The sequence below is a fragment of the Papaver somniferum genome, chromosome 2 (assembly GCF_003573695.1).
Source record: "Papaver somniferum cultivar HN1 chromosome 2, ASM357369v1, whole genome shotgun sequence".
NCBI lineage: Eukaryota > Viridiplantae > Streptophyta > Magnoliopsida > Ranunculales > Papaveraceae > Papaver > Papaver somniferum.
Genome location: NC_039359.1, coordinates 7,089,430 through 7,161,518, shown reverse-complemented (window position 1 = coordinate 7,161,518; position 72,089 = coordinate 7,089,430). Strand labels below are relative to the sequence as shown.

The window sequence follows — 72,089 nt, the reverse complement described above, 5'->3', positions numbered from 1 at the left end:
AGGCACCCGTCCAAATGATAAGTGAAGTCAAGAGGTTTAAGACAAAATGACTAATTTTCCTTTCATACAAAACTGACAATATCTTTTTCATCCGATATCATATTGACACGTTCGAGTAGTCCATTCCGCTTAACTTTTCGAGATTATCCAGCGGTTCTAATTTCATATCTGAATCGTTGTTAGATTAATTCCTATTAATTAACGTTCTTGTTAAATTAATCGAGTCATTAACGATTAAATCATATGTTTCCTGGTTTAATAGCGTTGACGAGCTTGAGGGTACTTACATTAACGACTTGAAGACTTCATTGGGATTGTGAAGCCAGACCGATACTACTTTCTTGTAGTTGTGTGATCTGATCTTGCAGTTTCTATCGTATTGAGTACAATCGTAACGATTAGCTTGAGATTGATACCTCCGATAGGCAAGATAAAAAAGTAATCACAAACATCTTCGCCTCATCATTTGTGATTCCACAATATCTTCTTTCGTCGCGTCGATTAATATTATTGTGAGGTGATTGATAATATTGAGCTGTTCTTCGGGAATATAAGACTGGTTTATCAATTGGTTCATGTTCACCTTGATTTATCAAAAGACTGAACAAAACTTGTAGGTATTTCTGTGGGAGACAAATTTATATATTACCGTAGACTTTTCTGTGTGATACATATTTGTTTATTAAAGTCTTCGACTTTGGGTCGTAGCAACTCTTAGTTGTGGGTGAGATCAGCTAAGGGAATCAAGTGCGTAGTATCCTGCTGGGATCAGAGACGTAAGGAGCGCAATTGTACCTTGGATCAGTGTGAGACTGATTTGGGTTCAACTACAGTCCAGACCAATGTTAGTTTGTAGTATGCTAGTGTCTGTAGTGGCTTAATACAGTGTGTGTTCAATCTGGACTAGGTCCCGGGGTTTTTATGCATTTGCGGTTTCCTCGTTAAAAAAACTTATGGTGTCTGTGTTATTTCATTTCCACATTATATTTTTTTATATAATTGAAATATCACAGGTTGTGCGTTGAATCAATCAATTGGGAAATCCAACCTTTGGTTGTTGATTGAAATTGATTGATACTTGAACATTGGTCTTTGGTGCCATTCAAGTGATTTCTCTTGTATTCAATTAGACTTGCAGATTTATATTTGCTTGAGTAAGTATTGAATCGAGAAAGAGAGATATAACTCTTTGATATACTTTCATTAAGATTAAGTCTGACTGTCTAGTTGATTCTCTTAAAAGTATATTGGAGTTTGTCCATACAGATTGCTAATCGAAATATTGGGTGTGGTTGTCAGACCCCCGCTTTTTCAATTGGTATCAGAGCAGGCAAACACGTTTAAAAACCTTACAAGTCTGTGTTTGTAGCGTTCTGACTCTATGGACAGGAATTCTATCTCCATAAATGTACCACCAGTCTTCGATGGTTCGATCTACCTATGGTGGAAAATTGTTATGCGTTATTTTCTTCAAGCTCGTGATTTTCAAGCATGGGTACGTGTTATTAATGGCTATGAACCTCCGGTTAATACAGAAGGCGATGTAACTATACCGAAGGATATTGGTAGATATAGTCCAGAAGAAGTTCTTGCTGCAAAGCAAAATTCTGACGGCTTAAATGCTATCATACATGTCGTTACCCTGGATCTTCAGCACCATGTGACTATGTGCACAAAGTCTAAGGAAGCCTGGGATATCTTAGAAACCGTATTTGAAGGAAATACCAATTAGAAAGAAGCTAGGCTTCAAAACCTAAGTTCTGATTAGGAAAACCTTCGTATGGCAGATGAAGAAACGTTTGATGAGTTTAATCACAAAGTGTCTGAAATTGTTAATGCATATTTTGCATTGGGTAAGACTATTCCTGAAGAGGATATTTGTGATAAAAATTCTCAGATCGCTGCCATCTAGATACGATTCTAAGAAGCATGCCATCGTTGAAGGAAATAATCTCGCAACCCTTTCCAGAAATACTCTGGTTGGGAAGCTAAAGATCTTTGATCATGGGCATACGTCTAAATCTAGTTAGGATGTTGCTTTCAAAGCACAGAAGAACACTAAATTACTTGATAAAAGTAAAAGTTTTATATCTCTGAAGATGATATTTCTGGGGATGATTCATCAGATGAAGATCTTGACAAGTCAGTCTCATTGATTACAAGACAGTTTAGGGATCTTCTTTTGAAGAGAAGTAAACGGTTTTCCAGAGATAAATCCAAGTCGTCAGATAAACATCATAATGGTGTTCCTCCTAAAAATAGGGATATTGATGAAACTGATGACGAGGATATGCCTCAGTGCTTTAAGTGTAAAGTTTTTGGTCATTTTGCAAATGAGTGTCCAAATCGAAAGAAATACACTAGGAACAAAGGTGTTGCTGCGACTCTTGATAAAATGTCTGACAGCTATGATTCTAATGAAGACGAGAAATCAAGCGTTGCACTTCTTTGTGAAAATATTTATTTTGATAATTGTAGCAATACACAAATCAATCTTGAGATTCTTTCAGAAGAAAACTCAACCGATCTGGAAGATAAAATTAACCCCTTCTTTGGAAACTTTGTGTATAATATTTCAGGTTCCACTATGTGTCTAGATGCTTTCACATCTCAGATGCCTGAATTATATCCAAGATTGACGTGCTCATATTGTTCACTCAAGGGTCATGAACTATCAAAGTGTTAAAAGTACAAACAAAAATTGAGGCATGTCAACAAACTTCAACGAAGAGCAGATCGATTAGCAAACAAGCTTAAACTTGCTCAGAAGACCGCTGAGGTATGTAAGATTTTATATTTGTCTAATAAGTTAGTTTCCAAGGACAAAATAAAACCCATTAGAGAAGAAAGTATGGTCAAATCGTTTTGATAGACAGAGGTCTGTGGATTCCTCTCAAGGGGAACATATTGGACAAATTTTTATTCACCGCATCACAACTTGATTGTGTTGATTTGAAGATCTTGTCTCATGTGCCAGATAAAAAGAGACAAGGTTGTGTACCTCTAAGGCTTTAGGAAAAGTTTGTTTTCTTTTTCTTTTTCTTTTTTTTAATTCCCTGTCTATCAATAAAAGGAGGGTTATTCTCGACAATTCTAATCTCTCAAGGGTTCAGAGTTGTGCGTGCATGAACCTGTTAAAGGATGCGTAACCCTACATTCCTTTTTCCTTCCATGAAACTTGTTTTATCTTAAGACAACTTGTCGATATTGTGATTTCCTCTCACAAACCCATACGTTCATGGATACTCCAAGCATCATGTCTTCTGATGGAAAAGATGTTGAAAAAGCGGGGGTACAACAACCACACCCAATATTTCGATTAGCAATCTGTATGACTAACTCCAATATACTTTCAAGAGAATCAACGAGACTCAATTTTAATAAAGTATATCAAAGAGTTATATCTCTCTTTCTCGATTCAATTCTTACTCAAGCAAATAGAAATCTGCGAGTCTAATTGAATACAAGAGAAATCACTTGAACGGTACCAAAGACCAATATTCAAGGATCAATCAATTTCAATCAACAACCAAAGGTCGGATTTCCCAATTGATTGATTCAAACGCACAACCGGTGATATTTCAATTATATAACAAAATATAATGCGGAAAAGAAATAACACAGACACCAGGAGTTTTGTTAACGAGGAAACTGCAAATGCAGAAAAACCTCGGGACCTAGTACAGATTGAACACACACTGTATTAAGCCGTTGTAGACACTAGCCTACTATAAACTAACTTCGGTCTGGAATGTAGTTGAACCCCAATCAATCTCACACTGATCCAGGGTATAGTTGCGCTCCTTACGTCTCTGATCCCAGCAGGATGCTACACACTTGATTCCCTTAGCTGATCTCAACCACAACTAAGAGTTGCTACGACCCAAAGTCGAAGAATTTAATAAACAAATCTGTATCACACAGAAAAGTCTACGGTAATAGATAAATCTGTCTCCCACAGAAATACCTACGAGTTTTGTTTCGTCTTTTGATAAATCAAGGTGCACAGGAACCAATTGATAAACCAGACTTATATTCCCCAAGAACAGCTCAGTATTATCAATCACCTCACAATAATCTTAATCGACGCGGAGAAAGAAGATATTGTGGAATCACAAACGATGAGACTAAGATGTTTGTGATTACTTTTATATCTTGCCTATCGGAGATATCAATTTCAAGCCAATCATTACGATTGTACTCAATACGATAGAATCAGCAAGATCAGATCACACAACTACAAGAAAGTAGTATCGGTCTGGCTTCAAAATCCCAATGAAGTCTTCAAGTCGTTAACCTACAGGGTCTCGGTAGAAACCTAAGGTTAAAGGAGAATCGACTCTAGCTTATACAACTAGTATCACACATGAGGTGTGGGTATTAAGTTTCCCAGTTGCTAGAGTTCTACCTTATATAGTCTTTCAAATCAGGGTTTGCAATCAATGTTAGCTTAGTAACAAAGCATTCAATATTCACCGTTAGATGAAAACCTGATTAGTTTCAAGCTAATATCTTTCAACCGTTAGATCGAAAACTTAGCTTGTTACACACAAATGAAATGCACGATTTTAGATTTATGTAACCATACCCAAAGATGTACATTTGTTGGTTCTACAATAGTTAACCAAATGGTTAGCCTATGAGCACTTTCATATCAACCATATTCTTCTTTACCATAACTAGTTTAAATGACTCAAATGAACTAGTTAGAGAGTTGTTCAATTGCTTAGATCTTATAGAAGTATACAAGACACAATCGAAGCAAAAATGATTTGGTTCACTCGAATCGATTCATGAACTTTATAGCCACGGTTTGTAAACTTGCATTCCTTAGTTTATATGAGTATAAGTTCACAAATAATTGTTTTTAGAAATAACCAACCCAAGTACGCGAACTAGGTACGCGGACTTAAGTACCCGGAATAAGTTTGTAAATGGTTTACAAACTCCAGCAGATTTTTTCGGGAAGAGAACCTCCGACAGTTCGTGGACTCTGTCCGGTTTTCCTGATCAACAAAAGTACGCATACTTTGGTTCAAGGAATAAGGACTTATACATATATGTGTTACCACACAATGCTTATATCCAACAATGGTTATATAATCTAAACTCTCATTTTAATCATTGAAACATTCTTAGAGGACGTTATATAGTTGTTATTCACAAACCATTTTTCGTCAAAGCCATTTTTAAGTAATTGAAATATAATATGACTTTCGTCACTAGGTAAAGATGAACTTGGCCAAAGCGAAAGCTTACCAACACATATTTTGAAAAATAGATAACGAGATAAACTCGGCTCGAAATAGTAAATGTGTATAATCAAAGTCTATATAGCAAAACGACTTTTGTCTCAAGATAGGAGATAGAGTAGATAGATTTTTGAGTGATAGATAAGTTCAAGTCTCCACATACCTTTTAGTCGATGAAGTTCCACTAGTTCCTTGAGTAGTTCTTCGTTTTTGCATGATGATCGCCATGGAGTTCTTGATCTCAACATATATCCTAGTCCGAGACTTAGCTATAGTAGACTAGAAACCAAGACTTATAGTTTTGATCACTAACATTGACAAACATGCTTGAGATACCAACGCATGCGAGTTCGACCGAGCAGTGCTCTAACAATCTTCCCCTTTATCAATTTTAGTGACAAAACTATCAATACATATGGAATACAAAAATAGATAAATAAACTTTTGTAGCTCCTATTCAACATGCCTAATCTTCAACATTACTCGAAATCTTAGTCACTTCCAAGTACTCCAATGATTCCAAAGGTTGTAAGTTTAGAATCATCGTTGTTGAAAATCCGTAGCTATAACAATGAGAAAACAAGAATTCTCAATCATTGTTATACAGTGTCATAGTATTATTATACAACATTAAAGTTCAATTGTATCACAACTTCGACAACAATACTATGGTGATATCACTCCCCCTTGGTCAATACTCCATCTCACTTGGAAACCACTACCCCGTATATAGTGATCCGAAAACCATATATGTTTGTAGTGTGAACTACACATTAGTTCTCCCCCTTTTTGTCAATAAAATTGGCAAAGGTATGAGAACGGGATCCTAATGAAATTTCCAAAGAGACATTTCATGACCAAAAGAAAGCACATATCAACTTATTTAGATGCAATCATGTAGCCTAAGCTAAATGCTTTCATCAAGGAGTTTATAAAGATACAAGATAAATCATATAATATTCCAAAGCCGCATTCCCCACAAAGATTTGGCAATTAAGCACAAGTTCAGTTAAGAACTCTCCCCCATAATATGTCTTTCCCGAAAGAACAACAAGAGCGACCTTAATTTCAAGAGAAAAGAAGGATTTCTTTGGACTACACAATAAATCACATACGAATATGAATTTGAATCCAAAATTACTCAATTAAATTAACCACAAGAAAACTCATGATTAATCTAATCGGAAATTCTCAACCAAATTAATCACAAAAAAATGATCAATTTAATCAGTCATGCTCGACATAAGCGAACTTACGGAGCAACAACTAAGTTAATCATAAGAAAATAATCAACTCAGTCGACTGTGCTCAACATAAGAAACCTTATGGAGCAACACAGTATATGCACAAAGATTGTGGATCGGAGATCAACCAAATACTGCGGAATAAACAAGGATTCATTCTATTTTCCATCACCATTTGCACAATGACATACAATAGACATAATCCTCGTAAACAAAAGTTCATTCTATCTTCCATCAATAATGACATAATAGGCTTCAAACTTTTGTAATGTCAAAAGTTCATTCATTCTTTTATCAATACAACATATCGACATATAAAAATTTTAACTTTTGACAAGGTATGGGATAATCATAGTTTACAGACGCAAACACACATATCCCATAAAAAATTACAATACATAAAACCATAAAGATTAATACTGCAAAAATCATCTTCCAAACAATTTTACAATTTAAAAAAATAAACCTAAAAACATGAAGATGAAAACGTTGGATATAGCTATGTGTAGTCACAATAATGGCTATTACGAACTTTAGTTATTCTTCTAAATAAATCACAAGAATAAAATTCTCATTAGAAGACTTACTAGTCGTTGTAGATCTTTCTCCGAGCATCTACCGATAATTCCTTCTTATTATTGAAAAACCCATTGGTTATGGGATCGTTCAATTCCTCTGAATCTTCAGAAATATATGTCAACTCACTAAGTTTTCTTTTTAGTTCACGCAAGGTGTTCTTTGTTAGAGACAACATTTGTTCATAGTGAGTTATATCTTCTAAAGACGAAAAAATTGAGATCTTAAATTGTTTCTTTTATTGATGAAATCTTTCACCAAACCCCTGAAGTTATCATCAAGCTGATAAAAAGACAAGAGGCAGTTACAGGAAGAACCTTCTCCATTATTTGTAGCCTTCACTTTTTTCACCCTCGAGGAAGAGATTTCTTTACACAGATACACATTAATTGCTTCGACTGCATCTCTGCTTGTGGTGCCTCTAGTTATAGGAGCCATGAAACTGTATCTTTTAGGGAAAAAGGAAGTCTACAATTGATTTCATAAATAGACTTATGATCGTCTAAACCCTAGAAGAATGTAGACAAAGTCTTCCGTGGTTTAATGAATCATTATCTATAAAGTTAGGAGAATATTTTCTTAACAAAAATAAGAAAAACGTATAAATACATCACTTGGGCCACAGGGACGCGAACCTCAACTTCTCAAGTTAAAGATGGGGACGCAACCGTCACTGGTTTTAGATAGTGACGTTGTGATACAAACGCTCCATTCTTTTACTACAGAGTGGTTTACCAAGGTTTGTTGTATAAACGGATTTCCTACCTCTTCTGACTCTGGAAGCACTGGTTTTAGAAGAACCATATTGATTATCCAGATTCATCTTTTGCATGTTCTTCTGCAGTTTGGCAATTCTTTTGTTGTTCCTTTTGAATCTCCAACACGTGCTTTGAACATGATTTGCATTTCCACAAAACGAACAAATCAAAGATTCTTTGTCTTGTTGATTTGCCTTCTGTTTATCACAACCATCATCCTTGATTTTTCCATGATCAATAGAAACAAAGGGGTCGACTATGCCTGCAGTTTTTCCTTTAAATCCTAAACCATTTGTGTTTCCAAAGGATTTATGACCAAATAACATTGCTGAAATTTTGTCAGAACTTTCAGATAATCTTTGTAGATCATCCTTAAGAGTATTAATCCCTTTTTTCTTTAGAGCAATGGCTCTGGTGAGTTTATCATTAAGACAAACTATTTCAAGATTTTTCACCTGGATTGATGATTCTAGTTTCTTCAATGAAGCTTTTAATTGAAGATTTTCTTGAAGAACCTCTCTATTCAAGAATTCAAAAATCTCTGTGTCACTCAAATTCTGAATCAGGACTTGAGTACGTGGATGTTTCAAGAGCTGGGGGTTCATTACATCAATTCAGACGTATCCAAGATGTTGACACTTAAGGATTTTTGTTCTATTGAATCATCTGACGCAAACACTAACAAAAGACGTTTAACACATCTATTGCTTCTTTTTACAAACTCATTGATCCTTTCTGTTATCAGTGGTTTACGGAAACAACCATCATTGGAACAACATTCATACCCCAAGACAAGTTAAAGGCTCGCTTGTGTTGGAAACAAAATTGAATGCAAACGTTTGAACAAAATTTTGATCAAGAATTTTTAACTTTCAAACAAGAGTATTTCCGGAAAGAGTATCAAGGTTATTTCCCTCGATGATGGCATGCTTCTTAAAATCGTATCTAGATGGCAACGATCTGAGAATTTTCATGATAATGTGCTTTTTAGGAATAGTCTTACCCAATGCAAAAGATACATTAACAATTTCAGACACTTTGTGATAAAACTCATCAAATGTTTCTTCATCTGTCATATGAAGGTTTTCCCAATCAGAACTTAGGTTTTGAAGCCTAGCTTCTTTCTTATTGGTATTTCCTTCAAATACAGTTCCTAAGATATCCCAGGCTTCCTTAGACTTTTTGTACATAGTCACATGGTGCTGAAGATCTGGGGTAATGGCGTTATGATAGCATTCAATCTGTCAGAATTTTGCTTTGTTGCAAGAACTTCTTCTGGAGTATATCTACCAATATCCTTCGGTATAGATACATCATCTTCTGTATTAACCGGAGGGTCATAGCCATTAACAACACGTACCCATGTTTGAAAATCACGAGCTTAAAGAAAAGCACGCATAGCAATTTTCCATCATAAGTAGTTTGAGCCATCGAAGACTGGTGGTACCTTTATGGAGATAGAATTCCTGTCCATTGAGTCATATCGCTACAAACGCAGACTTATAAATTCTTTAAACGTGTTTTCCAGCTCTGATACCAATTGAAAAAGCGGGGGTACAACAACCACACCCAATATTTTGATTAGCAATATGTATGAACTAAATCCAATATACTTTCAAGAGAATCAACTAGACTCAATCTTAATAAAGTATATCAAAGAGTTATATCTCTCTTTCTCGATTCAATTCTTACTCAAGCAAATAGAAATCTGCGAGTGTAATTGAATACAAGAGAAATCACTTGAACGGTACCAAAGACCAATGTTCAAGGATCAATCAATTTCAATCAACAACCAAAAGTCAGATTTCCCAATTGATTGATTCAAACGCACAACCTGTGATATTTCAATTACATAACAAAATATAATGCAGAAAAGGAATAACACAGACACCAGAAGTTTTGTTAACGAGGAAACCGCAAATGCAGAAAAACCCCGGGACTTAGTCCATATTGAACACACACTGTATTAAGACGCTACAGACACTAGCCTACTACAAACTAACTTCGGTCTGGACTGTAGTTGAACCCCAATCAATCTCACACTGATACAAGGTACATTTGCGCTCCTTACGTCTCTGATCCCAGCAGGATACTACGCACTTGATTCCCTTAGCTGATCTCACCCACAACTAAGAGTTGCTACGACCCTAAGTCGAAGACTTTAATAAATAAATATGTATCACACAGAAAACTCTACGGTAATAGATAAATCTATCTCCCACAGAAATACCTACGAGTTTTGTTCTGTCTTTTGATAAATCAAGGTAAACATGAACCAATTGATAAACCAGACTTATATTCCCGAAGAACGGCTCAGCATTATCAATCACCTCACAATAATCTTAATCGACGTGGCGAAAGAAGATATTTATGAGACGAATATGTTTGTGATTACTTTTACATCTTTCCTATCGGAGATATCAATCTCAAGCCAATCGTTACGATTGTACTCAATACGATAGAGTTAGCAAGATCAAATCACAGAACTACAAGAAAGTAATATCGATCTGGCTTCACAATCCCAATGAAGTCTTCAAGTCGTTAACCTACAAGGTCTCGGTAGAAACCTAAGGTTAAAGGAGAATCGACTCTAGATTATACAACTAGTATCATACAAGAGGTGTGAGGATTAGGTTTCCCAGTTGCTAGAGTTCTCCCTTATATAATCTTTCAAATCAGGGTTTGCAATCAATGTTAGCTTAGTAACAAAGCATCCAATATTCACTGTTAGATGAAAAGCTGATTAGATTCAAGATAATATCTTTCAACCGTTAGATCGAAAACTTAGCTGGTTACACACAAATGAAATGCACGATTTTAGGTTTGTGTAACCGTACCCAAACATGTATATCCGTTGGTTCAACAATAGTTAATCAAATGGTTAGCCATATGAGCACTTTCATATCAACCATATTATTTTTTACCATAACTAGTTCAAATGACTCAAATGAACTAGTTAAAGAGTTGTTCAATTTCTTAGATATTATAGAAGTATACAAGACACAATCGAAGCAAAAACGATTTGATTCACTTGAATCGATTCATGAACTTTATAGCCACAGTTTGCAAACTTGCATTCCTTAGTTTATATAAGTTCACGAGTAATCGTTTTTAGAAATAACCAACCTAAGTACGCGGACTTAAGTACCCGAAATAAGTTTGCAAAAGGTTTACAAACTCCAGCAGATTTTCTTGGGAAGGGAACCTCCGACAGTTCGCGGACTCTGTCCGGTTTTCCTGACCAGAAAACTACGCATACTTTGGTTCAAGGAATAAGGACTTATACATATATGTGTTACCACACAATGTTTATATCCAACAATGGTTGTATAATCTAAACTCTCATTTCAATCATTGAAACATTCTTAGAGGACGTTATATAGTTGTTATTCACAAACCATTTTTCGTCAAAGCCATTTTAAAGTAATTGAAACATAATATGACTTTCGTCACTAGGTAAACATGAACTTCGAAAGCTTACCAACACATATTTAGAGAAATAGATAAGCGAGATAAACTCGACTCGAAATAGCAAATGTATATAATCAAAGTCTATATAGCAAAACGCCTTTTGCCTCAAGATAGGAGACAGAGTAGATAGACTTTTGAGTGATAGATAAGTTCAAGTCTCCACATACCTTTTAGTCGATGAAGTTACACCAGTTCCTTGAGTAGTTCTTTATCTTGTATGATGATCGCCATGGAGTTCTTGAGCTCAACTACACTTTCTATCCTAGTCCGAGACTTAGCTATAGTAGACTAGAAATCAAGACTTATAGTTTTGATCACTAATATTGACAAACATGCCTGAGATAGCAAAGCATGCGAGTTCGAGCAGTGCTCTAGCAGATGATAATATAATTTTCAAGCCATCAATCATGAAGGAAATAGAGAAATCTCTGTTATCTCCGACATTGAAAAGAAAAAGAAGGAAAGTGAAGAAGCCAAAAGTTGTTCCTTCAAATTCTTAGAAGTTTTCTGATGTTCTTGAAGTGTTGAAGGAGACGCAAAAGGAGATTCAACAAATAAAGGCTTTTGTGTTTAAGACTCATGAGATTCAGAAGGCCCTGGTTCGACATCAGTCAAGAAGGTTTGTTGATATTAACTCATATCTTCATGAACCTTATGTCCCAATGGTTGTTGACGACAAGGATTTCGGGGACGATAAAGAACTCTTCAAGGGTCTTACATCTAGTAAATATTCGGATGAGAATTTTATTTTCTTGTTTTGCTTAGAAGAATAACTAGAGTTTGGAATAGCCATTATTGTGATTACACATAGCTATGTCCAACGTTTTCATCTTCATGTTTTTAGGTTTATTTGTTTAAATTCTAAAATTGTTTGGAAGATGATTTTTGCAGTATTAATCTTTATGGTTTTATATATTGCAAATTTGTTATGGGATATATGTGTTTGCGTCCGCGAACTATGATTGTCTCATACCTTATCAAAAGTTAAGTCTTTCGTATGTCGATATGCATTTATTGGTAAAAGAATGAATGAACTTTTGACGCTACAAAAGTTTGAAGCCTATTATGTCATTATTGATGGAAGATAGGATGAACTTTTGTTTACGAGGATTATGTCTATTGTATGTCATTGTGCAAATGGTGATGGAAAATAGAATAAATCCTTGTTTATTCCGCAGTATTGATCTTCCCTGATCCATATTTTATGTATATACTTTGCGACTCCGTAAGTTCTCTTATGTTGAGCATTTACGATTAGATTAATCATGGGTTCTCTTGTGGTTAATCTAATTGAATATTTTTGTATTCAAATTCATATTCGTATGTGATTTGTTATGTCCAAAGAAATCCTTCTTTTCTTATGAAATTAAGGTCGCTCTTGTTGTTCTCTCGGGAGTGACATTTTATGGGGGAGAGTTCTTAATTGAACTTGTGCTTAATTGACAAATCTTTGTGAGGAGTGTGGCTGTGGAATATTTTAGGGGTTATCTTGTATCTTTATAAACTCCTTGATGAAAGCATTTAGCTTCGGCTATATGATTGCATCTAAAAAGTTGATATGTGCTTTCTTTTGGTCATGAAATGTTTCTATGAAAATTTTCATTGGGATCCCGTTTTCGTACCTTTGCCAATTTTATTGACAAAAAGGGGGAGAATTAATGTGTAGTTCACACTACAAATACATATGGTTTTCGGGTCATTATGTAAGGGGGAGTGGTTTCCATGTGAGATGGAGTATTGACTTAGGGGGAGTGATACATATCACCACAGTACTGTTGTCGAAGTTGTGATACAATTGAAATTTGATGTTGTGTAATAATACTATGACATTGTATAACAATGATTGAGAATTCTTGTTTTCTCATTGTTATGGCTACATATTTTCAACGACGATGATGTTAAACTTACAACCTTTGGAATCATTGGAGTACTTGGAAATGACGAAGATTTCGAGTAATGTTGAAGATTAGGCATGTGGAAGAAGAGCTACAAAAGTTTGTTTATTTATTTTTGTATTCCATATGTATTGATAGTTTTGTCACTAAAACTGACAAAGGGGGAGATTGTTAGAGCACCGCTCAGTCGAACTCGCATGCGTTTCTATCTCAAGCATGTTTGTCAATGTTAGTGATCAAAACTATAAGTCATGATTTCTAGTCTCCTATAGCTAAGTCTCAGAGTAGGATAGAAAGTGTAGTTGAGCTCAAGAACTCCATGGAGATCATCATACAAGACGAAGAACTACTCAAGGAACTGGTGGAACTTCATCGACTAAAAGGTATGTGGAGACTTGAACTTATCTATCACTCAAAAGTCTATCTACTCTATCTCTTATCTTGAGACAAAAGTCGTTTTGCTATATAGACTTTGATTATACACATTTTCTATTTCGAGCCGAGTTTATCTCACTTATCTATTTCTCGGAATATGTGTTGGTAAGCTTTCTCTTTGGCCAAGTTCACTCAACTATGGTATATCGGATACGCTCCTTCGTTATTTTACTTTTGTGCTTTATTCGGTGTGGAATTGGCATCAATATTACAGGTATGTACATTCACCCACAGACCATCTAGGTGGAACGACCATCAATATTACGGCATGTAAATGTCGCCACAGAAAGTTATCAGGTATGTAAATGTCACCGCAGAAACTAAAGGAGTTTAGGCAGAAACTAAAGGAGTTTAGGTCCATATACATGATTGTTTATTTCAGTAGTTTGGTTGTCTTTTAATATTTAGGAAAACATGTATTGTTTTCCAAATCATGTCGATGTTTACTTCAAAGTTAATTGTTATTCCTATTGGGCACCCCTTTTAGGGATGATGTGCTCACCCATTCCCACTTTCAGTTTTCAGAGACAGATCGAGATGTGCATGTGGCGATGAAAGCTTCGAGGATTTAATTACGATAGTTAGATAACTTCTGTTGTTTTTAATTTATATTTATATTCTATTTGCAAACCAGAACCAATGTATATGTATCACTTGAGAGGAGTTCTTGTATATGTACATTTCAGAGCTGGGCTAGTTTTTGGGTTAAGTTTTATAGCAGATTTCTTAATTTAATGCTTAAGTATATGATTTGGATCGTTGATGCCTCATTTTATAGTTAATATCTAGGATTAGTCAGCTGCTAGCTTTGGGGGCGCTACAGTATTGGTATCAGAGCTCACTATTAGATCTTAAATGGGAAAAGATAGAATTAGCCGATGCTAGTTAGTGAACTAGACTAGTTTAGAAATGGGATGGGTTGTGAGATAAATCTTAATCACTAAAAACTATCAATAATTAAAAGAATTATTTGATTGGTTGATTTGTTTTTTTGTATTTGTAATGAAGTAAAAATTGTAGGGTACACCAATTACGATAAAATTTTAGAGACTAATTAATTTTAATAAATTAATAATTTTTTAATCCAGCACTAGGGAATAGTGAAGGTTGTGTTTCCTCTATTCGTAGGAAGGCATTGTTGGGCTTGGCCAAACTTGACAAGGAAACTGCATTCAGAGATGACCGATCATAGACGTTTAGTATGATTTAGATCTTTTAGAAAACCGATAATTATAAAGTCAATTAGAAAGATTTGTAGGAATCTCCCTCGTAATTAGAGACAAGAATTTTATAAGATATAAATTAGTGTAAGAAACTTAAATTTTCCAATTTGATAGAAATAACTTAAAATCGGCATAGTTGAACCTAGAGCTACAAATTTTATATTTTAGTTGTAGAAAGTAATATAGGTTTGTGTTTTGTTTTATGTTATTTGCGCTTAGACAAGAGATAGGATAAATTTATAAGGTGGGGAGTTTTTGAAGATCCGAAGGATGGTTTGATTTTCGAGAACGAAAATATATAAGGTGGGGAAAATGTAAAGACCCACGATCTCGTCAACGCTATTAGACTAGTCAAGTGACGAATTAGATGATAATAATTCGATTAGTTTAACACGAATGTTAATTAATAGAAATTAATATAAAAACTATCTAGATACGAAAATAGTACCGTCGAATAGGTCTCGAAAAATTATGCGTAATGGACTACTCGAATGTGTCATTCGGATACCAGACGAAGAAAAGATGACTGGATTAGTACGAAAGGTAAAATCATCATTCGGATAAATATTTTCAATGTAACCCTGACACATTGCGGCTGACCTGATCAAAGCAAGTGAGTGTCTAAGTAACATCTTTGGTCTTATGACCTACATCAAATTGAGAAGCGAAATTCATTTTCTCTTATTCTTTCTCTTTCCTATTCTTTCTTCTTCTGTTCTTTTCTTGCTCATCATCTGCCGATGAATTTGAGAATCAAATTCATGATTCTGAGATTGAATTAATAGTGTTAAAGGCTAGAGAAGGGTTGTTGGTGGTGAAGATTATTGTATGGTCGATTCAGGCTCAAGAGAAGAGGTGAATTAGATAAAGAACAAAATAGGTTTTCTGAGAAATGAATCGATTGAGGATTTATGGAGTATTGATGTTGAAGTTAAGTAATTAGTGATGGGTATTGTGTTAGTTTAGCAGTTGAATTGATGAGTTGATAAATTAATGGAATTAGGGTTTACCTAGATGAAGTGAGGTTCGATTAGTGATGGAGAAGAAGAAGATAAAGGATATGTTTCGTTAATTTGAAGACTTGGCAACCAATTTCTCTATTACAGTGAAGAGTTAAATGAAATTAGGGTTTTATAAGAAGAATACATAGAAGATTTAGAGAATTAGGGTTCATGTGTTCTTCTCCAAAATGGATTTAGGGTTTTAGTAGATTTGGATTGGGGGAAAAGCAATTCAATGGATGTTGATAATTGGGTAAATCTCTAAATTGATTTAGTTCTAGTATTTTAATTTGAATTGTTTTAATTATTGAGATGGGGTGATTATGAACGAATATGAGTTTTAGATGAATTAGAATGAAGATGTGGTTGTAGTTTAGTTTAGACTTGATTAACAGGGTATTGCTGATGTAAAGAAGATTCAGGGAGTTGATGTTCTTGAAGATTTGATTAAGATGAATGAGCTGAGGTTGCAAATGATAATGGAAATGATGAAGAAGTAAAAGTAATACTGGGTTCTGATTGGTTGAAGTTGAGGGATTGATAATAGATCCACATTGCAGGTGTTGTGAGGTGAATTGGTAGAGAACTATGATATCTGCAGGTAGAGATGTAATAGGTGGAGGTTCAGGGAATGATGTTGGGAGTAATGGGTTGCTTGCACTGATTATGGTGATGTTATTAAATATGGTGGTGTTTGGGGGATAAATGGTGGAGATGCAGTTATGGTTTAGGTGGACAGAACGAACTGAGTTGTTAATGATGTGGTCTGTGTAGTTGGAATTATAGGTGAAGAATATGAATGAACTGCTAGTATTCATTTTAGAGGAATAGAACTAGTGTTGTGTTGCAGATGTGGTTGGTTGAGGCAAGTGAAATGTTTGCTAAATGGGAGAAGTTAAAGTGTTGATTGTATTGAATGAGAGTTAGTTGTATGTGATGAAGTTGAGTTGGTAGTATGTAGAAAGAGTGAAAGCTTGGAAAAGATGCAGTTGCAAGTAAACTCAGTTTGTAATTGTTTTTGAGTTATAAAGTTTTCTTTAAATGAATGTGTTTAGAATTGAGGTGTTAATGAAGTAGAGTTGGAAGTGAGACTATGGCAGGGAGGATTGGTTACTCAGTTGAGCTTAGTGAGTGTGTTGAGTCTTGTGATTCACAATTATGGTGCAGTTCAGCTTCTGGCATGTGTAAGGGCCTTGGTTTGTATAACCTGAATCAGTCTAGTTGACTGAGTGGACTCTGTTTGACCGATTCATCTATTTAGACCTTGACCATTTACCCTGGACTTTGACCTGACTTTGGACGTTGACTGTTTATTGACCCTTTTGACCGTCAGTGACTGTCAGTTGACCCAGTTGGGTCAGCACTTGTGTAATGGGCCGAGTCTAGTGGACTTGGGCTTAGTGCCATATATTCTTAGTTTGATGTTTTGGACTCTTATAATCTAAATTAGCCTTTGGTTTCTTCTACAAAATTGTAGATATTCATCAGATTTGACTTTGGACTACAGAATCAATCTAATTGGGTTAGTTAATCCTTTAGATATGCAAGAGATGGATAATGAAGTGGGCTTAGAACAATTAGATAGACTTGTATGAGCCATTTGTATGAGCCATTTTGGTTAGATTCTTAGACTTCTTGTGTGATTAACAGTTAGTCTGTATTAATAACGATTGATTCAAAGGATGAACCAGTGGATGAACCAGTGGATCGTGGATCTCAAGGTAGGCGTGGCTTATCATTAAAAGAGATAAGAATACTTTTAACTCTTTTTTGACCATTATTGTTTTCTTTTACAAAAGTTTACGTTTATCAAACTCATGCATTATTTGGTTATGTTTTTCATGCATTGTTTAATTTTAGTTCTGATAGTTATGTTGATTCTGATAATCTTTCCATTGTTTGGAAAGGAGTGCATTGTTTAACTTTGAATTAAGAAATTTCTGCCATTTCTTTTAATATTTCCATTGTTTAGAAAGGAAGTGTAATTTTTGGTTTGTCTTTTATGAATTGTTATGAGAAATAAGAATTTCCTTATGTGGTATATAGGATACGCTCCTTCACTTATACTTTCATGCACATTTGGGTGTGTAATTGTCACCAATATTACGGGTGTGTACATTCACCCACAGACTATCTAGGTGTGTAATGCTTTGTTTGTCTTTATGATAGTCTTTGGGAAATGAGAATTTCCAACTATGGTATATCGGATACGCTCCTTCGTTATTTTACTTTTGTGATTTATTCGGTGTGGAATTGGCATCAATAGTACAGGTATGTACATTCACCCACAGACTATCTAGGTGGTACGGCCTTCAATATTACGGCGTGTAAATGTCGCCACAGAAAGTTATCTGGTATGTAAATGTCACCGCAGAAACTAAAGGAGTTTAGGTCCATATACATGATTGTTTATTTCAGTGGTTTGGTTGTCTTTTAATATTTAGGAAAACATGTATTGTTTTCCAAATCATGTCGATGTTTACTTAAAATTTAATTGTTATTCCTATTGGGCACCCCTTTTAGGGATGATGTGCTCACCCATTCCCACTTTCAGTTTTCAGAGACAGATCGAGATGTGCATGTGGCGATGAAAGCTTCGAGGATTTAATTACGATAGTTAGATAACTTCTGCTGTTTTTAATTTATTTTTATGTTCTATTTGCAAACTAGAGATGATGTATATGTATCACTTGAGAGGAGTTCTTGTATATGTACATTTCAGAGCGGGGCTAGTTTTTGGGTTAAGTTTTATAACAGATTTCTTAATTGAATGCTTAAGTATATGTTTGGATCGTTGGTGCCTCATTTTGTTGTTAATCTCTTGGATTAGTCAGCTGCTAGCTTTGGGGGCGCGACAATGTTGGTATCAGAGCTCACTATTAGATCTTAAATGGGAAAAGATAGAATTAGCCGATGCTAGTTAGTGAACTAGACTAGTTTAGAAATGGGATGGGTTGTGAGATAAATCTTAATCACTAAAAACTATCAATAATTAAAAGAATTATTTGATTGATTGATTTGTTTTTTTGTATTTGTAATGAAGTAAAAATTGTAGGGTACACCAATTACGATAACATTTTAGAGACTAATTAATTTTAATAAATTAATAATTAGTTAATCCAGCACTGGGGAATAGTGAAGGTTGTGTTTCCTCTTTTCGTAGGAAGGCATTGTTGGGCTTGGCCAACCTTGATAGGGCAACTGCATTCAGAGGTGACCGATCATAGACGTTTAGTATGAGTTAGATCTTTTAGAAAAACGATAATTAGAAAGTCAATTAGAAAGATTCGTAGGAATCTCCCTTGTAATTAGAGACAAGAATTTTATAAGATAGAAATTAGTGTAAGAAACTTAAATTTTCCAATTTGATAGAAAGAACTTAAAATCAGCATAGTTGAACCTAGAGCTACAAATTTTAGATTTTAGTTGTAGAAAGTAATATAGGTTTGTGTTTTGTTTTATATTATTTGCGCTTAGACAAGAGATGGGATAAATTTATAAGGTGGGGAGTTTTTGAAGATCAGGAGGATGGTTTGATTTTGGAGGACGAAAATATATAAGGTGGGGAGAATGTAAAGACCCTCGAGCTCGTCAACGCTATTAGACTAGTCAATTGACAAATTAGCTGATAATAACTCGAATAGTTTAACGCGAACTTTAATTAATAGAAATGAATATAACAACGATCTAGATACGAAAGTAATATCGTTAAATAGGTCTCGAAAAGTTATGTGTAATGGACTACTCGAACGTGTCATTCGGATACCAGACGAACAAAAGATCATTGGATTAGTACGAAGGGTAAAATCGTCATTCGGATAAATGTTTTCATTGTAACCCTGACACGTTGCAGCTGACCTGATCAAAGCAAGTGAGTGTCTAAGTAACATCTTTGGTCTTATCACCTACACCAAATCGATAAGCGAATTTCATTTTCTCTTATTCTTTCTCTTTCCTATTCTTTCTTCTTCTGCTCTTTTCTTGCGCATCATCTGCCAATGAATTTGAGAATCAAATTCATGATTCTGAGATTGAATTAAGAGTGTTAAAGGATAGTGAAGGGTTGTTGGTGGTGAATATTGTTGTATGGTCGATTCAGGCTCAAGAGAAGAAGTGAATTAGATAAAGAAGAAAATAGGTTTTTTGAGAAATGAATCGATTGAGGATTTATGGAGTATTGATGTTGAAGTTAAGTAATTAGTGATGGGTATTGTGTTAGTTTAGCAGTTGAGGTGATGAGTTGATAAATTAATGGAATTAGGGTTTACCTAGATGAAGTGAGGTTCGATTAGTGATGGTGAAAAAGAAGATAAAGGATATGTTTCGTTAATTTGAAGACTTAGCAACTGATTTCTCTATTACAGTGAAGAGTTGAATGAAATTAGGATTTTATAAGAAGAATTCAGAGAAGATTCATAGAATTAGGGTTCATGTGTTCTTCCCCAAAATATATTTAGGGTTTCAATAGATTTGGATTGGGGGAAAAGCAATTCAATGGATGTTGATAATTGGGTAAATCACTAAATTGATTTAGTTCTAGTATTTTAATTTGAATTGTTTTAATTATTGAGATGGGGTGATTATGAATGAATATGAGTTTTAGATGAATTAGAATAAAGATGTGGTTGTAGTTTAGTTTAGATTAGATTTGATTAACAGGGTATTGCTGATGTAAAGAAGATTCAGGGAGTTGATGTTCTTGAAGATTTGATTAAGATGAATGAGATGAGGTTGCAAATGATAATGGAAATGATGAAGAAGTAAGGTAATACTGGGTTCTGATTGGTTGAAGTTTATGGATTGTTAATAGATTCACATTGCAGGTGTTGTGAGGTGAATTGGTAGAGAACTATGATATCTGCAGGTAGAGATGTAATAGGTGGAGGTACAGGGAATGATGTTGGGAGTAATGGGTTGTTTGCACTGATTGTGATAATGGGTTGTTGATTGAGTGGACTATGTTTGACCGATTCATTTATTTAGACCTTGACCATTTACCCTGGACTTTGACCTGACTTTGGATGTTGACTGCTAGTTGACCCTTTTGACCGTCAGTGACTGTTAGTTGACCCAGTTGGGTCAGCACTTGTGTAATGGGCCGAGTCTAGTGGACTTGGGCTTAGTGCCATATATTCTTAGTTTGATGTTTTGGACTCTTATAGTCTAAATTAGCCTTTGGTTTCTTCTACAAAATTGTAGATATTCATCAGATTTAACTTTGGACTGCAGAATCAATCTAATTGGGTTATTTAAACCTTTAGATATGCAAGAGATGGATAATGAAAAAGTGTAGAAATATAAATGGGCTTAGAACAATTAGATAGACTTGTATGATTCTTGTATGAGCCATTTGTATGAGCCATTTTGGCTAGATTCTTAGACTTCTTGTGTGATTAACAGTTAGTCAGTATTAATAACGATCGATTCAAATGATGAACCAGTGGATCGTGGATCTCGAGGTGGGCGTGGCTTGTCATCAAAAGAGGTGGGAATACTTTAACTCTTTTGTGACCATTATTGTTTTCTTTTACAAAAGTTTACATTTATCAAACACATGCATTATTTGGTTATATTTTTCATGCATTGTTTAATTTTAGTTCTGATAGTTATGTTGATTCTGATAATCTTTCCATTGTTTGGAAAGGAGTGTATTGTTTAACTTTGAATTACGAAAGTTTGTTATTTCTTTTAATCTTTCCATTGTTTGGAAAGGAAGTGTAATGTTTGGTTTGTCTTCTATGAATTGTTATGGGAAATAAGAATTTCCTTATGTGGTATATAAGATACGCTCCTTCACTTACACTTTCATGCACATTTGGCTGTGTAATTGTCACCCAGAATATCTAGGTATGTAATTGTCACCAATATTACGGGCGTGTACATTCACCCACAGACTATCTAGGTGTGTAATTGTCACCAATATTACGGTGTGTAAATGTCACCACAGAAATAATGGTTGGTGTGTAATTGTCATCAATCTGGTGTATAAATGTCACCACAGAAATAAAGAAGGAGTTAGTTCCATATATATGTTGTTTAATTTAGTGAATTGGTTGTCTTTTAATATTTAGGAAAACATGTATTGTTTTCCAAATCATGTCGATGTTTACTTAAAAGTTAACTGTTATTCCTATTGGGCACCCCTTTTAGGGATGATGTGCTCACCCATTCCCACTTTCAGTTTTCAAAGACAAATCGAGATGTACATGTGGTGATGAAAGCTTCGAGGATTTAATTACAATAGTTAGATAACTTCTGATGTTTTTAATTTATATTTATATTCTATTTGCAAACCAGAACTAATGTATATGTATCACTTGAGAGGAGTTCTTGTATATGTACATTTCAGAGCGGGGCTAGTTTTTGGGTTAAGTTTTATAGCAGATTTTTTAATTGAATGCTTAAGTATATGATTTGGATCGTTGGTGCCTCATTTTATAGCTAATCTCTTGGATTAGTCAGCTGCTAGCTTTGGGGGCTCTACAGTAACGATTGGCTTGAGATTGATATCTCCGATAGGAAATATAAAAAAGTAATCACAAACATATTCGTCTCATTGTTTGTGATTCTACAATATCTTCTTTCTCCGCGTCGATTAAGATTACTATGAGGTGATTAATAATACTGAGATGTTCTTCGGGAATATAAGTCTGGTTTATCAATTGGTTCATGTTCACCTTGATTTATCAAAAGACGGAACAAAACTCGTAGGTATTTCTGTGGGAGACAGATTTATCTATTACCGTAGACTTTTATGTATGATACAGATTTGTTTATTAAACTCTTCGACTTTGGGTCGTAGCGACTCTTAGTTGTGGGTGAGATCAGCTAAGGGAATCAAGTGCGTAGTATCTTGCTGGGATCGGAGACGTAAGGAGCGCAACTGTACCTTGGATCAGTGTGAGATTGATTGTGGTTCAACTACATGCCAGAACGAAGTTAGTTTGTAGTAGGCTAGTGTCTGTAGCGGCTTAATACAGTGTGTGTTCAATCTGGACTAGGTCCCGGGGTTTTTCTGCATTTACGGTTTTCTCGTTAACAAAACTTCTAGTGTCTGTGTTATTTCTTTTCCGCATTATATTTTGTTATATAATTGAAATATCATAGGTTGTGCATTTAATCAATCAATTGGGAAATCCAACCTTTGGTTGTTGATTGAAATTCATTGATACTTGAACATTGGTCTTTGGTACCGTTCAAGTGACTTCTATTGTATTCAATTAGACTCGCAGATTTCTATTTGCTTGAGTAAGTATTGAATCGAGAAAGACGGATATAACTCTTTGATATACTTTCATTAAGATTGAGTCTGAGTGTCTAGTTGATTCTCTTAAAAGTATATTGGAGCTAGTCCATACAGATTGTTAATCTAAATATTGAGTGTGCTTGTTAGACCCCCGCTTTTTCAAAACTCTCTTCTTCTCTATTACTCTCTTCCTCCATAAAAAGCTCCATTGAAAGCTTTTATTTTAGATTATAAGGAACAAGTAGGAACTGTTTGAGATTAGGAAAGTTAGGAAAGAAGAAAAAAATGGTGTAATTGAAGTTGTTAGCTATATCGGCAAAGTTTAAAGCGAGAAAAATCAGTAAAAGAATGCGTAATTGTTACCTTTGATAATGGTGATGGATGGTGGGGATTAAAGAATTATTTGATAGTTTAAGAAGAATCAGCAGTTGGGTTGTACTTAGATTTTAATTTTGAGATGAGATTTGAACTAAAACTGAAGTGATGGCGGAAAATTGGGGATTTTTCTATGGCATTTTTTTTCCCTAAAAGCTTTTTAATTATAATCAGGTAAACCATTATTGGTGTTTAATGGCTGGTTGTTTATCTTCATCTATGATGTAAACTGGGAACAAGAGTTTGGAAATCAAAGTTTACTGCCGTGATATCAATTTACCAAATGATCTATGTACCAACACAATGTTGTCCTCGATGAAAACATCGGTTTGCTTCAAATCTCATACCATCCTCCTCTTCGTTTAATACCACCACTAGCATTCACAAACATAAAAATAAATAAAATCAAAACCCCCATTACATCGAGTCCCCAATTTAGCTCGTCTATCGGTTCAGTTCACAAACATTACCCAGATGTATTTTCATAAGGTTTCAGAGATCTATAATAAGTTATTTTTAGGCAACTCCTTTTCTCAATCATAATTCGTAGATAAACAAAAATATTGATCATAAAGTATGATCATCATTCAATAAAGAATGGAGAGAGATTTACAACAACGCTAAGATTAAAAGAAATTAATTGGATAATTATTTTATTATAACGCACATGTGTGTCGCACATGCACAATTGACTGAGTGATAATGGTCGTTATGACGGAGAGGGGAATTTGCCAATTATCAATTAAAAAGAGGGGTAATGCAAAATAGCTATTTATTTTGAGGGGGAAACACAAAATCCCCCTCTAAATAATCAAACATAAAACTAGGAGGTTCTCCTTGATAGTTACAGTTGGTATTTGCATTGGGTTTATTTGCAAATGCAATTGCCGCCTGATTAGCTACCTTAGTTACAAAGCAATACGTAAAAATACTTTTGATGTTGGTCTAGCCTCAAAAAATGAGTTTTTCTGTTGTACCAGAGAGATTTAGCTTGCCATTCCATTCTGCAGTTGAGCCTTGTAGACAGTCTAGTGAGGTTGTTATTGCTAGTTTCCACGGTGATTGATGGCTCATCCATGAGAAGACCCCAATTCCAAGCTTCAACCGCAGCTAGCACTTCCCCCACCTCTTTAGTTCGTACCTTTGTTGCCATGATCCTTACTTCCATGAAATATCCAGAATCATTTCTTAAGATTAACGCTGAAACAGAAATCTTTGTTACTACATTCCATTTAGTGGCCAGGTTTATTTTGGCCACCCTGTAGGTGGACATTTCCAACAAGTGTCCATCCTTGGAGTCGGATGGCTGTTATTAATGGTGTGTTGAGTTTTCCTGACTTTGTAATTATCCTCTCAGAATTGCCTAGCTCTTTCAAATGTGTGCTTTAGGTTTGGTATGATTGCTTGGAAAGTCTTGTTGCATCTCGCTTTCCATATGTGCTAAGAAATTGTCGCACAAAGACCATCCCAAGGACCTTGATCATCCATCCATCCTGCTCGTCGTTGAGTCCAGCTTGGGATACATTGAGAAAAAGTTCGATGAGATCCATCAGTTGGGTACGGATTAACGGGAGAATAAAACCAGACCCTTCTAGCAAAAGGGCAGTCTAGAAGTATGTGATCTATAGTTTTACCCTGTTGGGAACATAGTGCACACTCATCAGGTATGTCACTGAATCTAGCCAGGGAAGAAGCTGTGGCAAGCATGTTATTCATGCATTTGTAGATAAAGAGAATTGTTCTAGGAGAAGTCTGCATTGCCCAAATCCTATCCCAAATAGAGTTTGGCATGCTTACAAATTTTTTGATGTTACTGTATAGGGAGGAAGTAGTAAATTCACCACTAGTTTCTAATTTCCACCTAATAGTATCCTTGGAACCTAAACTAATGGGTGTGGACAGAATATATTCAGCTACAAGAGGGTCAAAAATGGAAAGAATTAGGTTTAAGTCCCAATCTCCAGTAGCGAGGTCGACTAAGTGGCTAAATAGATGAATGTTTGGAGGTAGTTGGGTAGAGCTTATATCTTATTCCTCACGTAACCAGCTATCCTTGAGGATGTGCACTGATTTACCGTTTCCGATCTCCCAAATACAAATATGTTTAATGACAGTTAAACCTTTTTGAATGCAGCACCAAATCCATGAACCTGATTTAGTAATTTTCGGATCCAAGGCGTGTCTACAGTTGGGAAAATATTTTGCTTTTAAAATTTGTGCCCATAAGGCATCAGGAAAAGCTAATAGGTTCCATGCCAACCTTCCAAGTTGAGCCATATTGTTAGAATCTATATCACGAAAGCCTAACCCCCCTAAGTCTATTGGTTTACAGAGAAAGGGCCAAGCTTTGGGATAAAAACCCTTTTTACCTTCCTTCTTTCCCCACCAGAAATCTCTTTGAAGGGAAATGAGTTGGTTGGTAAATTTTTTTCGGAATCTTAAAGCATCTCATCTGATAGATGGGGATTAATTACAAAATAGACTTCACTACTACTATTCTTGCTGCTGGCGAGAGGTTCCTTCCACACCAGTTTTGAAGTCTACTGCTAAATCTAGCAAGCATTAAGTCAAAACATTTGATTTTTGAAGCTCCGATAAATAAGGGGGAACCTAATTAGTTATCAGTTATGTTGATCTTTTGGACCTTCAAATTTTTTATGATCATCTTACCAAATTTGTTGGGGAACTTATTACTAAATAAAATGCCTGATTTTTGAAAATTAATCATCTGCCCTGTGGCTAAGCTAAAGGCATTAATGATTCCTAAGATATTTTTGGCATCAGTCAAGGAAGCTTTAGAAAAAAATGATACAGTCATCGGCGAAAAGAAGGTGGGAGATAGGTATACTGTTTTTCCCTATAGATATACCATGGAGGTTTCCATTCGCTTCCTCTTTTCGAAGGAGTCTGGTCAAGCCCTCCATGCACAGTAAGAAAAGGTAAGGGGATATAGGGTCTCCTTGGCGAATTCCCCGAGTTGGTTTAAAGAACTTACCGGGGGAGCCATTGCATATAACTACTATCGAATGCGTGCTGATACGCTGGTGGATTAGAGTACAAAAGGTATATGGGAAGCCTAGTTTTTTCATGAGTTCAATGAGGTAGGTCCAGCTAACTCTGACGAAGGACTTACTCATATCGAGTTTTATTCCCATTAGACCCCCTTTACCTTTGAATTTTTTCATTGTGTGAACTACTTCATGTGCCATAACGATATTATCCGAGATTCTTCAGTTAGGCATGAAAGCTGATTGGAATGGCGAAATGATTCGGGAGAGAATGGGTCTAAGCCTATTGGCTAAAAGCTTAGCTATTATATTGTATGTTGAGTTACACAAACTAATGGGACGGAACTCTGCCAGGGTAGAAGGGTTTTCAGTTTTTGGAGTAAGGGCCAGAAAGGTAGTATTGATTTCTTTCAATATGTGTTTAGTGCGGAAAAAATGTTGAACCATTTCCACAATCTCCCTGCCAACGATGGGCCATTGATGAGAGAAGAATTGCATGTTGAAACCATCTGGTCTAGGGGATTTTCCTGTGGCCATAGATTTAACCACTTTGGTTGTTTCATCATAAGATGGAGTAGTGGTTAAGGTGATATTTTCCTCAGAGGTAACCTCTAAGCCAAACAGATCAGTAACTAAGAAGTGATTAAGAGAAGGGTTTTCATTCGAGGTAAATTTGAAGTGATCACTGAGAGCGTCAGAAATATCCTTATGTTTCGAATGAGTGACACCAGATTGATCAGTGATAGTCGATATCTTATTTCTACGCCTCCTATTCAAGGTACAGGAATGGAAGAAACTAATGTTTCTATCACCAAACAACAGGTTATTCTCCTTCCATTTTTCATTCCAAAGTTTTTCCTCGAGGTCATATAACCTTTCTAGCTCTTATATTTGAGTTTTAATGACTATATCGTGTTGCTCTTGGAGGTTACACTTGTGGAGGTGATTTATAGATTCTAACGTGGACTTTATGTTAGTCTGGATTTTCCCAAATACTTCTTTGTTCCATTTAGTAATCTGTTTTTTACCTCGTTTAAGTTTAGTAATAATTCTAAAGGGGGGGACCTACAACTGGTTGGTCCCTGCATTCATGTATTATCTTTAGAGCCTCTGAGCATTCTAGCCACAAGCCAAAGAACTAATAAACCTTGTTTATTTGGTGAGGTGCATGTACAAAAACCAAACAAGCACCTCTCCTTCCTTAGTTTTCTTTTGCAAATTATCAAGTTTTATCCTTTTCTTGCCAAATCCCCAACATTAAGAAAAGATTCGGTGATATTATATTCATCTTACGATTTCAGCATTAATGATTTATATAAAATCCAAACGATAATGATTTAGAAATTAATATTTTGATACTATAATTATTATTATTTTACTATGTTTAACACTCCTATAACTAATTGACACAGTCTGAAACGTATAACACCATCATCTACCTGACTACCATTTCGAAAGTTAGTTACTGAAAATTAGCATTTGAAATTAAAATTGGGTAGATGACGAGGTTTGGTATCTCATAATGTATTAATTTTTTTGGTAAAATGATAGAATATTATAAGAGGAACATATCATTGAAAATCAATCTGAAATTCATTATCGTTTGAGTCTAAAAAGCAGTTCGCACCGAAATTGTAAAAGATAATGAGATTAACCATATAATTAATGACATTTATTAATATACAATATTTTTTTATCAACTTGAAAATAACTATCAGATTGTAAAAAATCCCCCTTAATTAACCAGAGGTCCAGAACTGCACAAAAGGAAGAAAAAAAAAAGTAGTCACCACCTGTTGAATTTGACTGTCGTCTTATATATATACTGTAGCTAATCTCTATTTCCACTCCAGAAGTCAATTTTCTATGACTAAAAGTCATCTTTCCTTTTAATGGGCTGAGACATCTTGCAAGCCACACTGAGATTTGAGACACGTTCGAAGGTGCCATATTTTGTAAACTCGAAGAGTCCATGTTGATAAAATTAGCCATTTTTGCAAGATCTAGAACGTTTCTTCCAGTTACTACAAACCTAGTCATTAAAATATTCAACTTGGATATAATTTTTTTTAAAATTCGGAAGAGTTTAGGTCACTCTTTCCCAGATCCTTTGGTATTTCATTGGATTCAGATTCATCTTTCCCAGATCCTTCTTCATCAGAATCCTCCTCCTCCTAAAAGAGGTGTTGATCTTTCTTCATCCAAAAAAAGAAAAAAAAAACAAACAACCCATGATTTCCAGAACCACCATGTTTTTTTCGGACTTCTTCTTGGTTTTTGATTCCACGGTTTCCTGTATCTTCGATTTTTCCTTTCTCTTTCGTTTTTCCCTTTGTTTTCCCTGCGTTTTTGCTTTGATTTTTTAGGGTTTTAGGTCACTCTTCTTTTAGGGTTTTGCTTACAGACCGTTATGGAGATTCTCACCAGAGCTTCCTCCCATTGTCGTTCGTCTGAATCACAGCCCCTTGAAGCTTCTGCATCAACCGACACAGTCTCATCTGATGAGCTTACCTTCCATTGCCCGTTCAAGACTTTCCATAATTGTCGTGACTGTGTTAATGGTAGAGGATACACTAAGGTTTCTTTCTTGAAACACCTTCAGGACATACATCTTTCATCAGCAGCTAAGGTGGACTTCTGCAGAGAGTTGATTGCTACCGATTTGAACATTTATCTCTTCTGGGAGAAGCTTCTATGCAGCCTTCGAATGTGGCTGTGTTGTCGTTGCATACATCTTCATGCTAGGTCGATTCCTTGCAGAGGTAGACAAGGTGTTGTTCATGGTGAGGTAATTTCCGGCCCACTTAACGGAGATGGAACAGATTTCCTTCTACACGGTCTTGTCAAACCAGGCAGTGCTGCTAGCTTAACACTATCCAGTGTTGTGAGATGTGTTGACTCTACAAACGGTGTTGAAGCTCTCCCCTTGAGTGTCGATACTGGTGTTCTTCTTTCCACAGACTTAGTGAACGCAATCTTCCAACGGCAGTTCACTACTGTGAAGTGTATTCCACACCAATGCCGGCTTAGCTTCTCCAGGGAACTGAAGCATTGTCTCGATAGAGTTATCGCAAGCCCAGGTAACATTTTCATGTGGCTACAACTCTTACTTCTTCCAGTTTGCACGCTAACTTTGTTTAGACCGAAGAATTCCACTGAGGCAAAGTCGGGCAGCCGTAAGAAGCTGCAGATAACATCAATAAACCAGGCCATCTCGGTGTGGAAAGAGCCTAATGGCTGCTCCATTTTAGTGTCGAAACTATTACAGCAACCTTTCTGAATGGGGAATGGAAAGGAAGACTCGAAGAAACATGGCGATGCCAATATTTTGTCCTGCCAGAAGAAGATTAGTTGCGGTCATTACTCGGCTGCAATACGGGTACTTTCTTCATCAGGGGTAGCTCCGCGTAACGAGAATACTTATATGGATTTGCAAGATAAGCATCCTTCAGCTCCTCCCCCTGTTGTTCCTTCGGATGTTGTGATAGGTGACCCAATTACGGTGGATTCACGGGCTGTCTTGGGAGCTATTAAGAGCTTCCCAAAGGGTACTTCTTACGGGCGATATGGCTTACGAGCGCAACATTTGGTTGATGTTATGAGTGGTGCTGCAGCTACAGTGGCGGATAATTTACTAGCTTCGATTACTGGGGTAGTCAATCTTTGGTTGGCCGGTAAATGCCCCAATAGCTTGGGCGAGTTTATTGCCAGTGCGCCTTTGACTCCAGTACTTAAACCAGGGGGTGGCATTAGGCCAATTGCGGTTGGTACGGTTTGGCGAAGGATGGTTTCCAAAGTTGCTGCTTTTTCAGTCGGGAAAGAGATGACCTCTTACTTAGGCGACTATCAATTTGGAGTGGGTGTGCCTGTCGGTGGGGAGAGTATTTTACATGCTGTAAATAGCTTACTAGAGTTGAAAGGTCACTCAGACACAATGTCAATATTGCTTATTGACTTTTCCAATGCTTTCAACATGGTGAGTAGGTCGCATCTCATCAAAGAGGTTCGTCTTCACTGTCCAGGTATTTCTCGCTGGGTAGAGTTTTGTTATTTGCGACCTGCTAAACTCTATTATGATCAATATATATTGTCTTATGCTCTCGGGGTTCAGCAAGGGGACCCCCTTGGTCCCTTGCTTTTTGCCTTGACTCTTCATCCTCTTGTGAAGACTATTGCTTCTCGCTGCACCCTTGATTTGCATGCTTGGTACCTTGATGATGGTACCATTATTGTGGATACTTTGGAAGTATCCAAGGCCTTGAGTATAATAGAAGTTGAAGGAACTAACAGGGGGCTATATCTTACGTTCGTAAAACTTAAGTCTTTTGACCATCTATTGATCCCAGAAGCACTTTAGACGGTTTCCCCCCCCAGATATTGGTAGGCCCTCTAATGTTGTTAAGCTTTTGGGAGGACCTGTGAGTTTGGATCCGAGCTTCATTAGTGATATGATGTTGACCAGGGTGAATAAAACTGTTCAACTGATGGATGCAATCAAAAAACTCAAGGACCCTCAGAGTGAGATGCTATTACTTCGTAATTGCACTGGTGTGTCTCATCTATATTTTGCAATGCGTACTACCAATCCAGCGACATTGCAATCAGCCACTGATGTTTTTGACGATCATTTGCTTAAGTATTTGAGACTCTTAATTACTGGAGATGGTGTAGGGTTTGGTCCTCTACAGCAGCGATTAGCTACTTTGCCTATCAAAGATGGTGTACTTGGCATCTACACCATGGCGGATACCCGTACTTACTGTTTCCTTACCTCTCAGAATCAGACCGCTTCTGTACAGAAGACAATTCTGGGTAGTTTATTCTCAACAAACAAAGGCTTTGCTTATTAGTTGGCTCTTCAGAACTTTATTCAGGTATGTGGATTACCTCCTTCTTACTGTGTCGATGATACTGCCCCCCCCCCCCTTCCATGCACTCCCTGGCAGTCACTTATTTTGATGCAATTAAGAAGCAAATCCCAGACCAATTTTCCATGTCTGCAAGAGATTCTGTTTTATGAAAGTGTAACCGTATCAAGCATGCTCAAGATTATTTACTTGTTGTGCCAATCAGTGGTCTTAACCAGTGCATTGGGCCTAGACAGTTTCAGGCTGTGCTTTGTTATCGTCTCGGTATTCCTCTGTTTGTTGAGAATAGCTTATGCACTAGTTGCAACAAATCTATGGACATTTTTGGAGACCATGCGCTTCATTGTGCTAAAGATGTTGGAAGTAAATTTCGACATGATGTTGTCCGTGATATTACTGTTGATATTTGTTACAAAGCTAGTGTACGAGCTCTCAAGGAGGTTTCTCTGGGTATTGTTTCAGATGAGGATGAAGACTTGAGGCCTGTCGATATTCTTGTTCTCAACTGGGAAAACGGGCAAGATGTCTGTATGGATGTTACTGTTGTCTCTCCCTTTACTGGTGATGGTGTTCGTTCTTTTGTCCCAGGGAAAGCCATTTCTAAGGCAGTTTCAAGGAAGCGTGCTAAATATCTGGACAAGTGCACTTCACTCGGTTATGGTCTGGGGGTCTTGTCCTTCTCTACTTTGGGTGAGCTCGGCGAAGATACTTTATGTTTTTTTAAGCGTCTGAAGAATTGTCTTGTTAATAATGACGCTAGTAGTGGTTATGGTAGTTTTGTTTTTCATAAAGTAGGCATTGCTATTCAGAGGGGGTTGGTGCCCAGCTTATTGCTAGGTTGCCAACCAATAGCTCTGTGTGATTTATTTTTAAAATATTAGAAGTTTTTCCAAGATTTTCATAAAAGAAAACAAACTCCTCGTCCGCTGAATTCATTCGAGAAAACAGTTAGAAAATCCTAACCTCTTTCTTTTTTTCTTCCATTATCTTAATTTCTTCACACAAATATTTCTTTCCCCCTGTTTTCAAACCCTAAAACCAACATCAATCCTAACCCAACCCAAACAGATAAGAAAACCTAGCTGATTACAAATACAAAAATAAGACGACGATGATGATGATGAAGTCATTAAAGGAATTCAACAACAAAACAACGCAGTTAACAAGATCAGCTCCATATTTAGATTTCCGTCTTCTTCTATTAATCTTACCTTCTTTTTCATTCTTAATCTTTTTATCTCTTTCTTCCACTACAAATCCCATCACCAACAACATTTTTTCAACTTTTACCCCTCTCAGAAACTTTCTCTCTAACCTCTCATCATCATCATCATCGTATGCATTACCTCCTCTTCCATCTATAAATTCTTCGGAAACAAGTAAATCGGGGTATGATGAATCGGATTTGACTCGGTGGAGGAAAGAAGAGAAAAGGAAAGAGTTATTACGGTCAAGAATTGCTGTTTGTTTAGTAGGTGGAGCAAGAAGGTTCGAACTCACTGGACCGTCAATAGTAGAGAACATATTGAAAGTTTACCCTAATGCAGATCTTTTCTTAAATTCTCCATTAGATAGAGACTCGTTCAAGTTTTCGATTCTGAAAGACATTACCCCACGAATCGCGTCGATTCGTATTTTTAAACCGACCAAGTTAAACGAGACTCAGTCGCAACTTCGCGTCCTCACTTCACGCAATTCTCCCAACGGCATACAGGTTCGTAACGCTCTGATCACTTCTGTTTCTCTATCCTGAAATTTATGAAATCATGGGGAGGGCATGGGAATCGGAAGCACAATCAGTTAGTTAGAAACTGTATGGAATGCATGCGAATCTTCGGGCATTTTCGTAATTAATTTAATATTTTCGGGGTAGTTTTATAAACGGGGTAACTTTGATGTTAACTAGGTAAGTTTTTTGTTTGACGTCCTAGAAAAAATTATCTTCTGGAATATGATCTCTTTGGTGGCAGTTGAAATTTCCTTGTCAATTACAACTAGTTTGTTTTTGGTTATGAACTCATTAAAAGATGTGAATGAAATTCCGATATAATTAGGTTGTTGTTAAGCTGGCTTTTGTTTCAACTAAAATCTGAAATCTTACTTATAAAATAAGTTAAGGAAATATAATATGGAAGTAAAAGTTTTGAGCTACTTACTGATATGTTACTGTTAGTCACCTAATTTGAAGTTTAAGTTGGTGCAACAAACAAATATTGACACAATCATCTTGTCATTTCTAAGCTTTTGTTTGAAGCTAATGGTGCAGGCCGCAGTCACTATCAATACTCTTGACGTATTTTCTAGGAAACTATTTATGATATGGTTGTGTCCTAGGATTAATCTCGGTCGGAAATTTGGACCATGATGTTCTCATCCAAGGAATATGACTTGTAATCCTATAGTAGCTTAAGCTATGCTGTTGATTTGTTCAAGGGAAAGAAACTTTTAGGCAAACAAAAGAAAACCCTTCAAAAGAGATAACTAGGTAGTTATAGAAAGCATGCATTGGCCAAAAATTTTACAACGTGACCTGAAAACTTTTGGAAACCTTTTACTTAAATGAGAAGCCAATATTGAATAGATTGTTCACCTAATCCTTCATGTTCGGACTGCTATTCCTTATCAAATGCATGATTCTTCATTTGATTCATTGATTGCAAGTTAAGTCATACCTACTTGCTTGTTTGTACTTTTTGTGGTAACACGGTTTTCATTCTTGGTCATTTGATTCTGACTTAATTAGGTGTCATCGTTTATGTGTTTGCAGGGTTTGCTTCAGTACTTCAACCTTGTGGAAGGTTGCCTAACACTGATCAAGGCCTACCAAATTCAGAACAACTTTACCTACGACTGGATAGTCCGAACCCGAGTAGATGGCTACTGGAACGCTCCACTGGACCCAGATAACTTCTTACCAACTCATTACCTAGTCCCACCAGGTTCAAGTTATGGCGGACTCAATGACAGGCTCGGAATTGGTAATCTCAACACTTCACAAATCGCACTGTCTCGGCTCTCTCTGATACCACAACTAGACGCAGCACGGTTTCGTCAACTCAACTCAGAGACTTCTTTTAAAGCTCAACTCACTACGCAAGGTGTAAAGTTCTTGGAAAATCGTCTTCCTTTCTGCATAGTAAGCGATCGCAAATACGACTTCCCACCAACTCAGTTTGGTGTCCCCGTTGCATCAATGTCTAGCCCAGGTCCACTCAGCGGGGCAAAATGTAGACCATGTACACCTGTTTGTGTTGGACCATGCGTGGCTGATATATTTGGGATTCTTCAGAAGGATTGGAGTTGGACTAACTGGAGGAATGGAACGATTCAGCTCTGTGATGCTCATGGTGAGTGGGAATCCGGCTGGGAGAAAATCTTTGACCGAGTTGCCGGAGAGAAGCTAGCGGAGTTTAGGAGACGAGTCAAGAAGTTAAAGTTTGGAAAATGTGTCAAAGATTTTGACGAGATGAGGAAACGGACTGTTAATTGGGATACCCCAAGTGCTAAAGAGATTTGTGGACTTAGCCTCAAAACGTAAGTAAATCTCACCTGGTTTTTACACTGATAAATATCCTGATTGTTGTAAAGAAAGTAAGTCGGCTGTTGCTAAATTTTCTTACACATGCAGTGCCACGAACAGCTAGTTAGAATTACTTGTGTATGAAAAATCACGGGGATAGTTTTACTTTTACACAGCCTCCGGCCTCCATCAAAGAACTGATTTTATTAAGTTCAGACACATTTTACAATAGAAAAAGAAACTGCGAAGGATGGTTTCGTAACAAAAACGAGTGGAATAAAAAGATACAGAGTTACTGAATATAAGATTGACCAGTGATATCAATATCACGATCTCCAGAGGAAGGAGGAGGTTTGTGTTTAGGTTCAATGGTGTGACCAACTGGACCATCAGCACTTTGTGTGTCACTTGCTGGTGCCCTATTAGAAGTATTTTCTTCTTTATTGTTCTTCTCAGTTCCATACATTCCACCACCGTAAGCCCCTTCAGTAACTGGTTTCATTGCCGTCATATGTGGTGGTTGCGGCTGCTGCTCCGCCTCTCCTTTTGCTTCTTTCTTGCTCTTACTGCTCATCTCTAAACACACAAGAAAAACTTCGAAACGTCCGATTTCTAGCAAGTTGACGCTAAGAATTATTATGCTAATAATACATCTTACAAATGACACGTTCACACCCTCGTCCGTGGACAACCGCGCACTTGACACACTCTCATCCGCGCACGTGATCGAATGTTCATGCGAAAGCCATACCACCATTTGGGCTCAGAGAAAGAAGTGAGGAGTTCGTGTTGACGATTATGGGCTTGGGCAGTAAAGTTTTAGTTCGATCCGCCTGTTTGATGTGTATTTTTTTTCTATTTTTTTTTTGATGGAAAGGTTAATTATATTAAAAGCTAGCAAATATAGTACAATAGGATTACAATTTTGTTTTTATCTAATACATTGGAACAAATGCAAGGTTTTTGAATTTTGTATTGCAAATGTGCAGGATTACAATTTTGTAGTCAGTGACTAGGGAAACACTTGATAGTATGTTATTCTTTGACCAAGTAGTTGCCTTTAACAAGGCTTTCGTTTCCGCGTAAAAAGCTGAAGTAGCACATTCTGAACCCGCTGATATATGCATAAAAATCTCATGATCCACTGAGTAATGTAAAAAGGCATAACCCACAGAAGAGTCTTCTTTTCTAAAGGATGCATCAATAAAAATTATCCAATCCGTGTTTACGTCGGACTAGCTATTCCTAACTAAGGTTCCTTTATTTTGGGAAATTCCATTTTGGATAAATTTAGTAGGAATAGAGTTCAGGTATCTATTAATATGATCCATTAAGTTTACTGGGTCAGGATTGATCTTTTCGAAGACTACCGAGCATCTATGTTTCCATATGAACCACATGATTGTTGCTATTTTTCCTGAAAACTGGACAAAATCAGGATCCGATAACCAACCACCAATCCACTCATTAACCGAGCTTGTGCTACTTCTAATATTTATGGATTCTAAAGAAAAATCGAACCATATAGCTCTTGCAAAAGGACATAATATGAAAAGATGTTGTTCAGTTTCCTGCTCCTGATAATTGCACATCTGACAATGAGGGTCTATGGCCGAATTGTGGGCTCCGAGCCTGGAAGAAGTGGGGAGAGCTTGTTGCTCTAATTTAAAAATAAATAATCTTATTCTTGGGATTACTTGCATTTTTCATATTTTTTTTCCAAGGGAAACCCGTCGAATTATCATTTTCTTGATCTTGGATAACCAGAAAATTGTAGATGTTCTTTGTCGTGAAGTTTCCTGACTGATGATGCTTCCATATGATTTTGTCTTGTTCTTGTCTGTTCGGCGTTATTGCTTGAATTTTTGCTCTGACATCTGGTTGAAAATATATGTTCAGTTTTTCTTGATCCCATGTATTTTCTTCTGTTATCAGCTTCTTGACCAATTTTGGTGTCGATTCTTGAATATTGGTCGGTTGGGTATCCACTCGTCCTCCCAAATTTTTGCAGAAGCTCCGTTTTTTACTTGCCAGGCGATATTACCCTTTATTAGGTTTAAACCTTTTTGTATACTCGTGCGGATCCGGGAAAGATAAGAAGTTCTATAGGAATTTTGAGGGTGGGAGTTAAGGAAATATTTTGCGGCAAGGATTTGGACCCATCACTCTCTGTAATTAGCCTATCTGCGAGTTTTGTGAGGAGAGATATATTGAAATGGCGTGGATTTTTAATTCCTAGTCCTCCTTGAGAAATAGGCTTGCACATAATGGCCCAAGCTCTAATGTATCCTCCTTTATTTTTGGACTTATCCTTCTTCCACCAGAAGTCTCTTTGGATTCTATCCATTTGATCTAGAGTTTCTTTTGGTAATGCAAGGATTTGCATTTGGGGTATGTGGGGTAAGCTTGGAGAACCGATTTTATTAGCATTGTTCTACCTGTCTGAGAAAGAAGTTTAGATTTCCAGCCTTGAAGGGTAGGATAGTACTTTTGAAGGAGAGGTTCGAAATTCTCTTTCCTGTTCTTATCAAAGAAAATAGGTGTCCCAAGATATCTATCATTTTTTGTCATCAACGGGACTTTAAGGATTTTAGCTATGATTTTCCTGTGTTTTGGATGAATGCGTTTACTGAAGTAGATCCCGGATTTTTGAAGATTAATTATCTTTCCAGTAATTTCCCCGAACCTAGATAAAATATCTAGAAGATTTTTTACTTCCCCTAAATCGGCTTTGTGAATAGAAAACAATCATCAGCAAAGAAAATGTGAGAAATGTTTGGGGGCATGTTTAATTATTTTAAAACCCGAATTTATTTTATCCGCTACCCCTTTTTCTAGGAGTCTAGAAAGAATTTCCATGCAAATTAGGAAAAGGTATGGAGATAGCGGATCACCTTATCTTAATCCTCTCGAAGTGGAAAACTTCGGCCCCGGAGAACTATTCAGAAGGATGGAGAAGGAGGTGGTCGAAATACACTGCATGATAAGATCTACCCAAGAGTCGTTAAATCCAAATGCAATTAGAGCCAAGTTAATGAATTTCCACTCCATCCTATCAAAAACTTTTGACAGATCCAACTTTAGCGCAAGATGACCCTTTCTAGCTTTAGAAATTTTCATAGAGTGGATGAGCTCATGGGCTATGATGATGTTATCAGTGATTTGTCTCCCAGGAAGGAAATCCGATTGATTAGGGGAGATTAACTTATTCAGGATGGGCTTTAACCTATTTGCTAGAATCTTGGATATGATCTTATAGATTGTATTACTTAGGCTGATTGGTCGGAAATCGACTGGAGTTTGGGGGTGGCTATTTTTGGGATAAGGGTTATAAAAGAACGGTTAAACTCTGGGTCTAGTATTCTAGTTTTAAAGAAATCTTGAACAGTGAATATGATGTCTGGGCCCAAAATCTCCCAATTAGTTTTGAAGAAACGTGGTTGAAACCCATCTCCCAACTGATTCATGTTAGAAATAGTTTTCTAAATCTTCTTTAGATGGAGTTTCCATTAGAGATAGATTTCCAGCTTCTGAAATACAAGGCTTAATAATATCTGAAAGGTCACTCCAAGGTTATTATCTTGAGAATTGCCTATTTGAGAGACGTGATTCAATATGAGAGCATTTATTTGATCCCTATATGAAATTCAGAGCCCTGAAGTTTCTCTAAGGGAATGAATACCATTGATAATTTTCTTATTGGAAGCTGAGGCATGAAAATATTCTGTATTCTGGTCATATTATGTAAAGAACTTATCCCTTGAAATCTGATGGTAGTAATCATTTCTGATTTCATACTATTTTCCCAGTTCAGCTTGGAGGTTTTTTAATTTTTCTATATTGGTTGATATATTTCCAGCTCTATGGATACCCTCAATTTTATTATTTAGGGATTTTATGTTTTTGTGGATATTTCCGAAAACATCTGAAATTCGACGAAAGCAACTTAAGATTCAAGGAAAATTATCTATGTGATGAGTTATCGGAGTGAAGTTTCCAAGAGGATGCGACTACCGAGGATAGAGTTAGATGTGTTAACCAGGATCTGATACATCTGAATGGTTTTTGTAATTTTTGCTTTTCTGGGTTTGAATCAGAGAGTAAAGGCGTGTGATCTGACCCTACGGTGACTTACCTTCGTATCTGGAAAGTTCTGAATCAATCGGTAAAAGATTACAGCTCTGTCAATTCTTTCACAAATATTGGCATCTCATTTTCTGTTGTTAGACCATGTGAAAGGAGCGCCTTCATGTCCAGCATCTTGTAAGCCCAGGGAATCAATTGTCTGAATAATATGGGATTTACTACTCAAGCTTACTTTATTTCCACCTTGTTTTTCTTCCGGATCTAGAATGACATTTAGATCCTCTATTAGAAGTCTGATTTATTGACTTGTTGCCCAATATGTGCTATATGAGACCGTTGCTCCACTTTATGATCGGCTTCAATAGCGCCATAAACACATGTTAATAAAGTGTCATTATTATTTACTCTTAGCTGGAAATGACACACATTTAGATACGATGAGATTAATTCCAACTCTATGTTATTATGCCACGCTATTGTTAACCCCTTTGCTTTACCCACAGATGGAATAATAAACCAGCCGTGGAATTTGGATTTTTCAAAAAGAACATCCATCTTAGAGTATGGAGCTTTAGTTTCCGAAAGAAACACAATGTCAGGATTATAAAATTGACACAAAAAGTTTAAATGATCTTTAGTTAGAGGGGGGCCAATTCCCTGAATGTTTCAAGACAAAATTTTCATGGAGAAAGGAATTAATAAAACGGGAGCTACTTTTAGGAGAGACCCTAGTGAAACTGTTTAAGATTAAACAGAGAAGATGAGAAAAGAAAAGAGAAGTCCACTAAAAACAAAAGATACTTCCCTTAAAAAAAACAGAATTTGAAATCAGTCGAAGAGAGATTGGGCCAAGGATAAAAAATAGGGAAAAACTACCTCTAACACTGGAGATGTATAAGAGGTTAAAGAGCACTGGTTAACTAACACGGATAAAAAGAAACTAGATTATGTGAATAGGAATAAACTATACAAAAGAAAAGAGAATTGCAAATCAAAATTACATAGCTTACCGACCATGAACCACTATAAGCAAACCATTAAATCAATGTAGTATTTGATTAGAGAAATGTCACGAGATATCACCTGTTGCTGGGCAAAAAGAGAACCTGCTGGGGGTCTAAAAAGGGGCATGGTGTCAAACAAAGGCTAATTCAGGGAAAACTAACACTATTGCTGAGAGCAAGTTGGCAAGAATTTTTTTCTTTTTTTTTTTTTTTCCTTTTCCTCTCAAAGGGGATTACCATAAAGAAAATTGAGGGGAAACCTTCTCCTAAATTATATGTGAAAAAATCTAAAGCTGCTGCAAGATATGGCCAACAAGGAGACACTGTCCTAAACGAATATTGCAAACGGAAAAAACCAAAGAGGGGGAGTACTTTTAAATATGAGAAATCTAAACAAAAGAAAAAGAAACTTCCTTAGATAGATGCAAAGGAGTGAAAAACACAAAATTATGGGAAATTGAGAGGAGTTGCTGGCCACGATTAAGAAAACCACCTGAAGTAAACTATTCCACGAAAATGAAATACAACACCAGACAAGAAAAGACCGGCAAGGAACTCCAAAATAGTTACTAAAAAGAGGTAAAAATAACGGAGCTGATGACACAAGAACAACAATCCACTGGGTGCTCACTATTTTACAAGAAGAAACACGAACACCAGACCTTAATTAATCTGACATAACCCCAAAATAGGTAAACCACAGTGGAGAGACTAAAGCAAGGCGACAGGTAATGGAAAAATTAAAAGCCAGCAACACAAATACCCAATCTTTGAAACAATGAAACAAACACTTTAAGAACAGGTCATGAATATTAATGAATAGAAAACGGAAATGAACGATAATGATTAAGATGGAAATGCATGAGTATGACTACTATAAAGATGCAGGAATACACAATTCGATGGATACAACAATTAAAATTTTGCAGAGATATGAAAATTAACCATAATGCGAAACCAAGTGGCCAAAAAAAGGTGGTTTGCAGCAAGGAAAGGAAAAAGGTTCAATTGAGACCCAGAACTAATAAGAATTGAATCTTATCAAAAAAATCAAACCTTTGAATAAGAAATGAATCCCTGATTTTAACAACTAGAAAAAGGAATAAATCCCAAAAATTATGCTGTGAAGCTTTGAACAAGAGGTGTATATGCCATATCTTGATGAATCTGCAGCTAAATGACACCAGCAAGAGGAGGGAGACGAAATCTCGCCATAAAGAACACAGATACTACAATAAATGGTCGTTAATTGGGCTACATGGCTGGTAATCCAAAGATAATTATCCTGACATGGATGATTTAACTAATTCCTCAGAAACAAGATAAATAAAATCCTCAAAAACCGAAAAGGAGATAAAAATTAAGAGATGAAATCAAAACGAGAGTTTTAGATGAGAAACACTTATCAAATCTGGGGCATGCAATGATCAGGAGATCAAATTTTGTTGAAATCGGATGGAGATGATTTGACTCGTTAGGTCGCCCGATTTGCAGAGCCTCCTCAATCGACCTAAACTCAATAGTATCTCGGTTAAGTGTACGGTGAAGAAAAATATGAAAAAAAATACACACATCAAGTATTTTAAAAGCAACAAATTGTACGGCCGTACACGTATCAAAAACATCACTTTCATATAAGAAATTGATGATATTTTCTTTTCCTAGAAAGATATATAATAATAAGAAGAATAAACGTGTAGAGTTTAGAAGTGGAATAAGGAGGTTGGCTACCCATTCACCTTTTACAACATTCTTTCTACTATATGTGGTTGTTTTATCTACCAAGCCATTAAGCTTTCTACTAACATAAACAAAGTTGTAGGAAAAAAAAAAGTTCATTAAAAATAAGCAATCATCTAAAATAGAGGAACTAGACTAACTAATCTGGTTAGAACTTTTATTTAAGTACGAGATAACATTATTGGCATCTTCTTTTATGGAAATCCTATAATAGTTTAACATCTTGAGCCATTTGACAGCCTCCGAAACTGCCATGCTTTCAGCTTCCTCTACATCACTTTCTAGACCTGAGATGGTTTTGCATCCCTTGTAGTTGGCCTCTGTATCTGTTGAGATTATGCCAGTACCAGAGGTGTTGAATCAAATGAAGCATCAACATGTACTACCATTGAATACTCATGAATAACTTTCAAAACATCAGACATCTTATCAGTCCGGACAACATGTTGTTGTTGGCTATTAGAATCTTGAGTTGACAAAGCACCCAGAGTTTCATTTGCTAGTCTACAGGAAAATCTTAATACAATGATACTCACCTATTTTTCTTGAAAGACATTACACCATCTCTCTTTCCAAATGAACCAAGCAGTTGTAAAAAATGTAACAGATTTGCTCTGAACTATAGTAACCAGATAACCATTTCCTAATCTAGACATATATCGATATGATTGCCCTGAATCAGGTAGAACTAAGTTTCCATAAGTAAATGATGCCCAAACAGACCTAGAAAAACAACAATGAAGAATGATATGCTCAATTGATTCATGTTGGGCGTCATTATGTATGCTACAATAAGTATTCTGGTTAGGACGATAGTATGCAAGCCAACATTTAGATGGAATAATATCTTCAAAGCATTTCCATATGAAGATCTGGACCTTATGCAAAAATGGAGAGCTCCAAAATTCTTTATAAAGAGGAGTAAGATTACTAACGGAAGCAGCATCATTAAGGTTACGAGTGATACCCCTATACACAGACTTGACAGTAAGAGAATCATTTCTAGTATATGCCATATTAGTCTATCCTGACCTGTTAAGGGTATTCTAGTCCTCATAATTTTATGGCAATTATCATTAGTGAAAAAAACTCTATCAGACTTGCATTCCAACTATGTGTGTTTTGATAAATAAACCGAGCTACAAAATAATTGTGATTAGGATGAGAGATGCATAATGGTGAAAATGCATTACGAATCCAAGTATCATTAAATGCATCGATTTTCTAACTTCCCAAATAGAGTGTTTTTTAATTACATCTAGACCAGTGCAAATGTTGGTACACACCCAAGATGGGTTACTAGTTTTTTTTATAGTGAAGGGGAAGGAAGTTACTAAAGTATTTATAATTTCCCAAAGCTCATTAGAAGAATGAATGAGATTCCAAGAGGTTTTGGTTAGAAGAGTAATATTCATGTATTTAAGGTTACGAAAACCCATACCTCCCTCTGACCTATGAGTGTATACTCTACTTCAGTCTCTTAGATAAATGCCTTTGTTAGAACCCTTACCCTACCATAAGTCTCTTTGAGACCTCTCCATTTTTTGGATGGTGGTATCAGGATGTAGAAAAGAGTTCATTGTATAAGTTGGAGTAGAATTAAGAACGTGGTTAACTAAGATGGATCTTCCAGCTTGATTAAGGTGGATTCATTTCCATTTATATAATCTTTTGTCAAACTGATCCACAAGAGGAACACAAGCCTCAACTTTATATATGCCATTGGAGAGTGGAATACCTAAGTATTTCTCATTGAGATTCACTTTCCTGACATTAAGTGCTCTTATTAGAGACACACAATGATCAGGGTGCATATTTTTACTGAAAAAAACAAGCCGACTTTTGAAAGTTTATCATTTGTCTCGAAATCATACTAAAGTCCTTAATCAAAGACATGAGATCACTAGCCTCGGTATGGGATGAATTAGTAAAAATAAGACCGTCGTCGGCAAACAAGAGATGATTAATGCTAGGAGCATCTCTAGTTACCTTAATTCCATGGATTAGGTGGTTTGCTTCAGTATGCAAAATATATCTAGAAAAGGGATTCACAGTGGATATCCTTTTCGAAAACTTCTAGTAGGTTTAAAACATTGACAAGGAGAACCATTGAGTATCACAGAGATTGTGGTAGTAATGTTACATTTATGGATAAGATCACACCAATGGTCAAAGAATTGAGAAAGGTCCACTCGACTCTGTCAAATGCTTTTGACATGTCGAGCTTTAATCCCATAATACCAGTTCTATCATTTTCCTTTTTCATAAAATGTACCACTTCATGCGCTATAATTACATTGTTCTAAATATTTCTATTTGGAACATATGCAGATTGATATGGACTAATCAATTTGCAGAGCAATGGTTTCATTTTATAAACTAGGATTTTAGAATATAACTAGTGTTGCATAGAGAAATTGACCTAAAATCTGCTGGAGTAGCCGTATTTTTGACCTTGGGAATAAGAGATAGATAGGTATGATTCGTTTCCTTAAGAAAATGTCTAGAATCAAAGAAACACTTTACGGTATTCCATACATCAGTTTCTACAATTTCAAGATGTTGTTTATAGAAAATCGTATGGAATCCATCCAGACCAGGGAAGTCCAAGGGGTCATTTGCTTAATGGTGTATTTCACTTCTTTCAAAGTAACATGACTCAATAGTTTGTCATTGTCCTCCGGTGTTATGCAAGAATCCATGCAATGAAGAATAGAATTATCCTGATAAGGATTCGTGGCGGTGCTTATAGATTTGAAATGAGATGTTAATAGGTCTTCAAGAGTGTTTCTATCCTCAGACCAACTAACATCATTCATTTGCAGAGCACTAATATGATTAAAATTCTTTTTTTCTGTTCACATATGAGTGATAAAAGCTAGTATTTCTATCATAACTCCTAGTGTAGTTAATTATATACTTTTGTGTATAAAAATCCTCTTGCACTTTTTTCCAGTTGTTGATGGTGAGTTTTTGACAAGGATGATCATGGTAAATTGGCCTTTCCCTATTTGCGGAAACATAATCAAAATCCTTGACCCGGCATCAGGATTAGGATATTTGTAATAAATAAGTTTGTATTCCACAAGAGAATCAATAAATCATATAACTAACGGACCTGGTAGTCCTGTAGCTATTTTAAAATATGTGTATGCATGCCAAATTTCAGGGATTTCCCCAGCAAAGACCTTGTTATTTCATGCGCGCCAATACATACACCTTTTATGTTGCATGAATGGCATAATTTATATTCAGAATAAGATTTGACGTCGTTCTTGAATTAACATGCTAATGAGGGTATCATATTTAGTACATAGTCATATCAGTATCCTCTCAAGTCGCAAACTCCCATGGAAGGGTTCCTTGAACATATTATAGCGACACTGTCGTACTCAAACTTGTACAGAAATGACATTAAACTTCAAATCTAGGTTTGGCATATTGCCACAGACTCAAACCCTAGATCGTAGCCATATGATGATCAAATCATGATCGATGACATAATATTTACGGCTTATTGGCTAAGCATAGCCAAGCCCATAGCATATACTGCATACCCTATAACATCTTGGCTAGACATAGTCATGGCCATAATACAGCTGTTATAGATCATAACGCTTCAACTAAGACAAGAATGGATTAATGGCCTAGTTGGAATCGTCCCGAAGCAGTTGGTCAAATCCATAGCATAACCAATCATAACTTAGCGAAGTATGTCATGTGGCATACCCACTACCACGCTATAACATAAGTTGCGGATCATTCCCGGCCTTGGTATCTACAACCAAGGTCATAGCCTAAATCACGTGTGAATCTCGGCCATGGTAGCTATGGCCAAGGCCACGACAAGGTCACGCGCGCTATTATTGGTCGTGGCACCTTTGTCCAAGGCCATGGCGTGGTCCCACGCACCATTATCAGCCTTGGAAATGTGTCCAAGTCCATGGCACGATCCCAAAAGTGATTCCCGGCCTTGGCAGCTATAGCCAAGGCCCTGGTGTGGTCCCGTGCGCTATTCTAGGCCTTGGAAGCTATGTCCAAGGCCATGGCAGGGTCCCGCGCACTATTATCGAGCTTGGTAGCTATGGCCAAGGCCACGACATGCTCCCCTGCGCTATTACCGCCTTGGAAACAATGGCCAAGGCCATGGGAAGACCACGCGCGATATTCACGGCCATCATGGCCTGCACGCCCCTGCAACCATCACGGCCTGCGCGCCCCTGCGGCCTTCATGGCTTGTGCGATATTCACGGCCATCACGGCCTGCGCGCCCCAGCGGCCATAACGGAATGCGCAATATTCATGGCCCTCATGGCCTCATATGTTACCTTTTAAAGCCATGCCAGCTCCATTATATGACACTACACCATTTTCTATTTTATCGCCATAAATAAGCCATCCATAGGCCACACGATTATTTAGTACTCCAATATCTCATATAAAGACGATGGGATAGTGCGAGATAAATCAGGAAAGTTTCTGGAAATCCCTTTATGTTGCGCCCACCATCTTTCCAACTGTTGTAACCGCCACACTACTTTATATTCACATGGGGTGTTGTCACACCGCATGTTTCCGTACACCACCACCCCATGGAGAATCCCCCAGGCCATAATCTTTATGTGATATTGAATGGAAGTAGTCACCACTGAGTTATGGGACAAACACAAAGAGATTAAGGCTAATAAGACCAATGTCAACAACGTACTATAACTTGTTGTAGACTCGGACATATTCATGATAAATGATTATGAAAACACCACTGTTTTGATGAGTTTGAGAAATCAAATACGCCACTGCTCCCAAAAGACCACCGCTGGTTCGCTACTGAAAACACACAATGTGAAAAAGTGGGGGTCTAACAACCACGCCCAATATTTCGCTTAGCAATCTGTATGGACTAACTTCTATATACTTTTAAGGAAAGCAACTAGACAGTCATACTCAATCTTAAGAAAAGTATATCCAAGAGTTATATCTCAATTTCTTAATTCAATCCGCAATCAAACAAATAGGAATTTGCGAGCCCGATTGAATAGAAGAAATAACTTGGACGGTATCAAAAACCAATATCCAAGTGTCAATCAATTTACTCGACAACCAAAGGTTGGATTCATAATTGATTTAACTTACGCACAACCTATGATAATTCAATCATATAGAAAATATAATGCGAAAAAGAAATAACACAGACACCAGAAGTTTTGTTAACGAGGAAACCGCAAATGGAGAAAAACCCCGGGACCTGGCCAGATTTGAACACCACACTTTATTAAGCCGCTACAGACACTAGCCTACTCCAAGTTAACTTCGAACTGGAATGTAGTTGAGCCCTAACCAATATCACACTGATTAAGGTACAGTCGCGTTCCTTACACCTCTAGAACCACGCCGGATTATGTACACTTGATTCCCTTAGCTGATCTCACACAAGAGTTGCTACGACCCAAAGTAGAAGTGATAAACCAATTTGTCTCATACAGAAAAGTCTATTGAATAGATATATCTGTCTCCCACGGATATATTTATGAGTTTTGTTTCGTCTTTTGATAAATCAAGGTGAACCGGAACCAATTAATACACCAGACTTATATTCTCGAGGAACAACCTAGTAATATCAATCACCTCACAATAATCTTAATCGTATGATATTGTGGAATCACAAACGATGAGACGAATATGTTTGTGACTACTTTTTATGTTTCCTATAAGAGATTAAATCTCGAGCAAATCTTAGAGAAGATATTACTCAATACGATAGAAAACAACAAGTTCAGAATACGCAACTACATAGAAAATAGTTGGGTATGGCTTCACAATCCCGATGAAAACTTTAAGTCGTTAACCTACTGGATTTTGGAAAATCCTAAGGTTAAAGTAGAATCGACTCTAGTCGCAATTAGTATAACACGGGAGGTGTGGGGATTGGGTTTCCCAGTTGCTAGAATTATCCCTTATATAGTCTTCAAATCAGGGTTTGTAATCAATGTTACCTTGGTAACAAAGCATTCAATATTCACCGTCAGATGAAAACCTGATTAGACTCAAGATAATATCTTTCAACCGTTAGATCAAACTTAGCTTAGTACACAAATGAAAATTGACTTCATTTAAATATGAGTAATCGTAACTAAACGTGTACACCTTTGTTGGCTCAACAATAGTTAACCGAAGTTAGCTATATGGACACTTCCATATCAACCTTGTTCATCTTAACCATAGCTAGTTCAAATGACTCAAATGAAACTGGTTCTAGAGTTGTTTAAAGTTTATATTCTCATACAAGTATACAAGACACAATTGAAGAAAATTCTATTTTGATTCACTCGAATCAATTCATGAACATTATAGCCACGGCTTGCAAAATATTGCATTCCTTATTATATAAATGTATTGGTTCATGAAATAACCGATTTTAGAACATAACCTACTCAAATATGCATACGTGTATGCGTACCTAAGTGTCCGTACTAAGTTTGGGTTCGCCAGTATGCGAACGGGTATGCATACCTTCCAAACTCAGTTGAATTTCCGGAAGTTGAAGCTCACTCCAGTATGCATACCGGTATGCATACTAAATTCCCGGACTTTCATTAACCAAACAGTACGCATACGGGTATGCATACTATGGTTCCCGAACTTGGAATAACTTGCAACAATTAGCATACAAGTACGCATATTGTGCTATATCCAATCTTGGTTATTTGTTCTAAACTCCCATTTCAACCATTGAAACATTCTTAGAAGACGACAATAGCTGTCTCACACAAACTATTAGCTTCAAAGCAATTTTCAAGTGATCGAATGATCAATACGAAACATTTCGAGTCCACGTCAAATGATTGTACGTCTCACACAAATCATGTAAGATGTTACAAGGTGATTTTCACATGATCATCATCTTTTGAATTTCTTCAAGAATATAAGATGAACTCGGTTAAAGTGAAAGCTTACCAACACATATTTCGAGAAATATGTAAGCGGGTTAAATTCAGCTCGAAATATCAAATGTCTATATTTGAATTATATATAGCTATACGAATTTTGTCTCAAATAGGAGATAGAGTAGATAGACTTTTGAGTGATAGATGAGTTCAAGTATCCACATACCTTTTGTTGATGAAGTTCCACAAGCTCCCCTTAGTAGTTCTTCGTCTTCAATCGATGAACGTCGTGAAGTCTAATGCTCAACTACACTTTCTATCCTAACCCGAGACTTAGCTATAAATAGACTAGAAATCAAGACTTATAGTTTTGGCAACTAAACTTGACAACAAGCTTGAGATAGCAACACTTGCGAGTTCGACCGAGCAATGCTCTAACACAATGTACCAAAACTCATAAAATTAGATTTCCGTTAAATCAAACATCAACATATATTTTAAGAATTAAAAAATAAAAAGACTGAAAGTAAGAATAGAGCGCCACAGCTATGATGTGGTCAGGCCACATATATTTTGTATGTAGCCCCTCTTTATTTTTTGACACCTATATAAATAAAAAACCTGCCCCATCCAAATCCCCTTAAGTGATCTACTTTTTCAGAAAAAGTAGGAAGTTAAAAAAAGAAAAAAGAAAAACAGTCAGGTAGGTAATAATACTTTTTTTTCCAAATTTTTCTTTACTTTATACGACGTGTCAGCATTTAACGAGGGGCCACATACTTCAAGTATGTGGCCCGACCACATCGTAGCTGCACCGATCCAACTCTAGACTCAATACAAATCCGAGGTTCTTCAAATTCAAAGCATCCATTTCCTTTTCATTTCTGAATTTACTCATCAAAACATCCATCATTCGTTCATGAGTTTTCTCCATTATTTCTTTTTCATTTCTAAATCCTGATTATCATTCTTTATTGTTATCATATTAATGGATGAGTTGGTTGTTAGCGGTGTAACCGAGTTAATGGAAAATTTGGGTTTTGTTTTTACTCAACGGATCAGTAAGGCTTAGGGTTACAAGACTCACAAATATGAGATCAAAAAACTTAAAAGAAATTTGGAGATGATAGCCGCTGTAACAACTGATGCTGAGAAGCAGCTATGAAAATTTGCAGTGGTAAAACTTCTGTTAAAAAGGCTCAAAGATATTGTGTATGACGTTGATGATGTTCTGGACAAGTTTTCTTATGAAGACATGTGTCAAATTGAAATTGGTGGCAAGAGAAATAAGGTACGTGAATTTTTTTAATCCTCCAACCCAGTTGCATTCCAACTAAAGATGGTTAAGAAAATGGAAAATCAAGTTTTCTTCCAACCAGGTACGAGCGGCATCTTCAGAAGGGGAATGGGTGATGAAAAGAGTGTAATCAAGATAATAAAGATTAATCAAGATTATCAAAATAAAAATGAACAATGAGAATAAGTTGATGAGTAATGAAGATCACAAGCGAGATAAATTATAAAATAAAGTGTGATGATCAAAAATTTAACGGGAATTGAATAACAGTTGAAGAGAAGGAAGTTGCAGAGAACAGAAAAGAAAAGAGAAGGATTAAAAGAGGAGAAGAAGTGAATAATGGAGTATATAAAGGATGGAGTTTCCTCTCCTTGAGCAAGATCTTTAAGGATGCATTAATGATAAGATAGATACGAAGAGGCGGTTGTCAGATTCAAAAATGACGTGTCAAAAAATGAGTGGTGTAGTTAACACGTGGAGGTAATCATGCCGAGATCCCGGTGGATTGTCAGTTAAAAGGAATACCAAAATCCGAATAGGTAAGGCAAAAAGAAAACTAGAGTTTCTCTCATCGCTCCTTCTTCAAAAGAACAATAAGAGAAGAGGAAAAATGTGGGTGCAAAATACCGCACACTCATCTAGTATGCGAAGTAACTCTTTAAGTGTTAAGCGAATACGATCGCATACAACATATTCAAGATGACGAACCAGATGACGTCACCTAATCACGATTAAAATGTGAAGATCTATACAACAGTACAGAAACCGTGCGGCGGAGGTAAATCCCTATGCGACAGAGATGCACGCCAGATCCGAAATAAGGGGCTTTATTAGCTGTCCTCCACTATGTAAACTCCTATATAAGGAGCCGAGCGCCTTTGTAAAAGAGAGAGAGAGATCTTTTTAGAGAGATTAGACAAGAAATTTAAGAGAGGGAAAGATTATTTGCTTCCCAAGTTAGAGTTTTCTCATATCTTTGTATTTGTTCTAAGATTTTAATAAAAGTTCTTGAGATTTTTATGATGATTTCTTAGATTGTTTTATAGATTTTACTAAGGGTGTAGTTGTGAGATTTCTCGCAACTACATTCCTTACCCCTTCTCTGGATGAATCCATTAAGGACCAGTGCTATAAATTACAGGATTGTATACAAAATACTGAAATTAACTTCATGGTTGACTTTAAGCTTCTGTTAGGCTCAATTGGTATAATCTATATATCTCAGAAGTCCCGACGAAAATTAGTCTTGAGACTCTTGACTTTCAGGGATACTTTACATGGCATTAGATTTTCATTATCTCAGTAACGTAATGCTGGCTACAGTAAGTCAGTAATGACAAAAATATTTATGACAAAAAAGCCCCTAGAATATCTCTCTTCAATACTTGTAAGGGTATAATTGTCAAAAGCAACAACCTACCAACCCTAGTTTGTAATTCGGCGAAGATTCGTGAATTATTCGTGAACCGTTCCGAATCAACCGAATTCGAATCATACATACGAATTATTGAAACCCCGCACCTGGTTCGCGCATTATATGGGTAATTCGAATTATTCACGAATAATTCGGAATAGAGTATAATTCGTCTGCATAGTTTGGTCAGGTGACTAGGTACTGACTCGCCATGACTCGACGATTCGAACTGTGTTGGGTCATTGAGTCGGGATCCAAGAACATTTCCTTCTATTTTATGACTAATTAAAAAGATGTTGGTGGTGGGAGTTGAACACATGACCCTTAGAGAAATTCCTATGGAATGAACAAACTCAAAATTTGCTCATTTTGCTCCCACTATGGAATGAACAAACATGGAAAATGGATGTTCAAACCATCAGATTTGTTGGTTTGAACATCGAGTCGGTAGAACCAGCGCGCGTCTGTCGGGCGTCATGTCTAGCAACGCTGGGGTCAGAAAGGAAAACGCCAGCATGTGAATGTTGAACGCGCGTTAGCAGGTATAGAGCCCGCGTGCTTATTAAAAACGCCAGCGTCAGACCCAAAAACGCCAACTGCTCCACCTGAACGGCTGAAAACTCTTGTGATCCAACGACTACAATTTTTTGAATTATATAAATACTCCTCATTTCAACTCCAAATTCACACATTCTACACATTCTTCACTCTCAAGACATCTACAAAAATGCCTCCCAAAGTTCGTTCTGTTAGATTCACTCAACAAGAGGATTTTAGCTATTTGCAGAGCCTTCGTTTTTCACACACAAGATGCTGTATTTCGTAATGTATCCGTATCGACGTTGACTTTCTGGGAGAAAGTTTTCAGAATGTTCATCGCTGAAACAAGGAACATTTATGGGTGTGATTCTCACGAATTGTCGCATCGTTTTAGTTCAATTAGTAGCCATGTATTGGAGTTCATGGCTTTACTATTGGAGAATCACAAAAATAATCTCAACGGTGAAGCCGAACATGAAGCGGAACCCAGAACTCTAGCGATGTGGCCAGTATCTCACAGAGGTCTTCCTTTCGACTTCCATGCTTGTTTCAACATTCTTGGGGTGCTCAACAGATACGATCCCCTACTCTAGGAATTCCACCACCCACTGAGAATTAGGACGCCTGTGTAGTAGTTGTTTTAATCTAATATATTTCTTTTATTTTCATGTATGATGTGGTTGTTCAATGCAATACGTTTTTATTTATGATGTTAATATTTATGGTGCAATTTTTAATCCAGGAAAAATTTAAATTACTGACGTGCAAATGTGAAGATAATCGTAATAACATAATATCATAGTGAATCGATTTGTCCTACAACTTCAATCAACCCACTCCACCAAAAAACACCTGGGACATTCCCAGAAAATGCCTTCCATATGTGTCTTCTTTAGAAGAAGTCCTCAAATGCATAAAAGTCCTGCAACCGGGCTTTGAACATGAACTGATTCTCCGTGGACAGTGTTTGTATTCGTGATCTCCATATCCACAATGCTTGCAGTGTAATAACTCCTTGTTCAATTTGGCTTTAAGTTTGAAGTTTTTGCAGAGTGTTGCAATCTTTTCTTCTTCTTCTTCTTTTTTGATCTTCATAGCAACATCTAGCATATGTGGTTCCTATGGACAATTGGGATCTTGACATTGCAAATACCTGAGCTTTTCTGGTTGTGATTCAATCACCATTCTGATGCGTGAAAAACCTTCCCGCGGACACTTTGAATACATCCAAGGACATTGCATAAGACTGTGGTTATCCATGAAACATAATGGGCAAACCTCTTTTGCTTCGACACATAATATTTGTTTCGCTTTGCCTTTAGAAAACATGGTGGATGATGAGAAAGAAATCTGTTGGTTTGGTTTAGAATAAAAACCAGTAATCTATTTATAATAAAAAAAAGGCGTTGGTAATTCGAACGGGCGTTCGAAGGAAAGTCGCGGGCGATTTTCCTTTAAACGCCAACGGCTAAATTTCCATTTCCAACGGAAAACTTTTCTTTCTCAACCTATAAATTTCATTCCTCCTATCTCCAAAATCACAACTTCTTCTTCTTCTTTTTTCCTACATCTCTCCTCCTTTGCAGAAATGTCTGTTAGAAATCGTGGTCCCAAATTTACTCAAGAAGAGGATATAACTCTATGCAAAACATATTTCTTTCATAGGGTAATCACTGGTGTTGTTATTTCTCACGACATTTATTTTTGGGAGAACGTTTTTCAATGTTCGTCTCATTGACGGGAAACCCAGGAAACCGAGATGCTCGTCGATTGCGTGCTCGTTTTCAATCTATTAAGCTTGCAGTCCAGCCATTTCTTGCTCTGGTAATAGAAATTGATCGAGAACAGTTCAGTGGTGTAACTGAAGATGAAGTGATCCAAACAGCTTTTGATAATTGGGAGGAAGCTCACTGTAAGCCTTTTCGTTACAAAGTGTGTTTAAGAATTCTAAAAGATGGTCCATCTCAAGCACATCGTTACTGCACTCGAATGCCGCTGTCGGAATTTACAATGGAAGAAGATGTTGCTCTTGTTCGATGTTGGTTACATCGTATGGCGAGACCAATGAACAATGACAATTTCTGGGAAAGAGTATTGGGACATTTTGTAGCATCGCTGAACGAATCCATAAGAAACAGTAAGAGCCTAGAACTAAGAATTGCATTCATCACTAATGAAGTCAAACATTATACAGAAGTATTGTGGATGGTTCATCGTAACAATTCTGGATTATCCAACGAAGAATTGGAAACCATCATTCAAACCAAGTTTACCGAAGAAAGCGGGAGAGAGTTTAGACATTTTGAATGCTATGAACTTTACAGAGAGAATGTCGCTGGATTTGATGTAGTTGATGTTTTTGTTGTGGTTTATTAAAATGTAGTTTGATGTTATTTGCAAGTTTAATAAATTGTAATAAATTTCACTTAATCTGAAGTGGAAATCTATTTCAAAATATAAATATTTTCATTCATTGATATTAATGCCAATTCTTTTACAAGATATAAACTTATTAGACAATAATAAAAACTTCAATAAAAATTAAGTACAAGTTTTGGCCTTCTGTTTATCTTCATTTGACGTATTTTCCATTCAACGCGCTCTTTGAAGGTTTCACCTTTGTTTTTGAATTTTTTGTTGTTAACTTTCAAAACTGGAGCTCTTCTTTGCCTTTTAGGAAACATTTTTTTTGGAGCAACTTCAAAAACTTGCACTTCCCTCTTACAATTTTCAATCTTTTTAAAACTCCCACATAACTTAGAAACAACAGCTTCAAGTTTTGCATCGCAAAAAAGTGTGATCGCCTTTTCAGCCATTGAGAATTAGATTTTAGAAGATAAAACTCAAGAGAAGTGATTTTTGGCGTGAGTGAATTGTTTGAATTCGATGGTAATTTATAGAGGTAAAAAGTGAATTTTGAATTAAAAAAAAAACCGTTAGGACGCCGCGTCGAAGCTTCGGACGCCGGCACTTGGCTTACCAACGCTGGCGCTTTTATCGCAGACTCCAGCGTTTTCCCCTCGGACGCGCGCTTAGTTATCTAACTCCCAGTGCTTTACCATAGTGGAAAAACCAGTTTGGCCATCCACCTGGCTCAACAAAATTTTGCATCTGACCATTGCCATAGGTTGCTAAATAAAGTTCCAACCATTGAGCTATGTTGTTTGTTGTTGTATATTTTTAATGTATTATCTATATAACACACAAAACTTGATTTAGAACATACTTTTATTTCAATATAATCTTGAAAATCTATTCTTTATTAATTTGATGTATGTCGAATTTTCATAGCCGAACTCATATCTCAAAAACGAATTATACACGGACGTATGCCGTTCCGAACTACTACCGAATAAGAAACCGTTGATCAGATTTTTGGCCGAATCCGACCTTCCGAATCCGTATAATTCCCTTACGTATGCCGTCCGAACTCCCCTCCGTATCCCGAATCGCTAACTAGGCTGCCAACCAGTACTTGAGAGAGAGACTTCATAAAATCATAAATGTTTTAGATCTTCACTTATTAGAACAATGTTGTTGATCTGATTTCAAATCCATTTCTTGGGGAAAATCATTAACTTTTTCTCCTCCTTCTTGTTGTAATGGAGAGTACTCAAAAGAAGTCTGGTGATGATGTTGATGATAGTGTTCCTAAGATGGAGAAGGATGATGAGATGCCTCCAGATGAACATCGTTGTTGTCAAACTGCTGGTGGCGGATGGAGATGCAAGAATTTCAGGATGAATCACGGTGCTGCTGATGATACTAGTGTTCCTAAGTCCAAATTCTGTGAAAAGCATTACTATGGAAAGAAGAAGACAAGTGGAAATGGTGAAACTAGGGCTTTGAAAAGGGGAAAGAAGGTAACAGAGAAAGGTGAAACAGGAGGAATTCAACAAATTAATTGTGATGATGATACAGGTGAGTAATTCTTGCACACATTTCTCCAATTTTCAGTCGATCTTCATTTTGTTCAACAAATTATTAGATTATGATAATTGAGAAATTTTTAGATTCTAGTAATTCATCAAATTATTGATGTTGTTGTTCGTTTCGTTTGCTTACATGTTTAGATTATGATAATTAAGAAATTTCGTAGGAACAATAAGAATTACTCCATTGTAACTAATTGGGAATTTTTGATCCAGCTGATCCAATTATAGAATGTGGTTCTGCCAATATTTGGAGGAAGAGGAAAACTGTTGAAAGAACAAAAAGGTCCGGAGAACTAGAATCACTGACAAGAGCCAAGGAAGGTGTGGTTGAATTGGAACACTATAAGATTAAGTGTTTTGAATTATTATTGGAGCTTGAGAGGAAGAATTTGGAATGCACTAAACTCCAGGGTAAACTAGCCGAGGTTGAAGAAACTAGAAAGACTGCTGAGACTGAATGGGAACCCGCGGATGCCACTGCAAGTTGGGAGAAGATGTTTTCAACAATGGGATGTGTAGAGTCTGGCATTTCTAATTTGGAGAGCCTATTCCTGAGGATGGAAAGTAAATACTCAACAATGGCAGGATGTGTAGAGTCTGGCATTTCAAAGTTGGAGAGCTTAGTCCTGAGGATGGAAAATGAAAATTCAACAATGGGATGTTAACAGTCTTGCATTTCCAATTTGGAGAGCCTAATCCAGAGTAGGGGCTGTTCGGATGTGAGACCATCTCAACATGGATCATCATCTCAAGATCAATTGGACATGAGTAAGAAGCTTTTCGCCAACTTGGTCTCAGATGATGGTGGTAAAAGTCTTGGCGAATCTGAAGATTCTGATACTTCTACTGATTCAGAAGGTTCTCTTGGGGGCCTGATGGACATGCTGGCTATGAAATATAGGAGGAATAGGAATGAAGACAAAGAAATGAAATGGAAATCTGAGGCTGATATGCTTTCCTCATTTGAAGAGGATCCTGAGCTCTGTATGAGAGCTATTTGTGCTCTCCATCGACAGCAGATATCCGAAGACGAAATATCAGAAAAGGGGTTGTTCCATTACCCTGATGTACTCGGGTATATTAAGAACTCTCTATACTTTTCCTCCATTTCTATTATACTTAAAACTGCATCAAATTACTGTCTGTGTAGCGACAATACAATGTTGAAAGAATTTGAAAGCTTGTTGGTTTACATTAATATACCGTCTATGTTCAATTGCTTAATTTATTGAACGATTTCTTTTCATAATCTGTGGCAATATTCATAAGGTTGTTTTATTAATATCTCTGATAGCCATACCATATGAATGATGCAATTCGTCTATTATTTGGATTTACCTTAGAAAAGTATCTCACTTTGGTGGTACTTAGAGCATTATTACTTGCATAACACAGCATCTGAAAGCTTATCCTTATTTTCATAAGAATCAAAACATGTCAGGAGGAATGATCGTATCATACATTTACCCTTTTCTATTGGCATAAGTTGGAGATATAAGATGGTCCTGTTAATAGTTTTAATTTGCGTCGTAACTACCTCACTCCTCAAGTGCACAGGGCAAGAAAGCCATCCAGCAAAATGTTCGTAGTTATTGCGAAGTACGAAATGGAAATGAGTAGAATCAACAGTAGTATCTGTTCTTGGTGTTCTGATTTCATACACTTTTGGCATAGATTGATGTTTTCTCTTAACAGGATTACTACTTTGGCCAACTTTCTAATGGAAGAGGACTGCAAAGGTGACCTAAAGAAGTCTTTGAAAGAGCTGGAGATATTCGATTCGAAAGGGATTGTTGACTGCAAGAGGATGGCTACAAGATACTCGATTCAGTTATTCAGTGTCTACCAAAATGGAAAAGATCCTTTTTTCCTCCCAGCTACAACTGCCAGCCATGGAGATCAAACTGCCAAGTAATGGATTGTTGTGTAAGCAAACGAAACGAACAACAACATCAATAAACTCTAAAAACAATTTAGAATCCGTTTGTTTTCTTTCCCAAATGCAGAGCACCACTCCACTATTTTTTTTGTTTGTCTCTCTCTAGGGTTTACAAGTTTCATATTTCACTCTCCAGATCCAGAAATTAGCTAGAATTTACAAATTTCATTTAGATTTTAAGCTCATTTCTGGTCTCTTCTCTGGTTTCATAGTTCTATTTAGCAATTGGAATAGATTTGGGAACAACTTATTCATATGTTGCAGTTTGGCAGAATGAAAGAGTTGAGATTATCCCTAATGATAATGGAAATCATACTACTCCTTCCTGTGTTGCTTTTACTTATCAACGTTTCATCGGAGATGGTGCTCTGAATCAAGTTGCTATGAACCCTATCAACACTGTTTTTGGTGAGATTACTTTTCAGAATTCCAATTTTGATTGATTATCTAAAATGTCATCATCATGTCTGTTATTCTGTACTACGATTTTTACATTTTAAAGTTCTTCAGAATTTGTATCTAGATGTTCATGATTTTGTTTGTTTTGTATGATAAATATATAGAGTTTAGTACATTTGAGTTCTGACCTTGAGGCTTGTATTAATCCGGACACCATGTACGGTGGTTGTGTAAATAAACCACTTGATTTGTCAAAGACATGATCAGGACTCAGGAGGGTATAGAGGTACTCTCTTGGCTGCTATTTTAGAGATCTGGACTAATCCTTGTGGACTAGCCGTGAAATTTCACATCAAGAATTTTCCTGACTAACCCGCATGAACTCCGATCTTCATTTTGTGGTCTGTTAGTATCTAAGAGATTTTGCAAATGAGCTGGACTTGCCTACTGGCTTACATACCCAACACTTTATACTTCACATTTCTCTAGAATGTTCACCAGTAACTCTATCATTTTCATCTATTAGCACTGTCAGTGCTCTCTTATTTGCTAGATAATATTATGAGATGAGCTTGTCGTTTTAGAGATACCATTTTCTGAGTCTGTTTTCTGTTTTGTAGATGCGAATCGTTTAATTGGTAGGAAATTCAAGGATACCTCTGTTCAAAGTGACATGAAGCTATGGCCTTTCACAGTCATTGCTGGAAAACACAAGAGACCAATGATTCAAGTCAATTACATGGGACAGGTTAAAATGTTATCAGCTGAGGAAATCTCATCCATGGTTCTCACTAAGATGCGAGAAACAGCCGAAGCTTACGTTGGTTCAACTGTCACGGATGCTGTTATCACAGTCCCTCTACTTCAATGAATCTCAGCATCAAGCTACTAAGGATGCTGGTATAGTTGCTGGCCTTAACCAATTACTTAGAACCCAAGACCTCTGGTTTCTTCCAAGTAAATTGTTCTTTTCTTTTTGTTTAGTTTGTGGTTAGATTGAACAATTAGAGGAGGATTAGCAACAGGAGTTGATTGAACTATTAGAATGGCAGCATACACCATGTCTTTTGCTTGGCATGACCTTCCTCAGTATAAGGTTTTGCACGAACACTCCACACGGTCCTGAAATACTACAAATTGTTTTGGCAATGGGTCTACACAAGGTGGTTTTGCGGACGAACTATTCTAGCTGTTGAAAATTCCCTTCATTCAATTGTGTTTTTGAAGTGTTAATGCAATTAAGTAGCTTTTTCATCTTCGTCTTAGAGATTTTACATTTTCACCCAAATGTCAAAACATTGAAAAAGGGAAATAACCAACAAGAAACTGCAAAATTAAATAAACAAGAAGATACGGTAAAACTGATTGGATTTTTATCAATTTTAACAAACAAGAATACGGTACATTATAATCAATTTAATGGAAGTTGACAAGTTCAGTACATCAAGAATACTTTAAACAATTTGCTGCACTTTTCCTGACTTGTTTAGTTCAAGAACCCCTGAAGCAGGGGTCTTGCATCTACAGATTTGATATATTCATTAAGCTCATCAGGTGATGGGACGGGATAATACTCAAAAAACATCTTGTGAACAACTTGAAGAATCTCAGTGACTGATTCTAGGGCTCCATCTTCATCGTCAGAACCATCCTTGTTCAAAAAATGGCCTCCTTCAGTGAAGTAGTTGTACTTTTCAATCCATATCAAATTCTTTTTATTCTTTTTCCACACACGCTTTGTATCATCAACTATAATTGTGTTCAACTCGTTGGGTCCTGATAAAATATCCAGATTCTTTCTGTTTTCTTTCGTAGAGTCATCTTTTGAAACGATTCTGGATTTGAAGATCTTCCCCCGAGGATCGAGTAATCTCCCCATCTCTGCCGCCCATTGTGTATATAAAAAGTTCAAAATATTTGCTGGCTTCCTTGAGAAATTCCCTGGTATGTGGCCTGAGTTTGGTGTATCTACTACAACCCATATGCTTGTACAAACTATTTCCATGCAAATCCTTCGTGGATGAAACTCTCATATTTAGATATTCTTGGTCTTCAACAGATACATCTTGAACCCTAACGGAATGTAATAAAGTATGATCCAAATCCAAGACTAAACAGAGTTTCTTCCTTCCAAAAAAAGCTTTTCTGAATGTATTACCACACATTCTGCTGTTTTGGATTAACCTCTTGTTTGCCTTTTGGTTGAAACTCAATTCTTCGGTATTATTACTGGTGGAACAGCAGCAGGTGGATTATACTTTATCCTAATTTTCATTGCAGCTGGTTTCTCTGCTGATTCTTCTTTGTTCTTATAACTACTCAAATCTGTAGTGAAATCAATCAATGGTGGCTGATTAGGAAAAGGTGTGAACCTGATTCTGACTCTTTTTACTTTCGGTGCTTCTTGGAATCCACAATCTTGAGTGTTGATCATCATCTTCCTCTTTTGCTGAATATGATCAGAAATAACAGTAGTCGTCGACATTGTGAGAAAAGTTTTCAAGAGACAGAGAAAGAGATTGCAAAAGTATGCTTTGATGATATCTGTATTGAATGAAAAAATAGGAGATGAATGCTTGTAGATCACGAATGCAAAATGCAGTCGCAGTAGGATTTGGATTAATAAACTTCTATGTTAGAGACTGTTTCCTTTAGTTGGCTAATCACTGTTTAACTAGGAAATAGAGTTTCCTTGTTTTCAATGATGGGCCGGTGATTCAGTTTGCAAGTCTCGTCCAAAGCCGGCTCAGCTATAAGGCAAACTGGCCAATTGCTTAGGCCTCGAAACCCTATCGTGCATGCACCCTGTTTTGAGGTATACAAAATAATTTATAACTAACTACAGTTATGTGATAGATTGATTCCTATATTTTTTTTATTTTCTTTTAAATATTTTTGTTAAAAAAATAATCCTTAAGCTTTTTTTAACCTGACTAAAAAACCTTCGGAAAAAAAAAAATAGTTAAATTGGGGCATATGTCTAAAAGAAACATAAAGGATCATTAAGAAGTAATCTCTAGAAACCCTTTATCCAACTATTTTAATTAATGGCTAATTTTTTCTTGACTACTTAGTATTAATTTAGTTGATTAGTAGTAAAAAAGTCGTGTTAGATGTGAAATAATTTGTGTTAATGAATCATCGAAACATGAAAAAATCTAAAAGTTTGAATTTTTTTAAGAACACCGATCAAGAATAGGTTTATGCATACAAAAAAAATTGAAATTTTCTTTTTACCCAGAATCGGTTTATATAGACATGAAAATCAACCGATTATCCATAATGGGTTTATATGGACATGAACATAAACCGATTCTGGTAATTTTTTTCTTTATGATCGGGAAATTATGTGTTGTTAAACATCAAATACAACTAACATTTATTCTACTCCATGCATATACTTGAGTTAAGAATGAGTATGATTTCATACTCATTTTCAAATCGTTTGAGAAGTCACAATCGTTTGAATTAAAAAATTGGGTGCAAAATCATACGCATTTTCAATTCGGGTATAACACTATTTTCACTTGTACTCGAACTGAAATCAAGTATGATTTCATACTCGTTTTGTCATCGAGTATTAACTAGAAGAAAAAAAATGGGTTAACCAAAATCGGTTTACGTGGTCTTTCGCACAATCCGATTCTTGCAAAAAAAAAAGATACAGAAGACGTGATATTTCACATAAACGGTTTATATGTGAGGCACATAAAGACCGATTATAGATTTCTCTACAAATCCAAACTTGGACTGAGAATCAGTTTATATGTGCATTAGCATAAACCGATTGTGGTTGATGTTCATCACATCAACCCAGAATCGGTTTATGTGTGTGTACACCAAAAACCGATTCCTGGTAACATCAACTACAATCGGTTTATTCTAAGACACACATAAACTGATTATGGGTTGATTTTTCAGAAAATCAGATGAAGAAATTTCAGAGATTCATGGTTAAATCATTGTTGAGTTTCTCTAAAGGAACGGATTAAAGGGAGTTAACTCAATCACTCAATTTTTTTTGTCGCCGATTTTTTTTTCAAAAACCAAAAAATAGAGAATTGAAATGTTATTTGTGATTAGGTTTTAGTTTTTTATTTTGATGAATTGAGTTTTATTTAGAGAACCGAATTGAGTGAAGTTCATGAAAGACTAAGAGACACAAATCATCATTACAAGGAAATGTACAAAAAAAAAAAAGGTCCACAAAACCATATGTCTTACTTTCTTTTGTTTGATATATATATATATATTAGGTTTAGTTGAAAAAACTAGCAGTTATAATCAATAGAGTTTCTAGATATATAAAATAGAATTTGTTCATTAAACAAAAATAGATTACACACTCTAATCAATTGAATGGAAGTTAAAAACTTAAGTACATTAAGAATACTTTTAACAAATTTGTGCATCTTTCATAAACTTTTTTAATTCAAGAACGCCTTAAGTACGGATCTTATATTCTTGAAGCTCAACATGTGATGGTACTGAAAAACAATAAAAAAACATCTGGTGAACCTCTTGGAGAATTTGAGAGATCGAATTTAATGATAATAATTGCGTGAAAGAAAACCGAATAATAGATGAAATTTGTATCGATATGGTAAAGTTTCAGTTTCAAATCTCTACCTCTGATGGTGTTCATGATAACAATTGTGTGAAAGAAAACCGAATAATTTCATCCTTCGTAGACAAGTGTCCTAAGAAGAGATAATTGTTAGAGCACTGCTCGGTCGAACTCGCATGCGTTGCTATCTCAAGCATGCTTGTCAATGTTAGTGATCAAAACTATAAGTCTTGATTTCTAGCCTATTTATAGATGTCTCGGACTAGGACATAGGTTGTGTAGTTGAGCTTAGTTTTCACGGCGTTCATCATTTGAAGACGAAGAACTACTAAGGGGAGCTTGTGGAACTTCATCGACAAAAGGTATGTGGAGACTTAAACTCATCCATCACTTGGAAAGTCTACTTCTACTCTATCTCCTATATTGAGACATAAGTCATATTACGATATAGTTTTCTATATACACATTTGAGATTTCGAGCTGAGTTTATCTAGCTTATATATTTCTCGAAATATGTGTTGGCAAGCTTTCGCTTCGACCAAGTTTATTTTATATCATGTGAAAATTGCCGAGTAACATCTTACATGGTTTGTGTGATACAATCATTTGGTGTTGTCTTGGAATGTTTCGTAATGATTATTTCAATAACTTGAAAATTGCTTTGATGCTAATGTGTGTGAAAACGGCTATTGTCATCCTCTAAAAAAGTTTCAATGATTGAAATAAGAGTTTAGAACACTTAAACATTATTGGATATGTTACGTTGTGCACTCTTACACATATGTAATCCATGTACGAGAACTATAGTATGCGCACCCGTTTGTGTACCTGTTCGTTTGAGAAATCCGGGAACCTAAGTATGCGTACCCGTTTTCCTACTGACGTACAGGTTCATTTCCGAGAATTTCTGCTGGGATTTGAAGTTCGCATACCCGTTTGCGTACTGGCGTAACTCAATCTTGGTTCGGGTATCTAAAGTATGCGTACCCGTTTGCATATTTCAAGGTTCAAGTTCTAAAGTCGGTTTTAAAAATGAACATAACCATTTATATAATAAGGAATGCAATCTTTGCAAACGGTGGCTATAATGTTCCTGATTGATTCGAGTGAAGCAAGCCGATTTTGCTTCAACTGTGTTCTTGTATAATTCTATGAGAATATAACAATTGAACAACTCTTTAACCAGTTTCTTTTGAGTCATTTGAACTAGTTATGGTTAAGATGAATAAGGTTGATATGAGAGTAATCATATGGATAACCGCGATTAACTATTTGTGAACCAACATGGTGTACACGTTTAGGTACGATTACATAAACTTAAATGAGGGTACATTTCATTTTTGTGTACAAGATAAGTTCGATCTAACGGTTGAAAGATATTAGCTTGGTTGAATCAGGTTTTTCATCTAACGGTGAATATTAAATGCTTTGTTACCAAGGTAACTTGGATTGCAAACCCTGATTTGAAAACTATATAAAGGACAACTCTAGAAACTGGGAAACCTAATCCCCATACCTCTTGTGTGTTACTAGTTGCATAACTAGACTCAGTTCTCCTTTAACCTTAGGTTTCTATCGAGGCCCTGTAGGTTAACGACTTCAAAGAATTCATTGGGATTGTGAATCCAGACCCAACTATTTTCTTTGTAGCCACGTGTTCTGATCTTGCCCGATTTTATCGTATTGAGTACAATTGAAATAATTGACTCGAGAATAATTTCTCCGATAGGAAAGATAAAAGTAATCACAAACATCTTCGTCTCATCGTTTGCGATTCCACAATATCTTGTTTCGCTAGTCGATTAAGATTATTTTTAGGTGATTGATAATACTAGGTTGTTCTTCGGAAATATAAGACTGGTTTATCAATTGGTTCATGTTCACCTTGATTTATCAAAAAACGAAACAAAAATTCTTGGGTATTTCTGTGGGAGACAGATTTATTCAATCTATAGCCTTTTCTGTGTGAGACGGATTTATTTATCAAGTCTTCAACTTTGGGTCGTAGCAACTCTTGGTTGTGGCTGAGATCAACTAAGGGAATCAAGTGTGTAGTATCCTGCTGGGATCAGAGACGTAACTAACGTAATTGTACCTTGAATCAGTGTGAGATTGATTAGGGTTCAACTACATTCCAGTCCAAAGTTAATTGGTAGTAGGCTAGAGTCTGTAGCGGCTTAATACAGTGTGATGTTTAATCTGGACTAGGTCCCGAGATTACTCTGCATTTGCGGTTTCCTCGTTAACAAAATTCTGGTGTCTGTTTTATTTCTTTTCCTTGAATATTGGTCTTTGGTACCGTTCAAGTAACTCCTGTTATATTCAATCGGGCTCGCAGGTTTCTATTTGATGATTGCGGATTGAATTAAGAGTTAGAGATATTAAACTCTTTGATATACTTTACTCTAGATTGAGTCTGACTGTCTAGTTGATTCTCTAGAAAGTGTATTGGAGTAAGTCCTCTCAGATTGTCAAACAAATTATTGGGTGTGGTTGTTAGACCCCCGCATTTTCAATTGGTATCAGAGCAGGCAAACACATTAAAGACCTCATAACCCTGTGTTTGTAGCGATCTGATGATGGATAATATTGTCTCTGAAAACGCTTCACCAGAAATGGATAAACTCAACATCGAGAGTGTTCTAGAAACCATCGACAAGGTTGAGAATCCTGACTTGAAAAAACTCATCAATTTCTTGTGTCTCGAAAAACTTCGATGGATAAGGGAAATTGATGGTTCTCATTGCGAAGTTTATATCAGAAAACCTAAACCTCGAGAACGCTCTAAAGAGATTGTTGACCTCCAAAAAAAGTAGATAAACAAATCCAGATCAATTATGATCTTGCTGCAGAAATTGCAAAGCTTAAGGATTTGAAGTCTATAAAAATCTTTTTCAAAGGTTTTAAATGACGCCTCTAATTATTCTTTGAAGAATTTCCATAAATCAGGTGATAATCAAGGTCTAGGCTTTGTGAAACCTGACAGTTCTCAGAACTCTTCGAACAAGGTTTATGATGTTGGTACATGTTTGTTTTGTGGTTCTGATAATCACTTTCAGCATGTCTGTTTGTCTTTCAAGAGAAGACTAAAGGTTGATGGTGATCTTCATAAGAAATCTATTCAACTTTTGTCATCCTTTAAAAGACATTCAATACTAACAAGAAAGCCTAAAGTGGTTAGTAGTGCTAGTATGAGAGATTTTTCTCTGAAGTCAACATCACCCTTTCAATGGTTCCTTGATAGTGGGTATAGCAGGCACATGACTGGAGATCTATCATGGTTTATCAACTCAAACGATTTTGATGGTGGACCAGTAACTTTTGGAGATGGAAGATGCCGCTACATAAGCAAGAAGGGGACGTTTCTGAAATTCATGACGTCGTCTACGTTAAAGGTATGACTGATAATCTTCTTTCTATTAGTCAAATCTGTGACAAAGGCCATAAAGTTATCTTCAATGACAAAGGATGTGACATTGTCAACAAATATGGAAAAGTGATTTTTCAAGGATCACGTGGCAAAAACAACTGTTATCTTCTAGATACTCAGTTCAGTAGTTGTTGCAATTTGACTAAAGTAGAATCCACACACCTTTGGCATGAGCGTTTTGGTCACACCAACTATCGTCTTCTAACTAAGATCATTAACAAAGCACTTTTCAGAGGCGTTCCCAAAATCAATGCTAAGGTTGTAGGTGTATGTGGTGCCTGTCAAAAGGGTAAACAAACGAAGGTTCCACACAAATCATCTCGAAATATTCTCACCAAAGCTCCACTTGATTTAATTCATATGGATCTTTTCGGACCAATTCAACAATCTACAGTGTCTGGGAAGAAGTATGCTTTGTTTATGGTAGATGATTATACCAGATTCACCTGGGTGGCGTTTTTGGCTCACAAGGATGAAACACTCAGTGAGTTCAAGCTTATTGTTAATAGAATCCAGAATGAACAAGGTTGCAAACTAAAGAAAATTAGAAGCGATCGTGGCACAGAATTCAAAGACACTAAAGTATTTGAATACTGTGACTCTCTGGAAATTATTCACCAATATTCTCCACCTATCACTCCGCAAGAAAATGGAGTTGCAGAAAGGAAGAATAGAAACATTCAGGAAATGGCAAGGGTAATGCTCCATAACAAAAGCTTACCATTAAGGTTTCGGGGTGAGGCTGTTTTTACGGCTTGCTATTTGATCAATTGTGTTTACTTACGGTCAAAGACCTTAAACACTCCCTATGAGTTGTGGTACGGTAATAAACCCAACTTACACTGTCTCAGAGTGTTCGGCAGTAAGTGATACATTCTAAAGGATCGTGAACATAAAGGGAAGTTTGATTCGAAAAGCGATGAGGGTATTTTTCTTGGCTATGCATATGACAGTCGTGGTTTCCGAGTCTTTAATCTCAGAAACCAAGTCATGATGGAATCGGAAAATGTTATCATTGATGATCTAAGTAACTTTCATCATGATGACTCTCCTGCTGAATTGCCTCCAACCGAGACAATTGAGAATATCAAAGAAACGTCAGAATCAGAAGAAGTTGTTCCAACAGTTGTTGATCCTGATGTCTTTAGTGATGAGGAGAAAATCTATAGTCAGGCTATTCCTTTTGAACAAGAACGTGTCACTCCAGGATATCTTTTGGTTCAAAGAAATCATGATACTAACAATATCATTGAAGGTAGAGATTGTTAAAGCATAGCTCGATTGAACCCACCAAGCGTTGGTAAATCAAGTTTGGTTGTCATATTTTAGTGAACCAAAACTCATTTAAAGGGTCGCTTGATTGTATGCTAGAGTCAACTTCGTATAGGTTAGCTTGAAAGTATTAGGATATGAGACATTACAAGTATTGCGTGAAGACTTGAAGAATGTGAAGAAGTAAGGAGCTACAACGACGACATCATCCTTCCACTTGAGGTTAGTAATATTTGACTTGAAATGTTTCATTCCCTAACGTATCTTTCAAGTCGTGCATATTGAAAACATAACTGTGAAGCTGTGAATATTATACTCTAGTTAGACATAGTATTAAGGAATTACAATACGAAGTATAACGTCTATCTTTTGAACTTCGTATATAAGACATCGACATAATCGTATGAAAGCTATTGTGATTATGTATGGGTATGGGTGAAGATTTAGTCCTAGGAAACAATGTTTTACATTCGTTTAAAGGAAGTAAATTCATAAAGTTGTTTTGTGAATCGAAAGGGAAATCGCTAGGCTTATTGGTATATTGTTATTCATTGCAAATCTTTTGAATTGCCAATACGCGTGTTTAGTATAACTGCTCATAACTTGTTTATGTATCTTGGTAAAACTATTCACAAGGCCTGACTTTTGTATTGGTAGGACTTTTATTAGTGAAATCGATCTTAAGTAATCACCTGAGATAGTAAGATCGATATCTTGAATTTGGTGTGACTAAATACTAATCATTGGGTAACTGATCCTAGTAAGAGGTGTGACCGATCACAAAAGAGAGTGTAATCGATCCTTCTAAGAGGTTTAACAATTTTTAGTAAGTTGGTGTAACCGATCCTATAACTTGGTAAACCGATCACAAGTTTTGCCATAAGAAGTGGTAACCGATCCTAGTACTTCGTTAGCCATTTTATGGTAACTAGAATAACCGATACTAGTACCCATTTGGAGGTAGAACCAAAACTTTATGTTAAGGTAGAACCGTGAAACCCATTAATGGTGATTTGATAGGATAATCAATCACATACTTCTTGGAAGTCAGATGAACCAATTCTAAACTTGTTTGGAAGTGTGGCAAATCGTTTCCAAGATTGTAAATATGAAAAAGGATTTACAAAGTAAAGATGTCGACATACTTCAAACATGTACAGTAACTCTTATCTTTTATTGTTCAAAGATATTACTTAATAGCTAAAGGAGAATCCCGGATCGAAATAAATTGAGAATCTTTTAATTAAGGTTTTTAGTTTTATATGCTTTAATTTCCAGCAATTAAAATGCATATATTTAGAAAATAAAAATTAGTAATGTGCATTTACTAGTTGGAGATTTTCTAATGAGATTTTGGTCAATATTTGGACAAAGCATTTCCAAGAATTATGAAAATCGTTTTATCCCTTATTGCATATCTTTGAAAATATTCGGTTTTGGAAATTCCTTGGTGTCCAAACTTGCTTGTCTATAAATACTGAAGTTTTCATTTCAAGCAAACTAATCCTCAAAGCCAGCAAAACTACCTAGTTGTGTTGTTACTGGTGGAGCCGTCTTTTCGGAGAGGAAAGTACCCTAATTAGGCGAAATCTCTTACGACCGCTCGTTTTAAAGACTTCTTTGGGATTGGGAAGCTCTACGAGTACCGTTGATGGGAAACTAGATAATTGCAGTTTATTATTATTTTTCGATTGATTTGATTGATTAACGGTTGTTGAACTTTGATTGCACCTAGTTTGTTTATGCTTGAGAATCTTCTCTTCTGATATAAGATTCACTCAAACTAAATCGAAGTTTCGACGGGGATCTTTAGACTGTTAGTAGATCGAAAGACGTCTTGTGATAATCCATTGTTAACAGACTCCGTTCTGTGTGTGATTGATCACAAGAGATTCAAGTTATTTGTGTTCAGGTGTTTATTGAAGATCAAAGAAGATTTGAAGACAAAGAAGATATTTGGGTTCATAATCTTTGGTGTGCGCAAAACTTGTTTCGGCTGGAAAGGGATCCAACTATAATCGGTTTATCTTTTTGATATATTGGATTGATTAGTTGAGTAGATCGACATCAATACGTTTCTTTGTGATCAAAAGTATTGATTGCATAATCTTAACAATTACTTTGGTAGTTGTTGAAAAGATAGATCTAAGGACCTGACAAAAGAATTTATTGGGATAAATGGAAGAACCTTTATTCAAACTCATATATAACTTGTTTGAAAAGAGTTGTTACCGAACATATTTGTTGTTCCTTTACTTTTTGGTATACGTACCAAATGAATTGTTCCAAGTGATGACTTAGTGCAAGTTGGAGACGCACGAATACCGAGGGAACTAGGTGAACTACAGGTTTAGTTGCTTGGTCTCAAGTATACGAAGTTGGTTTGATTATGTATAGCGGCTTAATTCTGAGAGTATTCAATTCTGGACTAGGTCCCAGGGTTTTTCTGCATTTGCAGTTTCCTCGTTAACAAAATCTTGCTGTGTCTTTTACTTTTTTATTTCCGCAATTATAATTTTTTTATTATAATTAGAAGTAAAATACACAAACGTTAATTCCTATTTACTTGATAGAAATCCTATTGTGTTTGGTTAAGTCCGAACCTATTATCAAGTAAACATACTTCGTTGTTTTATTGTCTCGATCTTGTATCCATAGTCAATGACACAAGTTATCTTGTTGTCGTATTGTCTCGATCTCGTATCCTTAGATGATCACACGAAGTGTGAACCGATTAGTTGTATTGTCTCGACTCAGTCCATAGACAATCAATTTCGGAGAAATGACTTATAAATGGAAAAGTTTTAGATTGAGGTATATTTGGGTACCCTCGTCTTTTCAGTTGGTATCAGAGCAGGCAAACACGAAAAGATCTGACAATCTGCGTTTGGTGCAATCCAACCTATAAGACATGAGTCAAAGTAGAGTTAAGCGAGAGCGAAAACTAAAGAAAGACTCGGTTAACGTATCGCAAGAGGTTATTGAACCACCCTCAGAATATGTTTGTAAGCAATTGCTTATTTACAAAAAGGTAACTGAGAAAAATCGGGATGATTTTAAAGCAATTACTATTTAATATAAAAGGATGCATCAAAATCACAAAAAGTTTAGGGAAAATACTTCTCAACAAATACAATGTCTTGAAGAAAAATCAAACGCTAGTCTTTCTCAAGCAGAATTTTTAAAAAGGGAGCGTGATGCTGCTCTTGAAAAAATTCTCTTGTTAGAAGAGAAACTTGCTGAATCTGATGCAAGGATTAACACTCAACAAAAGAGTTTTGAAGAAAAGGTAGGTGAATTTCTATCACGAGAAAAACGCCTTGAGGCTAGTCTAGCTGGTGCTCTTGATAAAATCAAGACGTTGGAAGAAGAAAATTTGAACTTGAAAAAGTTCAATGATAACACAAACAATTTAAGCTCAATGTTAGAAGAAAGTAGAAATTATCGTGATACACGTGGATTGGGCTATAAGGGAATATATGCTTCAAAAATTAGCAAAGAGGTAAAATTCGTTAAAGCTACAAATTCTTCTAAACCAGAGGCTTCCACTGATGTAAAAGATGCTCGTACTTCTCGTAAAGAAGTAAAACCAGTCAAGCCTAAGAATCGTGTTCAACCAACAGCAATCAAAGAGAGCAGTTCTGCTAATGTCAAGAAACCAACAATGTTGAAAAAAGATAAGAAGAATAAGAATAAAAATCGTCGATTTCCAATGCAAGAGGATCCACAAAAAGGTAACGTTAAAACTCAGACTTCGTATGTTACTAAGCATTGTTGTTATTGTGGTAATAAAGGACATGTGGAATGGGGATGCAATATTCATAAGATAAAAGATACACTTTCTTTCGTATCAACCGAATTGTCTAAGATTGCTCCCCAAAGGAACTCGGATCGATATTATCCAAAGTTTAGGCAAAAGAATTATTACAATGATAGTTCAAATTTTGCATATCTCACGACAAGGCCATCTCATAAAAGACCCGAATATATAAAGAGAGGTGACTTTGTAAATGCTAAGACAAGATCTGATGTTCCAAATTGGGGAAAAGTTGGTTCGCAAAATATCCAAAAGGACAATGGTTCTAATGGTATGAAGGAGAAAGCTTCTCCTGCGAAACCTTCCTCTAAATGGGTCCCAAAATCCTCCATAGCCAAAAAGGGACCAAAAGTTAGTCACAAGAATGACTCTCAGTTGTTAATTATTGGGGACAATAATTGCAAGAGTTTTCTTGAAATACTAAAGAAAGACATCATGTCTGAAATCTCTTGTACTAGTAAATGTTGTGATAATGACACTCTTCATCGCAAGTCAAAGAAGAAAAACAAGAGATGGAACAAAAGAAAGCAAACCAATCAAGAGGTCAAGAATGATGATTCTGTCTTAGTCACCCGTGACGAACAAGACAAGGATCAACTCAACACAACCTAGTTGTGTTGGAATGCGCATGCTCACCTTTGTGATCAATCTTATGAAGGGTGAGGAAGCACACGAAACTGAGCACATGATCTCTCGGTTATTATATGACTAATTAACATCTTTAGGGAGATTGCTTTTCTTCTATACTCATACCTTATCTATCTATATTTGAGCTTCTTTTTTTTTATAGAAACGGTAATTTTGAGTTTATGATGTTGATATCTACTGATCATATATGTGTAGCTCTTGTTTTTACGGTTAAAACGAGCCAAAAATCACTAAATTTGGACACT

General features: G+C 36.3%; 4 protein-coding genes across 9 annotated transcripts; 2 read left to right on the top strand and 2 right to left on the bottom strand.

Moving 5' to 3' along the window:
* The first annotated feature begins 32,190 nt into the window (after positions 1–32,190).
* LOC113346785 lies at positions 32,191–35,759 on the top strand. Its single transcript, XM_026590296.1, has 3 exons — positions 32,191–33,066; positions 34,120–34,886; positions 34,981–35,759. The coding sequence occupies exons 1-3, from the start codon at positions 32,464–32,466 to the stop codon at positions 34,994–34,996; spliced, it is 1,386 nt and encodes a 461-aa protein (XP_026446081.1). The 5' UTR covers positions 32,191–32,463; the 3' UTR covers positions 34,997–35,759.
* On the bottom strand, positions 35,162–35,629 carry LOC113346786. Its single transcript, XM_026590297.1, has one exon. The coding sequence runs from the start codon at positions 35,627–35,629 to the stop codon at positions 35,165–35,167; it is 465 nt and encodes a 154-aa protein (XP_026446082.1). The 3' UTR covers positions 35,162–35,164.
* A 19,590-nt stretch (positions 35,760–55,349) lies between the features above and the next one.
* Positions 55,350–59,364, top strand: LOC113346784 (heat shock 70 kDa protein 3-like). Of its 6 annotated transcripts, XM_026590295.1 has the most exons (6): positions 55,350–55,758; positions 55,986–56,847; positions 57,468–57,698; positions 57,976–58,119; positions 58,731–59,010; positions 59,095–59,364. In XM_026590295.1, exons 3-5 carry the CDS (start codon positions 57,623–57,625, stop codon positions 58,979–58,981), a joined length of 471 nt encoding a protein of 156 aa, XP_026446080.1. In that variant the 5' UTR covers positions 55,350–55,758; positions 55,986–56,847; positions 57,468–57,622; the 3' UTR covers positions 58,982–59,010; positions 59,095–59,364. The 6 variants fall into 6 exon arrangements, with proteins under 6 accessions (XP_026446080.1, XP_026446079.1, XP_026446077.1 ...); XM_026590294.1 differs by having other exon boundaries at positions 57,468–57,683; positions 57,984–58,119; positions 58,731–59,364; XM_026590292.1 differs by having other exon boundaries at positions 57,984–58,119; positions 58,731–59,364.
* Positions 59,365–59,596: 232 nt separating this feature from the next.
* On the bottom strand, positions 59,597–59,989 carry LOC113350622 (RNA polymerase II C-terminal domain phosphatase-like 4). The gene has a single exon (XM_026594759.1). The coding sequence runs from the start codon at positions 59,987–59,989 to the stop codon at positions 59,597–59,599; it is 393 nt and encodes a 130-aa protein (XP_026450544.1).
* Between the last annotated feature and the right edge of the window lie 12,100 nt (positions 59,990–72,089).

What these genes read in the sequence shown, in the direction of transcription:
- LOC113346785 (XM_026590296.1), top strand. Translation starts at nt 32,464, where the DNA reads ATGATGATGATGAAGTCATTAAAGGAATTCAACAACAAAACAACGCAG. An exon ending in ATTCTCCCAACGGCATACAG is followed by an intron (nt 33,067 to 34,119) that starts GTTCGTAACGCT and finishes ATGTGTTTGCAG; the next exon opens with GGTTTGCTTCAGTACTTCAA.
- LOC113346786 (XM_026590297.1), bottom strand. Translation starts at nt 35,629, where the DNA reads ATGGTGGTATGGCTTTCGCATGAACATTCGATCACGTGCGCGGATGAG.
- LOC113346784 (XM_026590294.1), top strand. Translation starts at nt 55,440, where the DNA reads ATGGAGAGTACTCAAAAGAAGTCTGGTGATGATGTTGATGATAGTGTT. An exon ending in TAATTGTGATGATGATACAG is followed by an intron (nt 55,759 to 55,985) that starts GTGAGTAATTCT and finishes TTTTTGATCCAG; the next exon opens with CTGATCCAATTATAGAATGT.
- LOC113350622 (XM_026594759.1), bottom strand. Translation starts at nt 59,989, where the DNA reads ATGGGGAGATTACTCGATCCTCGGGGGAAGATCTTCAAATCCAGAATC.